A 72,089-nucleotide genomic window follows, 5' to 3' on the forward strand; every position below is an offset into this window, starting at 1 on the left:
TATATTTTCTTTGTTGCTGAATTAAGTCAACGCTTGTTCTTTGGTGTTCTCGCTATTTCAAGTGCCTACCATTTTTCATTTCAATATTTATTGTTTTTGTCGGTATTTCGTAGCACAATTGTGCATGTTGACTTAACACTACGACACATTCTTCAGTCGTTGTCGAGACAGCGATGTTGAAAAAGAAAAATCTCACAGTTATGAATGTTTTTGTGTTTTAAATCATTTTAAGGGGTTCCCCGGGTAAAAACAGTATTTTTTCAACAATGTTTTCTCATATAAAAAATTAAATATTTTATTTTTTTTTTGTTACAAATATACACTATTAACAACGGAAAACTGAAAACTTGAAAAAAAAATACGGTGACCCCTCGGCAAAAAGATGCGGCCGCGTTGGCAGTATAACTCCTTACAGAATCACCTAAAGTGAAAAAATATGTGTTTCAGTTAAATCCTTAACCTTGAACTTGAACGAAGGAAAAAAACTAAAAATTAGAGCTTTGGCAAACATTTAAAAAAAAATAAAATTCGAGATATTTTTTTTCAGTTAGCTGTAATCGAAAAAAATTCTTCATTCAACCTGTCAAACCTGTAAAATATCATGAAGATCGGTTGAATAGTCCTCGAGAAATCTTGCCAACCGACTTCAAAAACACAGTTTCGAGAAAAACGCTTTTAAAGACAACGCACTTAGCCTAGGTAGCCTCGAGCGCACAAGATCTCAAGGCTGTATCTCCGAAACTATTACACGGATCAACTGAAAATTGAAAACAATATTCTAGAGATGTTGTAGAATTTTATAAGATAAAGCAGCTCTATTTTTAACCCGTAAACTCCTGTGACCCCTTAAAGGTAATAGGGATAACTCATATGAAATAGCAAGAAAATTCTTATTTAACGAGGTAATGAAAATATTATCATTTATTTTCTTAAATTAGTGTGCTTACAGTCACAGTCCCCTCATGCTGAGCATAAACTTAGTAGATCATAAAAATCGGCGATTTCTCGAGATATCTATAATAACAGGAAAACGCTGCTTATACCAATCTATTTTCTTTATTAAGCTGTTGTTTTACACCTTTCTGTAGAGAGCAGGCACATTTTAAGATAATAAAGGAACATGCTGGACACTTCATTCAGAAAGATTTGTGTATGCGAAACCTTAGCGCAAAGCTGATGAGCTGTGAATAAAATTTGCATTGAAATTGAGCTCCTGAATTCAACAAATTCTGCTGATCTGTTCTCCACCAAAAAACTAGTTTTGTGCCAATGAAAAGTACTGGGCGAGTGTCAAAGTTATAGCGAAGCAAACGGCAGGCCACAAAGAAATATTTAAAAAAAGAGCTGGAAGATAGATATAACCGGGGTATAAAACTCTCTGTTTTATTTAAAATAAATTTTTTTACGTTTTTCTTAACACAAAATTAACTTTTCATGCCTGCCATGAAATTTGAATGTAACACTACGTTTAAGTAAACCCCAGCTCCATTGTTTGTTGACATTAGTTGAGCAGGTAGCGACTAAAGACAAGATACTTTTTCCTAATTACGGTTATTGTTATTGTTTTCGGCCTTGAAACTAAATATTGGAATTCAGCAGCCATAACAACCTTATAATCGATTCCTTTAGTTTGAACAAAGGGGAAGCTATTTAGACTCAGGCAGTTAAATTTGGTTTACAGATTTTCACGCGAAAAACCGCAAGTTGCACATTTCCATTGTTAATGAATTAATAGTTTCATTAATATTTTATATTTATTTTATGTATTAAAGATGTCCCTCAAAATTTTTGTTGTTGTTGTTGTTGTAGCGGCAGAATTTTGCCGAGTCGACAGTCCCTGGTCGGATAAAAATCCGGGTCCGTTCCGGTTACGTAGACCCGACGGTCGTGGGAACGGTCGATTTGTCTATAATATCAAACATAAGGAGCGCTGAACCGATCCTATCCATTTTTAATGTCACGTGCCAATATTATCAGAAGAAGGCCCCCACTTAATCTTATGAAATGTTCACCCAACTTTTCGGGTTTAAAATTAGACAGAGCCAAATTCGGTATCAGCGGACTAGAAAAGGTATATTCTAATTTCTACTATTGATAGACGAAATTTGACATATATTAACAATATATTTCGGCTATATTCTATTTCCTTATTTCCTTACACATGGTCACAAGACAACAGGCGAGGAAGCAAGCTTCTGAATTCTGGCAAGATCGACAAAGGAAGATGGACCGCCAAACTGATTAAAGAAATAGAAAGGTGGCGCAGTAGAAAACACGGAAAGGTAAATTACTACATAACACAGATGCTGTCCGGTTACGGATATTTCCGAAAATACCTGTACAACATGGGAAAACAGAAACAGAAACAGAAACGAATGTATTCAAGGAGACGAACCGCTAGATGATGCAAACCATACCTCTTCAAGTGCCACCGATGGAAAGAAGCACGAAGAACTGTAGACAAAAATTCTCGGAGAACTAAATACGGAAAATATTTTAGAAAAAATGATAGCAAGCAGCGAAAACTCGGAAATAATTGCCGGGTACGTGGAACATGTTCTACGCACTAGAAAAAGAGACATGGATGCGGACTCCCAATAGAAGATGAGCCAAATAGCTTGATGCTGGCTACAAAATCGTAGGCATCCCTGGACGCAGGGAGAGTAGAAATTGACCTGTAATGGGTCCATCTTGGAAACCTTGCCCTGAAGTAATGTGAAAGCGGTCCCGGGGTAGGGAAGGGGGGAGTGTTTTAGTGGGTACACCACTTACGTAGTATGATGATTCCTATACGGTGCGAAGGCTTTTTAAACCCTCCTTATGGCCTAAACAAAAAAATGTGATATAAGAATTTCAAAAGAATTTTAAGCACCAAAATTGAGTCAAATGGGTCCAGTAATTGTTCAGATATGAGATTTTACCCAAAAACAAGCTACTTGTTGACTACTTTTTAATCACCCTAAACTCAAAAGAAAGTTAATTATATTCTTAAAGATTTCCAGAAATTAATCTTTCTGAGGTTCTCTCAACTTTTTAATTGTTAAAATTCAATGAAGTTTCTACCTAACCAAAGCAATAGAATGAAATGAGATTGAAAAATCAAAACACGCATACCTGCGAGCTGCGCGTATAAATACGACTAGCGAATCTAAATATGATCAGTAACAAATCATACGTCAAAACAACAAAAACTTAGAAGAATTCGCAAATACATTTGATTTACCAAAATACATTTGATATACCAAAAATGATGCATACAATGGAGGACGACATAGTAGCAACCATCATGAACAATTTGGGTGATTCTAATGTCCAGCAGCTGGTCAATTACATAATATCAGATCAAGATGATATTGGACAGTGCTTCAAGCTGGAGGGAGCGCTCAAAGCTGAAATTGATGCAGAATTCAATCGAATGGAAACGGAAAAGTTAGACTTCGAGTATGAAGGGGATGATGAAGATGCAATGAGCACGTCTAGCGGTTATTGTTCAGGTGCTGCGAGTAGCATAGATTATGACGATTCGGAGGAAAGGATGTCATGCTCCTATCCTACATTTTATATGGATGATAAGAGCCAATGCAGCAGTATTTCGATGTGTTCATCAAACGCATCGCTTATTGCGAGTGAGTTGTCTTTGCAGGAGGTGAACCAAAGCATTGTGGACAATGCTAAGTTTATACAAAAGCAACTGCAGCAGCTCAGCATAAGGGGTACAAAATTGAAGTATATACTGTAAAAGTTCAAAAAGACGCTCTAACGAGAGAGATAGTAATAGTTTATATTTAGTATTTTAAATTGAAAAGTTATGAACTGAAAGTTGTTTATTTTTAAGACTTGTTGAAAAGCAAATAAAATATTTATTTATTTATTGAAAACATTGTATATAATTTTTTTTTTTAATTTAACAGTTTCTCTTTCCCAAAGAGAACTTTACCTCTCAACTGCATTCTCTTATGTAGCTTAAAAACAATTCACATGGTATTTTCTATCCCTCCGAGAGGGTTTCAATTGAACAACTCTACTTTAGAGATCTGCTAGGTCCAACTGGTAGCTTTCGTTGTTCAAATTTTTGGAAAATACCCGTGAAAGGAGAATCGACACACACCACCTCTTCGTCGATTTCAAAGCTGCTTTCGACTGCACGAAAAGAAGCTGCCTTTATGCCGCGATGTCTGAATTTAGTATCCCCGCAAAACTAATACGGCTGTGTAAACTGACGTTGAGCAATACCGAAAGCTCCATCAGAATCGGAAGCCGTTCGATACCAAACGAGGTTTCAGACAAGGCTACTCTCTATAGTGCGACTTTTTCAATCTACTTCTGGAGAAAAGAATTCAAGCTGCATAACTCAACCGAGCAGATACAATCTTTTATAAGAGAGTACAGCTGTTGGCGTATACTGATGATATTGATATCATCGACCTCAACACCCGCGCTGTTAGATGTGCTTTCTCCAGACTGGACAAGGAAGCAAAGCAGATAGGTTTGGAAGTGAACGAGGGCAACGTCCGGTGTGTTTAACGTTGGTACCTGCTGACGACAGCCTTACTCCAGGGCGATCAAAAGTACAGCGGGTCAAATCAATGCATTGATCAGCGCCCTGAGAATGCTAAGTATGCTAAGTACTAATTGGCAGTGTGGAATGGACAAACCTCTGCCGTGCTTTGGGTCCGGTACCCGGTTGCAATGCAACTCCACATTCGACTGACAAAGTCACTTCTTCCCGCATTTGGATTTCAACCACAACCACCACGATACTCCCCGAGGGGCCAGTCCGCATGAGCAAGTTGGAGTTACCTCCAAGGGCTCCTGCTCCCCATGGTACCAGAATTAAGTCTCCGGTCAGACCTCGTAGCCGAAACTACTACCAGTTGAGCTTCCATACTGCTCTGGACTGGTGGCCCGGGGTTGGACCCCATACATACATCACTTACACACACCAATCATACAAAAAACTAAAACCCTAATTTCCAGTTAACCGAATTCGACGCTTAAATAATTCACGCGCAAACGACCCTAACTGTTCGGTATTCCGACTAGTGGAGATCACACCACTAACATCTAATCATCCATCAGTCCAGCTAATCCCCATATCACCCAGATCCCTAATGTGCGAGTACATCGGGCACTCCGCAATTAAATGCGAACAGTTTTCTGAAACCGCCCCACAAAAACACCCCGACGTATCCGATAGGTGTCTCAGATGCAAGAATGCATTCAGAAGCCCATGCCCCGTAAGCAGAAAACCCAGACTCAGACAAAATCTGAAGTCTGGGTTATCGTCAACGAACCCAACGTCCCGAATGTACTCGTACGTCACCCGGCCGTTAGGACCATTGTCTCAACCTTGTTGCCACCTACACCTAACCCTATCATCTAGAAGCCTCTTGCTCCCTAGATATCCTTCCCTCTTCACTTCATCGTCAGAAATCCAGTCATTCCGCAGCAATGACACACTCAAGCCCCTTCTTAACCTGAATGCAACAGCACGCTGTATGACAATCAGGTCAAGAGGGGGTGCACCTAACAAAACCTGCATCGCATCCGTCGAGTCGGTGCGACATACAGGCAAACAGGCAAGCATCATACATCGCTGGATTGAGAGGAGTTTTTGAGACCCCAAAACAGTCGTGGCTGCCTCCCACCATACAGGGGCTCCATATGTGGCACAGGCCACAAACAAGCCACGATATATGGTGCGGACAGCACGACGTCCGAGACCCCACTCGCTCCTCAAAATGCGTCGTATTTTGTCTACGGTTGCCTGCAGTCGCTCCTTCACATCCGCCAAGTGTGTAGTAAAACACATTCTTTCACTTATGGTCAACCCCAGATATTTGACTTGCGTCACATATCTGATGCTGACCCCGCTCACACGGACAATCGGTGTACGAACCGGTGACAATCTACCTTTCAGCAGCATTGCCACCGTTTTGTCCATCGATATGTCAACCCCCACACCTAAACCCTAAGAATTAACGATCTCTAAGAGATCTGCTCTCGCCCGTTCTAATTCAGACCTGGAGCGACCTTCTCTGACCTGACCTCTGGCTTCTCTTCAGTTGTCGAATAAATCTTTCGCCTTTTACTAAAGTGAACGAGGGCAGGACGAAATATCTCCTTGCTTGGAATATCCAATTGGCGCCACGTAGCGAAAAGAAGAAACGACTGGCGCGCTCTTGTTAACTCGGCCATAATCGCGTAAGCGGTGTCTACGCCAATAGAGAAGAAGAAGACAACACCAATAACATCTTTTGTCTCTCTACAACAATGTTTCAAATTTCAGAAAAGAACATTGGCATACATTTCGTCACACTCTGTGATTTTCTGAAAATAAGTCTATACGGCAGCTGTAAAATATGAATAATATTTATATACACCTGTATATGCAAATGACAAAATTCAATAAATTATGAAATAAAACTACTTTACATACACTTTTGATGGCAAAACATAATTATAACGACAGTGAGATCCATGCCATATGCAGTGCATTCTGACATTGCGCATGTATTTGTAAGTAATTCATATGTTGCTTCATGTGCAAGCATTTGCATTCATTACAAGTAATTAAAGGTCCGAATTATTCCAGATTCGTAGAAAATTCGTAATAAGCGTAATTTATATTGTATAAATCACTTTAAAAGCGCTGTTTGCTTTCAGCCCTTGCTTGTGCACGCGTTGGAATAAAATAATAATAATAATTAAATACAATAAATAAATAATATGCAATGCAAAGGCATATCTGCCATAAATACATACAATTGCATATTTTTATGAAGTTACGTAACAGAATGTGTGCTTACAACTGTATAAAGCGTTAACGTACGTAATGCAATATGAATGAATGACTTTAAACAAGCATGCAGTGCCTGTAGGAAAATTACGAGCAAATTGTGTATATGAGCAATTCAAATTTTTTGGTGGAAATAGTTGATTTTTGTTGGTAATTTCATTAAATTTACGTTTAAAATAAAATTTATAGAAAATATTGATTAATGATTTAAAAATTTGTTCAATTTTAACCCAAGCCTAGTTGGTAATTGCTTGATATACACCTGGCTATCCAAAATGATAATTTATTTGAAGAATTATTTTTAAATTTATGTTAAAAAAATTTCGACCTCTGGTCATTTTCAGTTACATATGTACCAACGTATATAGTAATACATATATACAATCTGGTATCATTAAGCCACCAAGTTTTGACTAACTTTACCTTCTATGAAATCGTTGAATAGGTTTGAGTTCCCTTTTCCTACAGGCACCGTAAAAAAAACATGAAAAACGCACATATTTGTACCTATATACATGGTAACCCGTATGCCCACAGCACGTGACTCGCAGCGACGTGTAAATAATCGTAAAATGTTGCAGATTCCATAGGCCGCACAGCCACCAAAGGACCTTATGACAATTTATACAGAAAATATTTCGATTTATTGCAGTTGTTGGTTTTCATGGCTGTGGCTTATGCGGCGCATAATATTGACAAAATACCAAATGACAACGCTTTACAACGGTATTCGACGTTAATTGGTTACCACTAAAACAATTTTTTGATCCCATTGACGCGCAGTCATACCCTTAATGCGCGTGATCGGCGGCTAACCAACAGTGTTGGTGACTCAGACTCAGATGACGATAGTAAATTTCATTAATTATTGGCAGCTATCTTTTAAACCAGCTGCAGCTCTGCAGAAGAGACGCGCATTGCAGACGTTAATGGCGGGCAAGCCATAGCGTATGAGTAACCTTTTGACTAACAAATCGTTTACAAGCATGCTATTCGATAAAGTTTGTTTATCTCATACGGAGCTGAGCTAAACTTGCTGTTTGAAAACTTTATTTTTAAATTATATAATTATAGCTTGAAAATGTTAGTTTGCTAGGAAAATTGCTTAAAATTTTTTTTTTGCAAAAATCCTTCTGAACCAAAAAAGCACGCCAGAGCACAATTTTTTCCGTCAGTTGGTAGTACTGTTAGCATCTATGCTAAATTACACGTCAAAATGTTCATTAGTATTAGAGATACGCCTCGTTTTGAGGCTCAAAAAGTGAATGCTTCGATTAGTATTCGACTTAGTAAAGTCTGGATTTATTGAACAAAGATAATGCACCATCTCATACTGCATTGATTATTCGTGATCATTTCACCACATTTTCAACTAATATCGTACCACAATCACCGCATTCGCCCGATTTACCTTCATTTAACTTCTGGCTATTCAGCAAATTCACAGGACACCATTTTGACTCAACTGAGGATATAAGAATTGAATCGAAGAAGACTCTGAGGATTTTTCCAAGTGCTATGATGACTGGAAAATTCGTTAGCATAAATGTATTGCAGCGGGAAGGGATTACTTTGAAATAAATTAAATGGACAAAATTCACCTTTCAATTTGATCACAGTAGTATGAGTACTTCTTGGCTATATACCATGATGTGAGCTGCATTAACTGCAATGGACAGCATCCTGCAACTTGATATAGGTGTATATACTTTCATGCATACATGTGTACGCGCCCAGGAAATCCGTTAATAATAATAAAATCAATGTACAGGCAACATAAAATTCACCATGAAATTTCAACAAAGGCAATTGGCACATGCGTCAGTTAAAAATAGTTGAAACAAAAACTCCCCTCAGGTCCATTGCAATGAAAGTCCACACGCAAACGAAGAAATGCCAATAAAGTATGTTCATCTGGGCATTTCTTAATGTTTTTGTTTTTGTTTTTTTTACTTCTTCCTCTTGTTTTTTTTCTGGACAAATCTGCTTACTCAGGCAGATTTCAAGTTGTTAGTTGTTCCAACTGGCATCCATCGCGTATCGAAGGCAACAAATCGCACAGTGACGCATTTGCATACGAAAAGTGGCTTTAAGGCTTCCATATTATTTTCATGGGTTTTAAAATGTTCACATTATTAGACAAAAATAAACATTTAGTACTTTGAGCATTATGTTAAACTTTTCGGGAGCAAATCAACAGCAGGAACGATTATTATACTTTTTTATACAAATATCCCTGCAACCAATAAAAGAGACTACTGTACTTGTCAGCAAGGATCCTTTAAAATCAGCTTTTCGCTGGTCAAGTGGTAAATGTGTTTGACAAATTTTCGAGAAAGAGAAAAATCAAATAAAACAGAAAATAGGAAAAACTTGGAAAATGCACAAAGCATATGGAAAACATCAAATGAATATGAATATGCCAAAATGTCAGTTACTGTTGCAAAATAATGCATAAAATACCATAAAAGTCAGTATTCATTTTGCTGATGCCACTCACCCGTTCTTTACTTTTGTTGGTAAAATGTTTTCGCTGTTTTTTATTTGTTTTTGACACCAACAGCTACAACAGCCAGCAAAGGCAACTCCCCAATGAATGCATCATGAGATCTCGTACAGACATGCATAAATATGCTTTTGTATTGTTATATGCACTCCTGTCGAAGTCGATGTTTATGTATATGGTCAGCAAAATTCTCGGCGGGTCGCTTGTTTACTTTTTGTATGTGTTAAGTGTTTATTAATATTGACGGAGCTTCAGTACTAATTACGCGATTATAGCCGAGTTTGCAACAGCGCGCCAGTCGTTTCTTCTTTTCGATGATTGGAGTCAATTGGAGATTCCAAGTGTAGTCAGGTCCTTCTCCACCTGATTTCTGAAACCGAGTGGAGGTCTTCCTCTGCTTCCGACGGCGGGTACTACATCGAATTCTTTCAGAGCTGGAGTGTTTTCGTCCATATGTACGACGAGACCTAGCCTACGCAGCCGCTGTCTCATAATTCGCTGAACTACCATATTTCAATGTCGTCGTATATCTCATACAGATCATCGTTTCATCGAGGGCGATATTCGTCGTGGCCAAGGCGCAAAGGACCATAAATCTTTCGCAAAACCTTTCTCTCGAAAACTCGCAACGTCGACTCATCAGTTGTTGTCATCGTCCAAGCCTCTGCACTATATTGCAGGACGGGAATAATGAGTGACTTATAGAGTTTGGTTTTTGTTCATCGATACAGGACTTTAATTTTCAATTGCCTACTCAGTCCAAATTAGCAACTGTTGACCAGAGTTCTTCATGCCTTGGATTTCAAAGCTTTTTGTTGTTGATGCTGTTGAATGTTGAGTCTACAACTTCGAAGATATGACTGTCAACAGTGACGTCAGAGCCAAGTCGCGAGTGGGAGGACTCTTTGTTTAATAACAAGAGATATTTCGTCTTGCCCTCGTTCACTACCAGACCCCATTGGTTTCGCTTCATTATCTAGTCTGGAAAAAGCAGAACTAACAACCGCGCCGTCAATGATATCAATGTCAGTGGCGTACGCTAACAGCTGTACACTCTTATAGACGATTGTACCTGCTCGATTAAGTTCTGCAGCTCGAATAATTTTCGCCAGCAGTAGATTGAAGAAATCACACGATAGGGAGTCGCCTTGTCTAAAACCTCGTTTGGTATCGAACGTCTCGCAGAAGTCCTTCCCAATCCTGATGAAGCTTTTGGCATTGCTCATCGTCAGTTTACACAACCTTATTAGTTTTGCGGGAATAACAAATTCAACCTTAGCGAATCTTCATGGTAGGGCAATGGAACGTCTGTTTCATCATCATCGATTGTGGAATCGGGTTCGCTTCATTCAGGTGTCATTCAGCAGGCTGAAGAAGTGTTCCCTCCATAATTTTAGTATGCTCTGGGCATCAGTCACTAGATCACCTCTGGATTTTTTACAAGAGTATTCTCCAATCTTGAAACCTTCTGTTTTCGTGTGTGTCGGGGCATCTTTTCGTAGAATTTTCGAACATACTCGTAAATGTTCCTCTCTACTCTAACAGCTAATTTGACAAAATACCAAAATAGTTTTAGATAAATTCCTGTCCTGTATAAGCTTCAAGTCTCATTCCGGTTACATTGTCATAAGAAAATCATGTTATTTACATAACCAAAGCTGTTTGCGATTTCTCTAACCTTACAAAATAATGAAACGAAGAAACAACTGGTATAAATGTAATAGATTGGCATAATTAAATAGAAATATGTTCTGCCACTTATAGCGGTTTTTTCTCTTTTATTGTATTCAATTTCATTTATTTTATATAAATGTCAATACCTCACTTACTTTGGCCTACAAAAAGATTAAATTTCTTTATAGAAAAATATTGTTAAAATTATCATATAATTAAACGTTAATTCAAAAAATGTAAATTGAGGTCAACGTCGGACAAGCCCCGTCATTCCTTTCTCTTTAATAAATACGTAGCCATGTCAATATAAATATTGTTTTTGCACTTTATATAATGTATATATACATGTAAATGTGTATATTAATACTTTAATTAAATTATTCAGTTGCTGACAAGAATTAATTACATGCCACTTCGGCTTGAAATGACGCGGTGTCACAAAATGGGTTTATTCGCGGTTTATACTTTTCTTTCATATGCTACAACTATACATATATACACATATGTACATACATACATGTATATTTAATAAATATTTAATGTACTATATTTCTGAGAAAAACTCGTACTCGTACGATGAAATGTTTGGTCGCGTTCTTCTCTTTAGATAGTTTTGTGTCCAGTTTTCATGTAACGGACTTTTTAATTTCCGCTAAACTATGAACCATAACTAATACTATGTTCCGACCGAAAATTTAAAAGATTAGATTACATTTAAGCATTTCATAACCCAACATTGTTCTCACTGCCGTTAGAAAGATCAAAAACAAGCTGTTATTGTCTTTCATGAAGTCACATCGCTTAATATTCATCAAAAAAAAAGATTGTCATATAGTATTTTGAAATAAAAGCCGTATTTTTTTCAAATATTTTCCATATAATAGAAATAGTGGATGCATTTTCTCATTTGTTAAGTCGATTTTTAGGTGAAACTAGATTCATTTGTTTGTTTACATTTTTTTCCCCTTTGTAGTGTCTAGATCAGCTGTGATAATGTAACAGATTTCCAATGCTGACAAATAGATGGCGCAAAATCAGAGTCGCACAGAAAGATTTTGCGTGGATCAGTTCACTTCATTGAAATGATTTGAAACTGTTATTTTTGTATTGTGAAATCTTGAAAAATGTATAAGATTAGTGGGATAGACCACTCAACAGCCGAAATCGTGTGATTAAGTGTCGGTCTGAACATGGTATTAATCAACGATCAGATTTCTCTATTAAGAAAATGAAACATTTATCAATCAAGGAGCCCACAACCATGAAAATACAGAAAGTAGCTCAATACTAGCTGAGTCAGGTTTTCTTTGCCAAATTTCTGGTACCGAAATGTTCAGAATGAAGGAGAAGGCCTTCGGTGATAATGATTTTTCGCGAGCAAGTTTTTTTGATTGATACAAATTATTCAAAGCGGGTCGACAACGCGTTGACGACGAACCAAGTCCAGGACGGCAATCAATATCAAATAATGATCAACGCGTCAATAAAATAAAGAAACTGATGCTTGAGGATCGACGAATAACAGTCAGAAATCTTACTGGCATCGTTGGAGCATGCGAAGGATCTGCGAAAACCACTTTGCAAGACCATTTGAGCCTAATATTATGTTCAGACCGAAAATTTCAAAGATTAGATTACATTTAATCATTTCATAACCCAACAGTGTTCTCACTGCCGTTAGAAAGATCAAAAAACAGCTGTTATTGTCATTCAAGAATTCACATCGCTTAATATTTATCAAAAGAAAACATTGTCATATAGTATTTTGTAATAAAAGCCATCTTTTTTCAAATATTTTCCATATAATAGAAATAGTGGATGCATTTTTTCATTTGTTAAGTCGATTTTCAGGTGAAATTAGATTCATTGCTTTAAAAAAATTTGTTTGTTTACATTTTTTCCCCTTTGTAGTGTCTAAATCAGCTGTGATAATGTAACAGATTTCCAATGTTGACAAATAGATGGCGCAAAATCAGAGCCGCACAGAGAGATTTTGCGTGGATCAGTTTCAAATCATTTCAATGAAGTGATTTGGAACTGTCATTTTTGTATGGCGAAATCTTGATAATTTTTTAAGATTAGTGGGATAATCTATTCAACAGCCGAAATCGTGTGATTAAGTGTCGGTCTGAACATAGTATAAGATAAGTGAAAGCTGGATTGGTTCTAAAATCACTGTTTTTCGAAAAACAATAATGGTTTCCGACTACCAGAATGTCATGAAACGTATTACTGCTGGCGATAAATCTTGGATCTATGCTTACGACCGGGAAGGAAACGATCAATCGGCCGAACATCAAAAATCAAGGTTATGTTGTCTACATATAATAAATCTTATAACACTCGGACTATACATATGTATGTACATAAGTATATGTATGTATATAATTCCGAAGTGTGCTTCCAGAACTGAAACAGGAAAAATCGTTCAAGTAATCGTGTCTAATCCAATTAGCACATCGATCATCACATGACATTGTTACAAAATACCAATTTAAATCTTTGATAAATCTCTCCGAGTCAATACTACAATGGTATGTGAATTTGCTACGCTATGTCGAGTGCAACCTTTGGATATATGTATGTACATATTGTTACAAAAGTAGTATTAAGTTGAATTTGTATTGCTATATGCATCCCTTATTATGAACAATAGCAGTAGGTATATGGAATAGCATTTGTCTTGTTGTAGACATCTGGCGCCGCGGCTGTCTGCTTGTCGAAACAATATCCATCTGGCGTCGCAGCCATCTGCTTGTCGAATTAAACAATAGCTGCGTCTGGCGCCGTATAGCATTATGTTCTTATACATAATTTCCAGACGCAATATTCTAGAAGGACACGTCGGCATCAGCGAGGAGTGCGTGGCTATATTAGCCGTGGCAGCGCCAACGTAATCAGCCAGTGCTAAGAGTACACTGCTATTGTGTAGACGAGTTGTAAAATACAGAGATTTTGATGAAGTGAATTAAACGGTTTTATTTGTCAATCCAGAGATACGAACCTAGCAAAGTAAACTAGTAAGAAGTAAATTCGCAACAATATGTCTGTAAGTAGTATTGGATTGCCTTCAGTCACAGTGATCAACTCAATAATTCATTGAAGAATTCGCTAATGCACAAAGTCTATCGGATCAACTTGAATCAACGGATTAACAGGGTGGTGGTTTCTCGTGCCATAAAAACTGCGAAAAACATCAAAAAAATGTGGTATTAAATTATTCTTCAAATACTTACATAAAATATGTGACCGCAGTTTATAAAATACTCAAATTTCTCATTTTTATCGATATAATGTTTTTATCGATTGTTTTGAAACATTTCATTTAAGTCACCCTGTGCGAGTGACAAGTGTTACCACGTTTAATTTTGCAATTGCCGAGAATTTCAAATGCGCCTACAAGGGCTGTGGAAAAACTTGACATCTGAAAAGCAGCTGCAGGCAAGGCGGGGATTTCGCGCCGCATGCGAAAACACGCCGTTGTACAATCATTCTTCAGTTAATTGCAATCGTGTTCGGTGCATCTTTATATTTTCAAAATTATCTGAATTTTTGTAAAGAAATATTTGTTGAAAATGTCGCTTGCATTTCAAAATGCAGATTCTGTGAAACAAGCGCTCTTTGAAGAGTTACAAAATTTGCTGAGCTCAGATACGAGCGTACTTCAATCAGCCGAACAAAAAATCAAGCACCTGGAATACACCGAAGGTATGTACATTAATATATGGAAAATTCTTATTATAATTGTGTTTTGATATTAATTCTTGCATTAATTTGTAAATAAGGCTATGGCGTTTACTTATCGGAGTTAATAATGAATCAATCTTTCGATTTGCCTTTGCGGCAGATTGCTTGTATTATGCTGACCAGATACGTCGAGAATCATTGGTGTGATGGCGATGACATAGCTACAGATCAAGCAAAGCGTACAATACGAAATATTTTACCTAATGGTTTGTACGATCCCAACTCAAAAATACGCTCTTCCGTGGCACATACTATTTCCACCATTGCGATGACTGATTGGCCAACCGTTTGGACGGAATTATTTGATATTATTATTAAGTGTTTGGGCGGCAATGAAGACTCGATACATGGTGCCATGCAGATCCTGCAAGATTTTTCTTATGATGAAAAGCAAGTGAAAGAATTGGGTCCTGTTGTCATATCTGAAGTTTATCGCATATTTGAATCAGAGCAAAACTACACCATTAAAACACGTACTTCGGCAATAAAAATATTAAAGTCGCTATTCCTGTCCATTAGCATAAACATTGCTGATAAAAATGAGCAAGCAACCATGATGAATTCCATTTTAAACAATTTCATGGAAAAGCTAATGCACTACCTGGCAATGAACAGCGGCGCTACATCAAATTTTATGCTGAGGACGGAGATCGTGAAATGTGAGTGTATTGACTTTTTTTTATTGAATCTCAACTCTAATGCGTGTATACACTTCTATATTCTTTAGTGCTCACGTTCCTAGTGACTGAGATGCCAAAATATATCCAACCCTACATGGAGCGAATTCTACCAATCATCTGGCAGCTACTTACACAAATTGCAGATGTTTTTGTAAAAGTAACTGTTAATCAAATCGAACCAAATCCCTTCCCTGTATCAGACTCTGTCGAAGACGATGAACTCACTAACTTCTCAACAATGATTATACAAATCTTTGAATTTATACAGTGTATTATTTGTGCACAAAAGTTCCGTTCTGTTATTAAAAGTGTGTTGACCGACTTAATTTATATTGTGATTGTTTACATACAAGTGCCTGAAGAACAAATCGAAGATTGGAATGATGATCCCGAAAAGTTTGTGGATGACGAAGAGGAAGGTGGTGTTGAGTTAACGATTCGTTTATGTGGTCAAGATGTCCTGAGCGTAAGTTAAATAATCTTGATTGTTTCAATTAAAAAATTAATTATTTTTCTCTTAAAGGCTCTCTGCGATGAACTCGGCGTCAAAGTATTGCCGTCATTGCAAGAAGCACTGGGTCGTCATATGAATGTGGCAGAGGCTGAAAAAAGTGCACGCAATCCTAATTGGTGGAAAATACAAGAAGCTTGTATGGTAGCTGTGCATGCATATCGAGAACTTATATTAGAGACTGAAGATCAATTTGATTTATTAAACTATCTTACGCTCGTACGCAACTTACTGGATTACCAAGACTCTGCGCATCTAGTTGGACGCGCCTTGTGGACATTGAGCACTTATTCAAAGTCAAAACTTTACAATCCGCAGATGTTGGAAGAAATTTTAGTCGCAACAATACAAAGTTTGTCCCCTGAAAAATCCATTGTTTTGAAGATTAGTGCCGTGAGGTAAGTTTTAAATGCTTCTTATACTTATTCAACAAATTTATTATATTTTTACTATATATTAGGGCTATACATGGTTTCGTGCAAGCTCATGAAAAATCGGAAGGTGATAAACGTGCTTTGATACAAGCAAAGCTACCCGGTTTTGTCGACGGTATAATGGACGTGATACCCGGTTGTAAATCGTCAGTTCTAACACTTGTGCTGGAGTGCTTGACTACAATAATAACAGTAAGTACCGTATATATTTTATGAATTGTTATGATCTAAGTGCTGTATTCTTGTCTCCTTTTACAGTTTGATCCTTCATTTGCTGCACAAGCGCAATCTAAGCTCATACCATTAACAATCGCTGTGTTCCTAAAATATCCGGAAGATCCCTACATACTCGAGATCGTACAAGACCTCATTAAAGCGCTTTTGCAAAATCCGCTCTGCCTAGAGCCGTTGCAAGAAAAATTCATCCCAACTATTGTTAGTATAATCTCTTTGCAAGGTGACCAAGCGAACTCCGCCAAGCAAGATATTGCCCTGGACGTATTGACTACAATTGTGCGGTACTCGAAACCTCCACTATCAGCCGCTCTAGTGGAAAGCGCCTTCCCCGCTATGGTGCACTGCGTCCTACGTTCGGACGATAATGCTGTGATGGTATCTGGCGGTGAATGCTTAAGAGCTTTTATATTTGTTTCACCCGAACAAATTTGCGCATATAAAAATGGAGAGGGTCTCAATTTCATTATGCAACTGACCACCATGTTACTAAATCCAATGAATAACGAAATGACTGCGGGTCAGGTGGATCGTTTGGTTATAACCATCATCACCAAAATGGGTAATATGCTTGGTGAGAATGTGGATCTCCTTTTGAAGGCTGTCATCAGTAAAATGCAACTTGCGGAATGTCTCAAAGTTATAATGAGTTTGGTGGTAATATTTGCTCACCTCTTTTTAACCCAAATGGATGCAGTACTGAATTTCCTATCGACTGTACCCGGACCCACTGGCGAACCAGCTATGCAATTTGTTTTCAGCAATTGGTTGTCAAAACAAACTTCCTTCTTTGGCAATTTTGAGCGAAAGGTAAGAATGTAAATTTTATAGAAAAGTTATTTAAAAGTATTTTTGTTAGGTGACGACAATGGCGCTGTGCAAGCTGTTTGAATACGGTGTTACCACACAAGATACGCGACTCACTTCAATTACTGTTAAGGAGCAAGTTATAACTGATTCGACAAGCCCACGCGTAAAAACACGTTCACAAGCGGCAGCAGCTCAACAATGGGTTACAATTCCTGCTTTGGTCAAAATATTCAAACTACTCATAAATGAGCTGGCTCATTTGAAAGAAGCGAATCTAGCCGATTGCATAGAGGAATCAGATGAAGATGATGATCCTTCTAGTGGCGCCGCCGGTGATAAACCGTCTGGGAACTCACCACCAAAACCACGTTTTATCTCTGACTTGTATTTCAATGAGGATGATGATGAAAACACCGACGACGATCAACTTACACAAGAACTGATGAAGAATCCGCTATTCCAAACCAATATGGAGGAGAACCTTACGAAATTCCTACAACATTTCTCCAGTAATGAGCATTTCGGCATGTTTGTAAGCCATCTTAATAATGCTGAGAAGCAAGTGCTCAACTCTATACAAGTCGAAGTGGCATAAAAAGCAGACGTTTCATTCTATTTCTTCATGCATCACACGCTAAAAGTAAGCACTCATTCTCTTTACACATTTTTATACGAACGAAAACTACGAATAATAATTATATCTGATGTATACTGTTTGTATTTGTGGATGTTAAAATATTTTTGATATGAATTGTTTATATGAGTAATTATTTTCAATGTTAAATTCGATGTTTACATTATTTAAATTGTCTTGTTTTTGTGTATGGCGAAATACGATTACACTTAACTACTGGATTAGTCTGTGAATATTGTAATAGAAATAAAACGCAATTAAGAGTTTAAAAATATTGTTTTTTTCTTAATTTTTGCTGTTCTAAGGCCAAATCTGCATTCCTTCGTCCAGTTTGTGAATATGGATACAGTGAGGTAGAATGTTAGGCTCCGTACTGCGAGGAATCGAGAAAGGTCGGAAAGATAACTGTTTACTGTTTTCTGTCCGGTTAATAGATTGTTCTTAATAAACATTAGAAAATGATGAGACCGGTCAATGCGCACGGTTATTGCAAATGTCCGCTTAATAAAGCGTTAGTTTACGAGATAGTAAAATTTCTAACATTTGCTGCCGAGGACTGTAAAGAATTTGCGATTTTTTGTCACTTTCCGAACTTAGTCTTACATTTTGGTGTTGCTTTAAATTAAACAAACCTCGATCACTCTCAAGTGTAGCTCAATTTATTAAGTATCTATTGAAACCATTACAAAAAGGTTAGATAAACAATATGCAGATAATTCTTAAGCATAATAATTCACAAGTCACAAATAATCAATTCATTCAAAAATTAAATATGGTCCTTTGCTCACAACTTTTACTACAATAAGTAGTAAAGTGAACAAAATAAGTATGTAAGTATGTATACAGATAAATTATTCAATAACTTTCATATTTTTTTTTTGTTTTTGTAGTGAGTTTGCAGAATTCCACCAAAACTCGCTTACAACTGCAGTACATCGGCAACAGCTTTGATAACATGGCGTGCAGAAATACCGAACATATCGATGAGCACAGTTGGAGGTCCAGAGCGTGGCACAGTAGGCACATACAGATGCTTAACCACAAAGTCACGCTGTTCAGCGAGCACACTCAATACAGCCTCGCCCAAACCACCTTGTTGATAGTGGTCCTCAACGACGACAACACGACCACCTACAGCGCGTCCGTTCTCAATGATGAGCTCAGCGTCCAAAGGCTTAATGGTAAATGGATCGATGACACGTGCATGCACGCCACTCTTTTCGAGCTCAGCTGCGGCGTTGAGACATTCGTAGAGAGTAATGCCGGCACCGATCAACAGCACTTGATCTTTTGGTGACTGCTTGACTACTTTACCTTTACCGATTGCGAGCACATCATCGTTGCCGTAAATGACAGCGGTGTTGGGGCGGGATGTACGGATGAAACAGACACCTTTTGTATTGGCGGCCAATTCAACGGCACGTTCACAGCTTACAGCATCGGAGGGATAGAATACGGTACTACCGGGGATGGCGCGGAACATAGCGATATCTTCCAAACCCATTTGAGAGGGTCCATCCTCACCAATACTGACACCGCAGTGAGAGCCAACAAAGTTGACATTCGTTTGGGAAATGGCGCCCATACGAATTTGATCGAAGGCGCGTGTGAAGAAGGTGGCGAAAGTGGAAACGAAAGCAATTGTACGGTCACGGCAGGCAGCACCAATAGCAACACCAGCGAGATTTTGTTCGGCGATGAAGCACTCAATATAACGTTCTGGGAATATTTTCTTCAACTTATCGGAAAAGGTTGAGTTCTTGGTGTCGCCGTCCAAAGCGATGACACGGTCATTGTTCTGTGCAAGCTTAGCCAAAGCGGTGCCGTAGGCGAGACGTGTGGCAACTTGCTCACCCAACTTGTAGTTTGGTGGTGACGACAACTTAACATTGGTGATGTCTACAACTGGTGCCTGCTTCAACTTAGCTGGACTCTTGGGTGGATTGGCTGGAGCATCTGTGGCACCGACAATCAATCCCTCCAAGTGCTTGATCACTTCGTTGGCTTTGTCGCCCAATGGCTTGCCATGCCAGTTCTCCAAATCCTCAATATTGGGGAAGTATTTACCCTTGTATGTTTTTGCGATAATGGCAGTGGGCTTGTTTTTGGTTATAGAAGCTTCATGGAGCGCTTTGACCAATTCTTCAACATCATGTCCATCGACAACCAAGGCATGGAAACCGAAAGCATCCAAACGTTTGCGATAAATTTCCATATGATGTTGCAATGAAGTTGGCTCAGATTGACCCAAACGGTTCACATCGAAGATAACACACAAGTTATCCAATTTGTAGTGACCAGCAAAGTGCAGTGATTCCCAAATGGAACCTTCAGCAGATTCACCATCACCGACTACAACGTAGGTTCTGCATAAAAAAAACCGTTAGTGAGTTTCAGATACCAATTTAATATCATTTTTTTTTTTTGACAGACTTACCTGTAGTCAGCTTTGTCGTAGTTCTTGCCTACGTAGGCCATACCAGCAGCAACAGCGACACCTTGACCCAACGAGCCGGTACCGACATCAATGAAGTTCAAACGTGGTGTTGGATGACCCTCAAGATCACTATCGATCTTACGCAAGTTCTGCAAGTCTTCGATGGGGAAAAGACCAGCTTCAGCCCAGGCGGCGTATAGAATGGGTGCTGAATGTCCCTTGGACAATATAAAACGATCGCTCGAGGGATCACGTGGGAACTTCAAATTCAAGCGCAAGGTATTGAAGAACAATACCGACATAATTTCGGCAATGGATGCGCATGATGTAGGATGGCTGGAAGAAGGAACATTAATATTAAAATTATTACTATTTGTAAGAAGTGCAGTAAGACAAAAATGAAAAAAAAATGCTGGATGCAATTGTGACTGCCTTAAACTGGGAAAATTCCGTATTTATACTAATGGCAGTTTTGCCACAATATTTTGTAAAATTTAATGACATCTATTTTTAAGGTTTTAAAGCTGTAGAATGCCTTCGAATGATTGTTTGATTTTTTAAGAGGCTTCTATATAAAGAAATATATGCATCAAGAGATTTAACCAAACTTTCTTAGCGACGATTGCTTTTAGAACACAATATTATTTTGTAAGATTAAAATTTTAATATGAGAAAAATTAAAAGTTGTTTAGTTAAATTTATAAATCAAATAAATGGAACATCAACGGAAATCAAACATTTACCGAAAGGTAACATTTATTTGTGATTAGAAATTCTTATCTCTATTCCATGGGAAGCCGTTTCAAATTGCACGTCAAAGATAATAGAAGGTTGCCTAGATATCAGCAAAAGGCTCGCGAATCATAAACCACATTTATATTTGATAACTGTCAAAAAACGACATTCCAGTTAAGCAACTGATAACCTTATTTTGACTCTAATAATTAATATAGCATATATAAACCTTAAATTACTAGAAAGGTCAACCTATCTGGGTTTTGAGTATTGTTCGTATGTCTCTTCTATTCACAAAATCTACTTTTGTTATGAAAGCTTGTTGAACCATATCGGCACATCTTCACATCTACCTTTACCGGTACTCTACTAAATGTTCGCTCATTTATGCTATATACATACATATAAATTATTATATTTTAGAAACAAACCAAGTGCAATAATGTAATCAGCAGTTTTGAGCGTGATAATGTGACCAAGCAAATGTTCATTGATTAAAATATAGAAATTTATGTGATTAAATATGAAGAAGCCTTCACCATAACCAAACGCAACATCCGATTGATAACTGATTAATATGTGAACATAACGGTGCAAACATATAAACTGTGACAAACAGTGCTTTGGTCGTTAAGGTCAAACATGAAATTGTCGTTTGACGATCAAATTTTTCGATGAGGTTTCATAGCTTTATCATTCTTACTGGCACATGTACAAAACGAAGTAATCACATCTCATTATTATCACGATCAGCGTAAGTGCTGATAATAAAAAAAATTATAATAAATATGTATGGGTATGAGTAACTAAAAAACTGGTGAAATATGGTGTGGTGACGTTGATAGTCGAAGCAATTTCTAGCGTGGTACCATATTTTTATTTTTTAGAAGAAGAAGAACAATTATGAATTGTTCGATTAGCTGTTAACACAAGCAAAAATTGTGAATCAGTTTCGATTCTAACAACAAATTGTAATTACCACGCAGTAATTATATTTTAATATGACCTTAAACGAAGGAAAGAGCTATAAAGACACATACATATAAGATAGCAAATCTGTGTACTCTTAAAAATAACCTATTTGACTTTAGTTGGTTTCCTCTTGACTTTCAAAAATTTGAACTTTCATGACACTTTTAATATTTTGAAATTATTTATGTGAAGTGGATGTCTCAAACGATAGATTTGCCAAGTTAATTGGTAGCAAATTGAGAGAGAATAATTGCATTTACAGCTAAATGACAAAATGAACAAATAGAGTTGAGAGGTTTTGTGAAATCTGTGTATATATGCATATATGCATACATGCATATATACCTACATAACAATTTAACGCTATCTATGTTAAATTTAAAACAACAATATTTTGTTACAAGGTCTCATATAACTTTGGAAAGTTAAAAAAATATATTTTTAATGTTCTACAAAATGAGAATATTTATATTTATATTGAATCCGGTTACCCATGGCTGCATGCAGCTTACAAATATCCACATACATTTCGCGTATATGTCATATATACAAATGCATATAATTTTATATACTCAAGTATACATATATATACTCGTATATACATAATATATATTTAGATGTGCAAAAATGTACAACAATGCGTCTTTTTGTGAGGAATCAAAGTGGAAATGCCGGCATTTCGCCGAGCACTTTTCTTAGCCCTGGTATGTATACACAAAAATATACAAACTCTCTGAAATTAGAGTCAATCGCCGTATGTTACACTTTCTTACAACTAAAGGGTGATTTTTTAAGAGCTTGATAACTTTTTTTTAAAAAAAAACGCATAAAATTTGCAAAATCTCATCGGTTCTTTATTTGAAACGTTAGATTGGTTCATGACATTTACTTTTTGAAGATAATTTCATTTAAATGTTGACCGCGGCTGCGTCTTAGGTGGTCCATTCGGAAAGTCCAATTTTGGGCAACTTTTTCGAGCATTTCGGCCGGAATAGCCCGAATTTCTTCGGAAATGTTGTCTTCCAAAGCTGGAATAGTTGCTGGCTTATTTCTGTAGACTTTAGACTTGACGTAGCCCCACAAAAAATAGTCTAAAGGCGTTAAATCGCATGATCTTGGTGGCCAACTTACGGGTCCATTTCTTGAGATGAATTGTTGTCCGAAGTTTTCCCTCAAAATGGCCATAGAATCGCGAGCTGTGTGGCATGTAGCGCCATCTTGTTGAAACCACATGTCAACCAAGTTCAGTTCTTCCATTTTTGGCAACAAAAAGTTTGTTAGCATCGAACGATAGCGATCGCCATTCACCGTAACGTTGCGTCCAACAGCATCTTTGAAAAAATACGGTCCAATGATTCCACCAGCGTACAAACCACACCAAACAGTGCATTTTTCGGGATGCATGGGCAGTTCTTGAACGGCTTCTGGTTGCTCTTCACCCCAAATGCGGCAATTTTGCTTATTTACGTAGCCATTCAACCAGAAATGAGCCTCATCGCTGAACAAAATTTGTCGATAAAAAAGCGGATTTTCACATTTCGAACCGAACACTGATTTTGGTAATAAAATTCAATGATTTGCAAGCGTTGCTCGTTAGTAAGTCTATTCATGATGAAATGTCAAAGCATACTGAGCATCTTTCTCTTTGACACCATGTCTGAAATCCCACGTGATCTGTCAAATACTAATGCATGAAAATCCTAACCTCAAAAAAATCACCCGTTACATGGAAATAATTTGCTCTCAAAATTGTTTTTAAACTTTGATCTTTTATTTTAATTATTGAAGTTTATAGTTTCTAATGCAAATTTTCGTCAGTGAAAGCTGCAATGCACCTGAAAGCAGACTTTGAAGGCCAAAAGTCCCTTCACTATTCGTTTCAAAACGAAATACGGTATTCAACATTCATTCAGAGTTGGTCTCTAATTTGTATTACTACAATTATATGTATATGCATATTCGCACATGCCCTGATGGAAATCTGATATATACAAATTAAAATATTGTTGGATATAAGAAATAAAAAAATCAAATAAGGTAAAAAGAAATTAAATGAAATGAAAAAAAATAATAATAATTAAAAGTTAATAAAAAAACGACGAATTCGTTGCAACCCTCCAAAAATTAACATGTTTTCATAAAGGAACTTGATTTGTCTGGTCAGTCTTTATGGCCGTTATATGCTATAGTGGTCCGATCTGAACAATTCTTTCGGAGATTTTAGTGATGCTCCTTGGATCAAAAAATCTTTGCCAAATTTCGTGAAGATTACTTGTTAAATATAAAAGGTTACCAAACTAGGACTTAAACGAACAGCTGCTTGGAGAGAAAAGAACGTTTGCAGAATCGAGAGATCGAAATCTCAAAAACTGAAACTAATTGGTGTATACACAGACAATGAAAAGACGGACCAACGGACAAAAGAACATGGCTAAATCATGTTAGCTCGTCATGTTGATCATTAATAACTTCGACAATTTAAACAAAAAAATTAAGAATTTATAAAATTCTAATAATACAGAAAACGGTGTTAGGCGAGATCAAAGTGTAATAAGAAATAAAAATGGTAAAAAATATAGGCAGTAGGCGAATAAATTACAATTTGAAAAGCTTAACAGCTGCTTTTCATTCTTCAAATTCATTATTCTTGTAGTCTTCATATTAAAAATGTTTCATTTAAACAGCTATAATTATTTGAAGAAAATTTTTATATTTATAAACAATTTTAAAATAAATTATTTTACTTAAAATATAATATTAATATTTAAAACACAAAATTTCTATTCAAAAAAGCACGTTGTAGCAAATCAATATACGTGAAATATGTTTTTAATTGTTTTAGAAATCAGAAAAGAGTAATTTTAAAATTATTTAAATATTTAAAGAAATATTCTGCTCAAGCGGACAGTTAATATGATTTATATAAAATATATTTATTTTATTTTAAGTTTTTTTTTATAATAAGTTGATGTAACTATTTTTCAAAAATATCAAATTATGTTATTTTATTAATTTAAAATCCTATTAAAATTGAATTTTTATTGCTGTAAAATATTATAACAACTTTTCTTGCAGGGTTGATGGAGGCTCTCTCACGTTTCACTAGGGTGCTAAGCGGTTAATTTTGCGCAGCTCCATTAGAACCTTGCTCTCCAAATATAACATCACACCATAATAACACCTAGTCGGTAATTTCTATACACAGTTATATGCCTACAAATCCTATACATATGTATATGTATGCTTACATACACACATAAGTATTTGCATAGGCATGTAGAGCTATGTATGTATGTATGTGACTATTTAGCGCGATAAGCGACTTGGTTGCCAATGAATGTCAACAAAGGTCAACTAAAATAAGCAGAGTAAAAGAAAGTTGAAGTATTATATGGTAGGTTATCAGGAAACGAATAAATGGAGTGCTTAAGATCTGCATTTGCGGCGGAACCACGTGGTTTCAGTGCAACAACAAGTCATTTTGCCGGTCACCTTCGCTCCAGAAAAGCTGCGCTCAGTTGAGCAGGAAACTAAAATTTATACTCACTATACTCCTAAAAGCACACATACAAATATATACGAATGTGTACTTGTACACGTATGTACTAAAAAGTGCAAGCAACGTCACATTTGACTAAATTTTACTAGTTTCTTAGTGCAAGTCACGCCACTAATTCAAAAATGATTTACCATATTTTAATACAATATAAACACATACCCCGATTTAGATGCCTGTGTTGACGTAATAGAGTGAATACGCAGGCGATGAGCGATGTCTTTCAGATCCTGAATGGTTTTAGCTTCTGGCTTGTGGTACGACATTTTGCACTAAGTTGTTGTTTTTTTCTTTGCTTTGGATTAATAGAAATGTGTAGAAATCTCTTTGAGAGTTGCTAATAAAAAATATATAGATATTTATATTAACGTCGCGACCGTGTTCGTTCCAAACGTACCAAATCGACTGGCGTACAAAAGCAAACTGACGCTATATTGTCGGTAGCTTACCCAACTAATCAACCGGTTGCCCATTCGTTTGAATGCTTGGAGTTGTGCGATAGCTTGTATTGCAGCTTTCATTGCGCGCTCTCCTCATGCAAACTGTCGGCTCCAGAATATATGAAGCTAAATACGTAAGTATAGGTAAATGCCTGATAGTAGTGTCACAAAAAGTGAGCCGATTACTGCCCTGTAGGTAAAGCCTTACCTTATCTTTAAAAGCTTTGAAAAGAAACTCAACAATAACCGAAGCAACGTCAGTACCTTTTATGCATGTTTGGGTTTGGTAGTAATCAAGATGGAATAAAAAATAAAAGTGAGTTGTTTTCGAAAGCTTTCAGCTCAGAACTAAATCACGTGTTACAATAATTATTTAGCCTACGAAAGAAAAACGAAAATTTTGGAGTTATTGCTAAGCTGATAAACTCCTCGTTCGACTTAAACCTGTCTTCGGCGTGACTTTTCCAAATTCCACCATTTTGGCTATGGCATCGACGAAGCTATGACTCGGTGTGTTGCTATAGTGGAAAACACTTCATTCATAAATAGAGTCAAAAGCTCTCGACGAACAAAAACCAAACCCTACAAGTCACTCATTATTTCCGTCCTGATATATGGTGCAGAGGCATGGACGATGACAACATCTGATGAATCGACGATACGAGTTTTCGGGAGAAAGGTTCTGCGAAAGATTTATCGTCCTTTGCGCCTTGGCCACGGCGAATATCGCATTCGATGGAACGATGAGCGGTATGACATATACGATGACATTGACATAGTTCAGCGAATTAAGAGACAGCGGCTGGGCTATCTAGTTCATGTTGCCCGAATGGACGAAAACATTCCAGCTCTGAAAGTATTCGACGCAGTACCAGCCGGGGGAAGCAGAGGAAGAGGAGGTCTCCAATTCGTTGTAAAGACCAGGTGGAGAAGAACCTGGCTTCGCTTGGAATCTCCAATTAGCTTACGTTGTGAAAAGATGAAACGACTGGCGCGCTGTTGTTAACTCGGCTATAATCGGGTAGGCGGTGTCTACGCCAGTAAAGAAGGAGAAGAACAGCTTTTGGGACGTCGTGCGACCACGTTGGATGTCGTTAATCCAATAAATTTTTGATAGTCGCCACCGAAAAGGAGGAACCACTGTATATAGGTTCAAAAAGCTATTTAAATTCTTTCTACGGTTTCCTTTCCCAAAACAAGAATCGAATTATGAACCGATATTGTTTTTTTCCTTTTTTTCTATACACGGGAACGGCTTTTCGCACATGCGGTTAAAAAGCTAAGAGTTCGATTCGTCTGAAATGGTCTACTAGAATTTAGTACAGATAGCTTCTTGTGATAATAGCGCTACCTAGCGGTGAGGAAAAATCATTATCGGGCGTATTTCCGGTTGCGATTGCGACGACTCCTTGGTATCATTGCTTCCTGTAATAATATTAGACAACTTGCACCTTAGGAACCACCTAATCGTGGACAATACAGTAGTAATGGCTTTACTTTAATATTTTTTCCCATCTAAGTGTTGCAGCAGTCTGATGAGAACATGCGCTCAGTAGCTCTAAAAATGTTTTCTAAAAAGGTTGAGATGTGTGAATATAGATAGATACTTGAAATGACCACATAAATCATTCTAAATACGATTTCCAATTAAAAATTAATGAATATCAGTGCAATTGGCAAAAGTTTCCTAACAGAAGCTTTAATGGGAAAGCTTACGTATAATTAAATAAGCATTTTCTGGGCGCTCTAGCGGTTTATTTGGAAAGCTTAAATAAACTTTATTTATTTAACATTTTTGTAGATGTAAAAGGCTCTTCATAGTTTTGTAGTTGGAAGCATCGAATGAACGCCTGGTGGATTTACCATGCATATGTATGATTTCGAAGATTTCGAAGTCAGAGATCACTACCTTTAGGCGACATTGGAATCCTGTACTGCAAGTAATACACATTCGGTTTGGTGTTATAGACAGTGCCGTTTATCCAACAACATCCAACATTCTCGTGGTCCCTTCGTTTTCGAGATTATATGCATTTCTTCGCTGATGGTCTTGAATTGACACTGCAGTTCTTTAGAAATCCACAAAATATTGGGTAGTCGAAAAAGTCTTTTCGTATTTTGTCAATATGTCGTTGCAGTCGTATTTCTCCAGTGCTGCCAATCACATTGTGTATCTTGTGTTGGAAAGGTGAGATTTTAAGCTTCATTTAACCCAAAAACATTTAATTCGAGGAAGTTGAACAAAAGTTACAGCTGTTCAAAAATGAGTGAAAATAATGAAGAAATTCGTAATATTTTGAAATCGTTGAAATATTCGTTGAAATTATGGAAAAGATTGATCACGACCGTCACATAAGCGGCCGTGACATCGCTAAGGAACTTAACATTTATCATCAAACAAGAACAACAACAACAAATTATCAAAATCATCAAATTCATGTATGGAATCAATTGTATTTGTGAACGTTTTTTCTTGGAATAAAATATTAATTTATAGTAAGTGATGGATTTTAAAATGTTTCCATATATACTTTCTTCTTTCACAAATAAAAGCATAACAATTTATTAGACGTTAATTCGTTTATTATGTAGTATTTGTGGCGTCAAGTAAACATAAATATTTTCGGCGAACGTTGAAATGTTTGGGTTTCTCCAGCATAATATGGAAATATATATATAAATTTCGCTACACCTATTTTATTTTTGTAATAAAATAACGAAATATCAACTCCAATAATTATTAGTTTCACAAACTTCTGTTTCCAACATAAATAATCGTTTTAAAATACGTTACAAATAGTCAGCGCTGTGCATGGCGCACAATTTTACATACATTCATACATTCACGTAAGTAGGTATAAGTATATTTCCCTTATACGTTTAGATATTCTTTTAAGCCAATGTCTTTGCTAACAACAAAAATATAGTTTGATATTTTCCACAACTTTGATCATTCAAGTAACAAACTCGCCAACTTAATTAACTTTTTTCGACTCGGATTTATCAAAAAGTATGTACGCGCAAGGTCCATATTCTACAATTCATTCCTGTGCAATTCTTAAGAATAATGTGTGTATGCATAATCTTAATATGTGTTTACATGTAATATTCGTGACGTATGTATGTATATTGCATGTATTTGTAGTTAAATAAATACTATTAAATAACTTAAATAACGATCCAACATTGAACTTTCGCTTAGATTCGCTCTTCTGCAAGTTTAATCTACTCTTTCTTAATGCTACCGTCTATAGTGTTTAAACTTTATTTGAAAATACAGGTAAATATACTGAATAGGAGCATTGAATTGTCAATTATTTGATTCAATCAATTCTAAAGTATTTCATTACCTTATAAATATATAATATCAGTTTGTCCTACATACATTCACATTTATTATAAGTGTTAACAAATCTTAATGTTAATTTCCTAAAAAGTACAAAATATAAATTAAAACGAGCTAAATTACAATGGAGCGTTTATTTTGCACAATAAATAAATAAATACGATTTATGAAAATATAATAAAGTGAATGCTATAAAATATTGAAGTTTGCATAAACATGATTTGGCAGGATTAACAAAAACAAAGAAAAAATAAATAAAATAAGGTGACACATATAAACCAATTCTGCAAATGATATAAAGAGTTAACCATTAATTTGTAAAAAACTAGCACGCATTTTAAATGTGTAAAATAATTTATAAAAAAAAAATGAGGCACGGATTTTAAATGTGTAAATAATTTGCGACTTTTATAGTTACATATAATAAAAAAAATGTTAATATAATAAAATATTGCCATTTTTGCTGTCATTCTCTCTATTTGTAGGCATATCACGAATATCGCACTTTATAAAAGTACCTAAGCATAGTTAATTGCTAAAGAATAAACAAAACATGAATTTCGAAAATAAATCAAACATTTTGAGGCATTATTAGTAGGTGTCGATAAATAGAAAACACAATAATCTTAAATATAATCGCTTAAATTAACTATATACACACTGCTGCAACTTGTTAGCGAATAGTTAAAGGCTCAACTGAAGCTTTCACATGTACTAAGCTTAAACGTAGTGCAATATATCAATGGAAGTACTCTGTCTCACTTCATTACACTTTCGTTGCACTTGTCTTTCGTTTCATCATGACGTGTGTGTGTGTGTGGGTATAAGTGAGACTTTTCATTCCAGCGAAATCCCTTGTATCCAGGAGCTCAAATCGCTGGAGTCAGCTTCCATAACGACTTCGATCGGTTCATCTGTGGAAAGTAAGTACTGAGCGGCAGTGCGACCAGTCAAATAGGCACCATGTACGGTTGAATAAAAATTGGAGTGTGTATGCTCGCCGGCGAACAGTACTGCGGGCTGAATGGGTGAAGGGAATTTTTTTGTTTTATTATTTATGAAGGTGCTTAATTTAGAAAGTTATTTTCTAAGCAATATTAGGTTTTATTAAAATAAAAAAATAAACATAGAATACAAATAAAATATTTACGCACCTTCTGCGCTTGTGGGTTGACGTAAAGTGGTTGCGCTAACAATTCAATATCCTCTTGTGTTGCGCCAATAGGTATCGATGTGTATGAGCCACGAGTGTACGACTGCGACTTCCAACTTGTGCTAAAACCAAAGGTTTGACAAATAAATTAATTAAATTGTAAAATAGGTAATTCAAATATCTACATACCACACACAAAGCTTCGGTTTCGGCACATACGGGTCTTTCAAGAATGCACGCAATATTTCTGTACATTTCTCTGCCACTTCCTCATGCGACAATGTCTCCATATAATCAGCCTCTCGTCCAGAAACCCAACCCAAAAGTAAGGTTTCAGACAATTTGGCGAAGGAATAAATCTTTTTGTACCAATTCTTGCTTAAATACTCCTTTGAATTCCGTTCTTCGTCCGAAAGATGCAAATCGTACTTGTCATCGTCCCATAATAGCATTATTTCCGAAATGGAGGTGCTCATGAAGGGGCGATCGTATTCCAGAAAAATTTTATCAACCGTGCCAAACATTAAATTCTCAATTGCCTCTTGTTTATAATGTGGTAATTCAGGTGTGAAGAGCGTTTTGTGTGTTGATTTAAGCACACCTAACGGTATGGTACATATCACATGATCAGCGTAAAAGGTTCGACCATCTTCACAGTCTACTCTCACAGCAGCATCAACTAAATTGCCACTCGAATCACAGTTTTCATCTGACTCAGTCGATTTTTCACGTACGACACCATCATTGGGCTTTCCTGCTGACGCTGTTTGAGCACCTGCTGCCGGCACTTCAGTAACGGTCTTTTCGGTATCATCTGAATCATCATCTTCAGAGTTCTCATCCACCGTCTCCAGGCCGGTAATTGTCTTTTTTCGTTTCCAATGAATTTTCTTTACCGGGCATTTAGTAATGATTGCCTCTTTAGGTATAGACGCAGAGAGTGGTCGCAATATAGAACTGTAGCCTTGTGGTGGTACAATGTTTCCGCCTTGCAATTCTGTGTAACTGCCTGTGTAGTAAATTAAGAAGGAAATTTAGTATAAATTTGATATTTTGAAATATTTTAAAACAGAACAAAAGGCGTACCTAATTCCAGCAGATCCACTTCGTTCATATTGGTGCAGCCAGTAATACAAGTCTCACGCTTAAGCAAGCAATTGAAGATCAATTGTTTCAAGCGCTTTTCCTTCGGATCCTGCACTGAACTTAAGTAAATTTCAATTTCGTAATTAATATGCTCGCCAACGCTATTAATATCCGGCGGTGGGCTGTATTGACACATAAAATACTCATCACATCGTCGCATAAAACACACATATGCCTCGTAAATCTCTTGCAAAATGTTAAAAGGAACCTGATTGCCATCCTCTGTTGTGGCAACAACCGTGTGTGGTTTCGGCACATTAACTACACTGACTAGACCGTGTTGTACAGCAATCTCAAAAATCGGATTTCCTAAAACGCCATGTATCCAATTGGCGCCAAGTTCGACCTGGATAAATTTAACAATTATAAAAATTAAAATACATTTGCATAGATATATGTTTTGGGAAATTATATACATGTATGTACATATAACGCACATAGCCCGCGATCTATATTTTTAATGAAATTACCCACAATAAGTAGTGCATAAACTAAAATATACATCATTATTAGCACGAATTCTGTGGATCTCTCAGATAATAAGCAATTAAGTCTGCACTTCGTGTTGGTTGTCATTATTTGAATTTGTGCTGCTGCGATAATTTGATTCTACTTTATTATTGTTATATTGCACATACGTAATGTGAGAATTTATCAAAAACTGGTTGATTGTTACGCTGAAGCGACAGATAATTACAGTAGGTGTACCAACCAACCATCATACTTATGTACTTAAATGCATATGTACATGTTTTTGGATATGTATGCAAGAGTGTACCTGTGCCTCTATTTAAATCAAGTAAACGAGTATACAATAAAGTCTATAATTCCTGGATGATTTCATGTCATTTAAGCTAATTAAATTTTGCACATATTTATGTACGCCCATCCATTTAATTTTTTTCTAAAAACTATTGTAAACACATGCACAAGTACTAAGTACTATTCATTTATACCATATAAATCTAACAAGTTGTGTATATTTCACTTTCGTTTTCTACTTTTTGGCTAAAATGCACTAAACGCATTGAGGCGTATCATCGAATTGTTTTCATCGTTTACCGGCAAAGCTTCACATGCTTATAAAAAGCATTGTTAAGTAATATAACTTTATATGTGTGTGTCTATCGCCAAAACACATGTCTGTGCGTTCGAATCGCTATCGAAATCGTAATTTTCAAGGTAATTATGACTACGTGCGGGTCTAGTACTTACACCAATTAAAGTACATGTGTTCTTATCCAAACAAACATATGGTTATTTACTTGTTTAACACTTGATAATTGAATAAAATTATTAATAATAGGAACACTTAAATATTTGTCGTAAACTTCACACAGTTTCGTTATCACTTTTTATTTATATATATGATCCCTATTGACCAGAAATAACTTAAAAAAAAAAGCAAAATGGGTTATAAACTATTAAGGTAATCTAAGATTACACTTTATAATGCATCTGGCAATAATGTAATATAATAAGTTCGGAATGTTTGCAAGTCGTGGGTAAGCACTACCTACACTTATATTGCATAAATTAATGTATAATTAGCATGAAAGTCAGTTATCTATATTAAATATATATTTAGTACTATTAACAATATTTATTTTTAATGTTCGAAGTACTCATGTACATACATATATGCATACTTTTGATTACTATAATTATATGGATTTTGCATCCTTTCAAAAGTAGCAAAGTATATTTATGACCAACAAAATTGCATACGTGAGGGTATACGCATTTGCATATATGCAACGTATGTTTAAATAATATTATTTGCAAGCAAATGCTCAAAATATTATTAGAAACAAACGCAGAATTATTAGAAATTAGATTATACCAGGAAACAGTGTTGATATAGCCTAATAATAGCCAACATGCGAAAATAACTTTTTTGCGGAAGTGCGAGCTAATTTTTGGCAAACCGTATTAGTCTGTTCTGATGTATACATATATAACTCATTTCTGGTTGGCAAATATTTTTCAAGTTGTAAATGCTATATTACAAAATAGTTACGCACACTAAAGCCACAAACGCCCTATGTTGCTTACATAATTTCTTAAATATTTTTCAATTCCCCTACTCCATAAATAATCTGTCTTTTTTATGAATCGCTTACGCACATTACATATATACGTTTTTATAACCCCTTACTCTTTGTGAACGAAGCGGTATTGAAATAATACGACCGCCGATCCGGCTACGTGCTTCAAGAATGCGAAAATCATTGCATCCATTATGAAGAAAATGATTTGCGGCAGAAAGTCCTGCCATGCCTGCACCAATAATCAGCACCTTCACCTTCAAAGGCTGCTGCTGTTGCTGCGTAATCGTTTCGTTGTTGGTTGAAACACTTGTACTTGCTACCTCTTGGGTGCTTGGCGAAGGCATTGGTGCGGTTTCACCCATTTTCTATGAATTACACTTTGGTTGCTAAATGTTTAAGCACACTTCATTAGCGCATTTAACTCCAACGTTTTATTATTTTTTTGTCAATATTTTCATCTAACCGGAATTTTCCTCGCACTTTTCCGCAATATTTTATCGATCTAATTTGAAAGCTTATTAGATGACATTTTAAGTGTCACTTCGCTCGTTTCCTCACTTGTCTATGCATCAGCTGCTTTATGCTAATTGGAAAAAGGTAAGAGTTGCCAACTCCTCGGTATTTTGCTAAGACAACTCAATTTATTTATAAATTATATATTTGTTATACAAAATTTGACTAAATTAATTTCGAAGAACTGATTACTTAACCAAATTAATTTATTTTTCTCTTTAAGAATGATTAAAAACATGTAAACGGTTATCTAAATTTATACAGTGATAAGCTCGCTATGATTTAATTAAATTGAAGTAGTGTACATTTAGAATATTCCAGTTGTTTTTAAATAAACTTTAGTGACTAACTCAACTTGACTGATTATACCTTAATGTGAATTAAAATTTTACGCATATATCTAAAGGAAATATTTAGAAAATCAAATCTAGTATTTATTCAAGTAATTTATAAAATATAATACTAAAGTTCTGCATGCAAATTCCAACACTGGATTCTCCGCTTTCTTTTAATTGTGGATTATCCGTTCACACTTATTTTGCAGTATTGACAATTTAAGACCAAAACAAAACATTATAAAAACAAACTACTGCAGCTGATAAAAGCAATTTAACATCACTTCTGTGCAAGCTTATTCACCGAAATATGTCTCGGGCAAAGGCTGATGCAGATATAGTTACTCCTACGAAGAAGCTGCGTTTTCGTGGAGAACTAAATTTTCATAGTCGCGTTGATGAAATTTTCGATGATGAACATAAAAGAAACAGTGGTGCTGGTAGTTCTGCCAAGGGAATCAACGCAAAACAAAATGTGGAGAACAAAGAGCACAGGGAAAAAGGTGAGTGGGCGTTGGTGTTGATCCGTGCAAACAAGTGGCGTTTTTGGTGATTTAACAGTGGTATATTTTTTATTGTTCACAGAAGAATCACCTTCATTTATGGACTTTTTCAAGGTTGAGTTGACCCGAGGATACATATTGGAACACGATGAGGAACGTTACACAGCGCGTAGACAAAAAATTTATTCTTTTATGCGCATACCCCGCGATCTGGAACGTTTTATTGTTTATGGTATAATGCAATGTGCTGATTCGTTCCTATACATACACACTTTCCTTCCCGTACGTTTCGTTTTGGCCACATGGGCACTGTTTTCACGACCCATTGCCAGTTGCTTAGGATTACGAAGGCGCAGTCAGCGTTTACTGACACCGGCAGAAATTTGTGATCTACTTAAAGGCACAATATGGATTGCCTGTACATTTTTGATGCTATCAGTAGACACAAATCGTGTATATCATATAATTAAATCCCAATCGATTATTAAACTATACATTTTTTACAATATGATTGAAGTTGGCGACCGGTTATTATCAGCTTTTGGGCAGGACACTATTGATGCACTCTTTTGGACAGCGACCGAACCAAAGAATTCGAAACGTGAACATTTTGGACTGTTGACGCACATTATCTTTGCACTAATATATGTTTTGCTGCATAGTTTCCTAATTATGTTTCAGGTATGTCACATATAAATCGTAACAACAGTTTCGTACTATAATAATTAAGCAATTATTTTTCCAGGCGACCACCTTAAATGTGGCTGTAAATTCAAACAATAAAGGTTTGCTAACAATAATGATCTCCAACAATTTCGTCGAGCTTAAAGGATCAGTGTTTAAGAAATTTGACAAAAATAATCTCTTCCAACTGACGTGTAGTGATGTACGTGAACGTTTCCATCTAGCCGTGTTGCTTTTCATTGTTATGATACAAACAATGAAAGAATTCGACTGGAGTATGAGTCAGTTCTGCGTAATGGTACCCGATTGCATTGCTGTGCTAGTGACTGAGGTTCTAATTGATTGGATCAAACACGCTTTCATTACGCGCTTTAACGAGATACCAGAGTACATTTATCGTGAATATACCACCAGCTTAGCTTATGACATGACTCAGACACGGCAGAAGCATGCTTTTTCCGATCATTCAGATTTGGTTGCACGGCGCATGGGTTTCATACCGTTTCCACTTGGCGTCGTGTTGATAAAAGCGATTTATTCGGCAGTTTCATTCAATAATGTCGCTGCTTGGGTACTTTTTAGCCTGGCTTACATATTCGTGCTGGGTTTGCGCATTTGCCTGACCATTTGTGCTTTGGGTAAAGCCTGTAAATTAATGAAGGAACATCAGGACGAGAAAAGCAATTCGACGCCAAGCTCAGTAACAAATGCACCACCGATCGGTGGTAGCGGTGGCGGTGCTAGCGGTAGTAATAATGTGAATAGCGTTAGTACAATGGCTGGCCTTTCCACCTTATCCAGTACGCCTAGTAACTCGCGCTCACGCTCGGATACTGCTGCATCACCTATTCAACCGATTCACCAACTTCAGCGTTCCGTAACGGTAGATCAAGGTGCATTTGCACCAACAACGCATAATTCAACTTCAACGCCTAAAGTTCTTAAACCAACACAAAAGTCCACCGTACCGCTCAATCCGAACGATGTTGAGTTGGACGTGAAGAACTCACTTGAGTTGGGTGCTACAGCGCTATTCTCTAACAGCGATGTAGACTTGGATGATGTATGCCTTAATGAAAAAGTATTAGAGCCAAATGCCAACGCTAGTGCTTTTGTCGAGGAGGAACTGGCCCGCAGCGAACCGGAATTATCGCTACCACAAGAACTCCACGATACGTCTTTAAATGTTAGTAGCACAGCAACAAAGGATAGCGCTCAACTGGAACCGCCATGCCGTGTGCCAAAACGTACGCACAAACGGTCCGAGTCCGAGCCGAGCATGCAGAGCATTGTGGGCGTGAGCGAGACCGAATCGCAGGCGTAGTGCTGGCGCATTTACGATTCATTAATTTAAGCTTTTGATTTTTGGGTTTTTCCGGTGATGTCCTATATATTTGGTTTAAGTTTTAACATTTGTATGTGTCAATTTAAGAGTAAATTAATTTTGGTTGCTGCTTCGTGTTTGCAGAAAATTCGTTTTTAACGGTAAGCAAGAAAAAAAGACCTTTAGCATTTAAATAATTAAAAATCATTAGTTTATTTCTTTGTTTAATTTTTACTTGAACACCGCTTAAGTTATATTGTATGTTTGTACTCGCTTGTAGGTATGTATTAAATACACTCGCATTATTGAGAATGTTTAACGAAATGCTAGCTTAATTATTGGAATATTGTGTCTTAATATTTGTGAACTAAAATACCTATGTATGCCATACCTTAAGAGCAGTAAAATTTTTCAATAAATTTAATATCATAAATAATCTATATTATTATTATCCTTGTGCAACTTTGCAATATGTTGAGTAAAGCGTGGTAATCTGTGGCATCCATTAAACTCCTACACCTGCATCGAAGAGCCAAAATGGCATAACAGTGGGCGAATTGGCCCTTGGATTTAGGTTTTATGCAATTGTTTTTGCTGCATGTGCGTGGACACATAAATACATATGTATATATTTTAGTGTATATACATATGTACATACATATGTATGCATGTATGTATTTGGAAAAACTTTTGAAGTTGTGTCTGTTGTGTTCGCAGCTTTAAGTCAAACAAATATCAGCTGTTTAAATAAAAAAAAAATAAATATTGCATTCATACATATGACATCTGATAATATGTGTACTTAGGTAAACCCACATTTTGCGCATTCGTTGAAAAGCAGTGTGGGTGTGTATCTGTAGAAAAAAAGGTAAATTAACAATCAATTTTAGGAATCATTTACTGTGAATGTATGGTATGAGAGACAGATGCTCACTTGCAGCAGAACTAACACCAGAAGAGATGGTTGACAAAACCACTAGCTATATGTATGTATGTATATCCATGTACAACGTTTGCTATTATCTTTAAGTAGGCTGACTGAATGGAAGAAACGGAACGACAGTCTTAATAAAGGACGGATAAGGAATCTACATCAAATTGTCGCCTGCTTCTTAATAACGCAAGTTTAGTCTTAGAGTGGTCTCCACTAAATCACGACGGCTACCATTTTTAGTGCACAATTTTTAGAGAAAATTTCGTTGGATTTTCACATAGAAGAAGTCACATCTTGACTAATTTAATTCCTTCAATTTGTATTACCATAAAGAAAATTTCTACGTGGTTAAAACGTTCTGTGAAAATTTGTAGTCAAGGACAGTTATAAATGCCATTCAATGACAAACATATGTATGTATATTGACGTCTATAGTCTCCAAAATATTTTGTAATTTCAAATATGCTACCACTCGAGCTCAAAAAAGTTAAAATACACTGCACAATAACTTAAATTACGTTCATAAAAGCTTCTAATCAGCAAATGCGGAAATTTTCCAAACCGAACGAAAGTTAACAGGGAGGGAGTAAGTAAATGTCATTGATGAAAGCGATTAAAAGCTACAGCCCGACACACGACGGCTGCGGTTAAACTGTGGTAACCGAGACTAAATAACTTAATGTCCCATTGAATTTGAGAGTATGTAATATAATGATTGGAAACAAGGCGACGCTGTGTAGGCGAGTCTACCACCTTTGGGAAAAACGCGCCAATAGACCGCAGTACTATCTATGGCGAAGCATAAGGAGAATAACTCTAAACATATACATACATATGTATAGATACATGTTCATACATATGTACATATTTATATCAGTATAGGGTGTCCTCAATTTCTGTTATTTGTTATTTAATTTTGTGATATAAAAGTGGCGTGCCATTGACCAAATTCTTAACTAGTAGGCATGTAAGAGATATCTTCAATTCTAATTTTATATTTAATGTTTCTGGTTTTGAAGTTAAGGAAGACAGCTTATAGCCATCCAGGAATGAAACCGAAATTCAATCATTCGTCCTATAGACATGAATGGAGAAGAGGTTTATTAGGTAAAGAGTATATGGTACTGCCTCAATATATACAGAGTGGCCCAAGATGAACTGCGGTGTAGTGACTTCGAGGAACTTCTCTTTATCTTACCGTCTACCAAACTCAGATAGCATCATCCAAGCGGAAGTACTAGGTATAGAGAAGGCCTGTGAATGTGCTGAACAACTACGGGCGTATACAGAAATGGACGATTTACACAGAAAGCCAGGCAGCACTACTAGCCTTATTTTCACCAAAGATCAATTTCAGCGTAGAAAATAAATGTAGAAAAGCTGAAAGCTTCATGCTTTCGAGAGGTGATGTTGTTGTTGTTGTAGCGGCAGAACTTTGCCGAGTTGACAGTCTTTGGCCGGATAAAAATCCGGGTCCGTACCGGTTACGTAGACCCGACTGTCCTGGGAACAGTGAGGATTCGGCGCAGTATTTAGAGACGTAAATCTGAGTTTTTGCGTCGGTATGTGACAATGGATGAAATATGGCGCCATCGTTTCACTCCGAAGTCCAATCGACAGTTATACGAGTGGACTGTACACGATGAACCTCATCCAAAGCGTGGAAAAATGCAACGATCGGCTGGCAAGTTTATGGCGTCTGTATTTTAGGCTGCGCAAGGAATAATTTTTACTGACTGCCTTGAAAAAGGAAGAACCATCAATAGCGATTGTTACATAGTATTACGGGACAGTTTGAAAAACGAAATCGGCAAAGATTTGAAGAAAAGGAAGGTGCTCTTACGCTAAGACAATGCTAAGTATCACAAGTCAGTGGAAAGGATGACAAAAATCCATGAAGTAGTGGGCTTCGAATTGCTTCCGCAACCACCGCATTCTCCAAATCTGGCCCCCAGCGAATTTTTCCTGTTCTCAGATCTCAATATAACGCTCACTGGAAAGAAATTTTCGCCGAATGAAGCATAAATTATTAAAATTAGCCATTTGTTCCCAGCTAAAATGTATCTTAACAAAACTTGTTATATAATATTCTTCCTTTCCCAACTAAGAGATTAGCTTTATGGGCGATATATTTTTATATCCTAGGGGCTCTTTAATTAGTTATTTAATATTTTGTTTATTTTTGTAATGCGATAGTTGTTCATCTACCCATTAGGCTTGTGGTTTATGCAACATTTGTTGTAGCACGTTTCGCGCTAATTTAGCGCCATCCCTGTTGACGTAATGCAAATTGAATACGCAGTCAACCGGCAGAAGCACGCATACACATACCTACTTAGATACGTGTGCGCGTGTATGCGTGTAAACATTAAATATTCGGAAAATTTGTTTTTGTACTATACTCTCCTCATATTTACATACTTATCTACATGCGCGCTGCAGGCCAAGTTATGAATGAAGTCACACAAGTGAAGCACATAAATACGTGTATGACTACATAGTAAATATATGTATATGTATGTTCATGTGGCCTACTGTGTCGCTGCTGAAAGGTCCCGTCATAAGGCGCAAAAGCCAATTCTCATGAATGAAAGGAAGGCATGAGCCGCTCATTTCATCTACCAACCGGCCGACCGCCCGCTACGCGGCTTCCTAGAAGCACTTAACGTGTACGTCGTCGCCCCCGCTTTAGAGTACTACTCGATTTTATGAATGAAAATTTTACGCTGACCTTGAGTGACGGCTTTAGCGGTGGGGTGGTAGCGTGTTGTAAGCGCCTGCGCGAGGTTTGCTTTGCAGACTTTTCGATATGCGAATATTCGAAGTTGCTTTACAAACGCGTTGATTGCGCATGTCGCGCGCCTCGCCATGGAATTTTTATGAATGGCTTCGGTTCGTTTGTACGACGGTCGTCAATGAAATTCGCACATAACTGTTTCATGGTTTCTGTGCGCGGCTTTCCCCAGCTTTTCAAGGCCGTCCATGTTGCGTCGCTTATAGAGGCGTATGATGATATGACTGCTGTCTAGTGAACTTGCGCCTCCATCGTGAATTTCCGAAAAATGTACACACACGCGCGCACATGTAAATATATGTATATAATATATAAATACATATATTTATATGTATACACACTTATGCGGTTTATTGTTACATGAGTTAAGTAAAGACTTTATTTGCTGTGCTTTTACAGCTCGCAGTTGCCGCAATTGCCACAATGTTGCGCTGCTTGTTACATTGCAGGGAAAAGAGCGCAACAAATTTTATGCCGTTGCTCACTTTGTAAAATTTGTGAATGCGCAAAAATCGATTTCATTCATTTGTATAGGATGCTCTGTGTTCGTTTCCTATTTGCTCGATATGTTTGTGCGTTGTACTTCTGGGCGTCGGCTCGCCGCGCTATAGAAGCCGCGTGTGTTTGTGTGTGTGCGTGTGTACTGCCTACAGTCTTGTTGCCGAAGTTTTGTCTTGCAATATGAAATTTATTGCTGCTTCCTGCTCACATACACGCACATACATACATATATACATGACTATATCTAGGTATTGCTTTTCACTTTTCAACTCGTTCAATTTATTTTCTGAAACTTTATAACGTTGTATGTACTAAGCGTTATGTAATTTCAAAATGACACAGAGCGTGTTATTACAGTAATACTCATACGCCATGGCGTTCTTTTTAGCTAGAACAGCTGGAAATTATCTAAATTTTTGAATTACATTGAATTTTTCACGCGTTTTTAATTTTTTTGCATTTTGTATTAAATTGGTTTCGCTGTAAACAATTAGCTGTCGATTTTAGGATGATTAAATAAAATTTTTTTTGGCTAAAGCTGTCTCAAAGTTTCACATTTTAACAAGAGCTTCTTAAATATATTTTTTGGTGATTAACCGCAGATTTTATCTCATCGATAAACATTTTTTTTTATAAACAACATAAAAATGAAATTTGGTCAAAAATTGATATTTTTCAGCAGCCGCCATTTTATATAAAATTATTTTATTTGGCTTATTTCTTGTTACTAGATTTAAAATTACTTAAACCAAATCTCTTTTGTTTTTAATTCAGAGGATTCTGGAAAAATCGCTTTTTTCGGCCTCCTAACTGTAAATGGGCCCTTAAAATGTACAAATTAAAAAAAAATACGTTATTATATTCAGGATAATACATTAAAAAATAATTGAATTAAGATTTGGATTAAATTCTTTTATCTTGTAAGCCTAAATATGGGGATTTAAGTTCGAAAAAATGTTTAATCCCACATACTTGATTGAAAAATACAAAAAAATGTAATTCAAAGCATATTATTAAGATGTAGATTGCTTAAAAATAGATTTTTTCTCGTTTGCGTGCTTTATTAATATTAAAAAATAAATTTTTTCAATTCTCAATTTATTATTCATGAACATCTCGGATGAAAAATTAGATTTCTAAAATAAAAAAAATTATGTTAGGCTTAAAAAATTAAAAAAAAAAAATTAATTAATTATTATTAACATTATTAATTAATTTAATTTTATAAAATTAAAAATTATAAAAGTTTGAAACTATTGAAAATTTAACGTTTAATCCCACCACCGGGATTAAAAAATGAAAATTTATTTTTTAATTCAAAATTATTACATTTATAAATTCACAACCTTTAGTGTATTTGCAAACCTTAACCAACCGATCAATTTTTGTTTGCCTTCATAGACACAAACACGAAAAATATTACTCATACGCCATGGCGTTTTTCTTCTTAATCTTTCACTCCTATTATTTTAATCATTTTATTATTAAATATAAATAGTTTCTAAGTTTATTTCTTGAAAAAGTAACGGATAAAGAAATAAATAATAATTTTTTTGCAAAAAGAAATGTTTGTTTAATATTAAAAAAAAAAATGCTTAATTTGTCTCAATTCTATATGTTTGAATGAAAAGCTCAAATACTAATCTATTTAAAGTCTTTTCGTATTTCTAATCAAACTTCAACTTATTTTTTTTACATCTATTGACAAAATACCAAAAGACTTTTTCGACCCAACCAATGTATGTGCATATGCATGCCACCAATAAATTTACTTTTTTAAATACATGCAGAAGTCTTACACAGTTTACTAACAGCCATAACGAAAGAATTTGCTGCCTTAAGAAAAGCTCATTTATTGAAAGCTTTCATCTGAAACCAAATAATTGGGTGTTTGCTAGTAATCTAAAGAAGAGTAGAAAAATATATTAATTCAATATTAATAAAAAACTAGAATACTTGTATATAGAAATTGCTATGCCGTTTAAAAATATTTTTCATGTTTAGTCCCTATAAGCGCGCTATAAAAGCTAACTCGGCCTCATTTCTATTTTTGCATTATTTGTTTACAATTTGACATACAAATTCGCATTCAACGAGTTGCATTCACTAGGCTTCAAATACATGTCATGTACATACACATATATGGTATCTGTGTGTGTGTGCTCGGTTATATGACAACGAGCATTGCTTCCTTGCCTTGCTCTTGACTTTGCATTACCCCATAATTTATCGATTTGTCCTAGAGCCGGCACATGCGCCTTGACCATGATGTTGCTTATCGTCATTGTTGTACTGCTTCGCTTACACATAAAGCTAGTTATGTATGTGTGCACATATATATACATATGTATATAATGTGTATCATTCCTTGTAGGAATTATTGGCGCTGAGTGTTCAGTTAGAATTGCAAGTGTTAGTGTAATTTACTGAGGCGTTTATGTTTCTACTTTTTTTGTCCACTGAGTGCTTGGAAATTCAGCTAAATATTGCGATCTTAAAAGTCTGACTTAATTGATGTTTCCGAGGTCTATTGACCGCTTATTGTCTACTTTTCATTAAGTTGCACTTGCAATTTTCAACAATAGTTGACTCTATGCTAAGAGCCAGAGCTTTCGAATGAATTAAAAGTGATTGCGAAAGCTTTTTAAGGCAAGCTTTTAGATTCGATCTTGATTATATTTACTTTAGCAATAGTTGACTCTATGCTAAGAGTTCCAGAGCTTTCGTACGTATTCAAAGTGATTTCGAAAGCTTTTTAGGGCAAGCTTTTAGGTTCGTTCTTAATTATCCTTCTTTCAGCAATAGCTGGTTCTATGTTAAGAGTTCAAGAGCTTTCGAACGTAGTCAAAGTGGTTTCGAAAGCTTTTTAAGGCAAGCTTTTAGATTTGATCCTGATTCTCTTTACTTTAACAATAGCTATGGTAAGAGTTTCAAAACTTTCGATTCGGTTCGATCTTAATTCTCCTTATTTCAGCAATACTCGTAGCTGGTTCTATGCTCAGAGTTCCAGAGCTTTCGAACGTATTCAAAGTGATTTCGAAGGCTTTTAGGGCAAGGTTTTTGGGTTCGCTCTTAACCCTTCACATTTGTGGCGTAACAAGCATACCGCAAAAGCTGTATATTGAAAATTGTAAAGCTGGGATTCAAGCAATAGGATTTTAAGTTTAAGTTAAGAAACTTTTCTTCTCTGAATACAGTTTTTTGAGTGATTTCATCATGTGAAATCCATTCAGCTCACTCTAGTAACTATTTTGTTAGTTGTACTGCTTGCGTACACATTCAAGTGGGAAAGTTCTCTAAACGTCTATCAAGTCAGAGCTTTTCTCGCAGGGCAGTCAGTGAGTAAAACCAGTACAGCACATATAAGTATATTATTCCTGCAGACTATTCTACATACATACATATGAACGTATAGGAGCGAAGTATGAAAAGCGGAAGAGAATTTTGAGGTTAAGGAACATCGTGCTTTTGAATGAAAAGTGTAAGTGAAAACTGTTGCTCTGCTTGTCGCATTCGGAAGATGAGCGCTCACATTTACATACATTCATATATAGTAATGTGTAACTGTGTGAATGTTGTAAAATGGCTTTCGGGGTTTCCCGACTGACGCTTCATCGCATACTGACGTCATGCACCCTAGCACTCGTTCAGTGCTAGCCAACTATGAAATAAACGAGGGAACATCTTTCTAAAAATATATGTGCTTGTGTATCTATATTTCTATAAACATTTATCTTCGTTTTAGATGTGGAAACCACGTTCTTCACTTTATGCCATTTTTCAGCATTTACGGCACTCGTTTTTAATTTTATCCTGCCTGTTTGCGGCTCTTACAGCCGCCTTTGCCCTCGGCTACCGATTTCAATGTTCAACTGTTGACGTCACAATGAGGTTAGCTTTTGAAAGCATATGGCAAGGCGCAAGTAATCTATTGTACACATGAGAGATGAGAAGATATGCTCATAACGAGGATATGTAAATTACAAACTGTCGAGCAATCGCAATAGATTAGGTGAAACTGCTGCGAAATTGATATTTGATATGTGGAAAAGCTATTTTTAAGCTCACAAACGAGTATAACGGAAACGTCTGCGCATACATGCGCGCAAACATATAGCGGAGCGTGCTGGTTTGGAGCCTTCGGTGGGGTGTCGATGGCCGCTGTTGTGATTTATGCATTGCAGATTGGGGGTGTTCTGCTTTTAGGAGCCTTAAATAGATTTGCTTTTAGACTGTCCGATCATTGTGGTGATTTTACGATGAAAACTTAATTATGCAAAAACTGCTTTATTTGAGGAAAATGTTAGCATGAAAAGAATAAAATTCGTTAGAAATTAGCGGAAATTTAATATGAGTCCTACAAGCAGAAGTGGCTGCCATTATGGTAAACGTAGATATAATGCTTCGGAGCGCAATCTCCTGCAGAGTGGCGAGTATACGCTTAGATAGTAGGACAGGGATTTTACCCTCCGATTGCGTTCAAGACTAGTGAAGCGTTGTCTAGCAGCGACTGATTTGGTTGCTTTGCCACAGTGGTATTGCAGGGAATTGTAAGGCTGATGAGTTTGCTAGAGCAGGTACTTTAGTCTTAATAACTGTTTAATGCGAACGTGTAGAACCTCCATTGGCTTTTTGTGGTTTCTACTGAACTGCTGAGGTTCAGTCCGTACGTAATCTTTGATAAACTATCTTTGCTAAACTATCAGCAGCTGTGTAGTCTCAAGCTCCTTCTTATCCAAGGTAAATCACACCCAGCAATGCCCACCATTCAATGGTTGTAGGACTTAGAACTGGACACTGTCCGATCGGGATGCATGCAGTAAGTTTGAACAGTTAGCTTTTTCAGCTGTTTTGAAAAAGATGAGATAGAATCAACTCAACAGTTACTTCTCGTATGTCCTGCCTTTGCAAGATCAGATTTTATAAATAAAACAAAATTGAAACAATGAAATTCTTTATTCCTGTGAATGTACATTCGAAGTCACTATATGTATATGGAACTCGATTGCTTTTGCATGGTCGCCATGGCCACGCTTGCAGAAGTCCAGACTCTGAACCCAATTTTTGAGAGTTTTCAAGAATAAATCGGCCAGTACTGCTCCAATTTCAATATTCGTACAAGGTTCATCAATCGTTGATAGCTTATTGGCATGGACCACAGACCTAACGTAGCCCCACAGGGAATAGTCTAACGTTGTCAAATCGCACGACCGAGGCGGTCAATTGACTGGAACATTTCGTGAGATAGCTCGTTCACCAAATTAGGTTTTTAATAAAACGATTGTGACATTCTTTGTGTGGCTTGTGCCGCCATCATATTGAATCCACATATTATCCAAGTCCATATCATCAAATTCGGGCCACAAATATTTTGGTTATCATTGAGCTGTAGCGATTCCCATTCAGAGTAACGTGCCGGTCTTGATCATCACGTAAGAAGTACGTGACGCTGCCGGCCCATAAACCGCACCAACCCGTAATTTTTTCGGGATACAATGGTGACTCTCGGTCTACTTTTGTAGCGTATAAGATTATAGTTCTGAATTATCAGTTCTAAGTCATACTAAGCAAGTTGTGTGCCAGTCTTGTCTATTGCAGTGAGAAAATTGAATAATGATCCAAGAGAGCAGGAGAATATATCGAGCACCAAATTCAGCATTAATATTTTCTTGATGTATCGCCTTAAACTGGAACCTAATTTTATAAACAACTTTGACCTTGTAATAATTTTCTGTTCAGTCCAATTTCATTGTGTTTTCTTCATTTGCATTGCTTATTTCTAGAATACTATTTCTATAAGAAGCAGCAACAATTAAAATAAAACATAAACCTTTTGGAGATAATAAAATATTATCGACTTTGTTAAATTGCAAAATCCCCATTTGATAGAAAGAACAGCGAAGACAATTTACAATCTGAGCCGCCATACTGTAAATAAGCTCATGCGGTTGCTCTTCTTGCATATCTTTCTTTTTAGTACGCTCTTTTACTGTTTCCAATCACATTTGTATGCACTGAATCTTCTCACTTAGCTGTGGTGTTGTTCTTGATTTCGCATGGACACACTGTATCTTGGCTTTTTGGCCTGTTTTATTAGTAGCCATTGTGTCGACTGCTTTGCCGTCTCACGCAGCCGCTCACTAATCGAATGACGGCATTCAGCAAAACGAATGGCAAGACAAGCTTGGCGAATTTGGCTACAAAGCTGATGACGGCTGTGGAAACAGTAGCAACAAAATGACGGCAACTGATTGCTGTTCCAGCACTTTCTGTTGCTAATGAGCCAAAACGAATATTCATGAGGGTTTAGGTTGCTAAAGATTTTTTAAAAATAATATGAGTAACCAATCAGAGTACTTACTTCTGAGTAACTAGTCCAATTTCTGTACAAACAGGTTTGTCCTTCGAGTACATGTCGCTGCTTAAAAGACTTCCTTCTACAATTTAGGCTGTTAACTTGAAAATTCAATGCAGATGCACTCTGACTGATAAGAACACTTTGGATACAGTCTGCTCAGAAACTACCATCGATTCAAAAATTCTGAACAAGGTTTTCTGTATTGGAGGTATATTTTACTTCCAAAATATAGTTTGGGCTAGGAGGCAATATGCAGTTCTTTCGGTTCTAGTTAGCAGTTTCTCTGTTCCTGACGTATCATACTTAAGACAGCACTGCTTGATGGTCAAAAAGGGTTTGTCCGGAAAGTAACTGATTTTCTTCCGCCGCGACTGTACTTCGGAGCGTGCGCGCATCGACTGGATTCGGTAGAGGGCGTTCCTAGCTAACGAACGAGTAGCTGGTTAGTTGTCTCCGAACACCTGGTGAGTCAGGACAAACATTTTCGCGCGAAGTGTTTCTTTGAGTGGTTCAACCGGAAAATGCAGCGTTCATTAGAGCAGAGGTACGCGATTAAATTCTGTGTGAAACGCGGTAAATCTGCGGCAGGGACGTTCGGTATGATCAAGCAGGCTTACCCAGATGCTGCTTTAGCAAGAAGTGGTGTGTTTCGGTAGCACTAGGACTTTTGGGAGGGCTGGGAAGAGGTGGCTGATGAAGACAGTGGTAGGAGACCTGCGACTTCGACAAACACTGACAATGCGACTCGTGTGCGCAAAGTTTTGAGCTCAGACCTCCTGGACAATCGTCAACGCCAAGTTTTACGTGGAAGTCCCAAAGAGACTCAAACGAAACGTCAATCAAGTCCGACAAAGCATCGCAGTCGATTGGAAGTTGCACTACGACAACGCACCGGCTCACACCGCTTTTCTTGTGAACAGCTACCTAACCAAGGCCGGCATCCCACCGTTTCCGCAGCCACCCTACAACCCATATGTGGCCCCGAACTTTTTTGTTTCCTCACCTGAAGAGGCTGTTGAAAGGTTTGCATTTTGAGACGACCGAGAAGATCCAAACAGCATGCACCTCGGCTCTCAAGACTATTCCAGAGAGTGCCTCCGTAACGCTTTCAATGCTTGAAAATCGCGCTGGCAGCACTGCATCGACGCAGAAGGAGCCAATTTTGAAAGTTTTTAAAGAATTGCAATGATTTGTTCAACAATGTTTTTTTTTAAATCGACTCAGTCTTATTACTTTCCGGACAAACTCTGTATATAACTTGCTGCTGATTCCTTTGCACGCTTTTATGAGAAATGAGTGAGGCTGTAAAGATTTTTATCACAATACAATACTTTTCCAGATTTGGTCGAATTTCCTACTGGGCACTCTGAAAGTAAACATAATCTCAATGTACTATAGCTACATACCAAAATATAAATGAGAATTAAATGCTGGTAGTCCACTTTCTGATGACTTGCATATTACAGAATGCATAAAAGTTGGAACGTGTCAAACAAAAAAAAAAACAAAATGGTTTGTCCTCGCTTCCAAGCCTGGCTTTCACATTGTTGCAACAGTTAAACAACTCTTACCGGTGAACGGTTTTCAAAACAACACTTAACCGCCGTGTTGTTGCCACTGTCTACGTCCAGGAGGCACGCTACGCAAAATCCGAGTAATAAACGTTATAACAGCACCAACTATTTTGCCAGCTTGTTCACTGCCACGAACTATGCACGTGCCGCTTTGCAACCCCGTGCGGTTGTTTAGTTGTGCGGCAAAACCGCAGACCTCCTTGCTGCCGCAGTTCGAATGTGCATGCGGTGCTTGAATGCATTCATTGTTACACTCTAGACAAGATGAGTTAAGTGGTTGTGCGCCGCAAAGTGGTGAGCATTGAAATTCCGGGAGCAATATCAACAGCAACATCAACGCCATCAACAACAGCAACAACAATAAGAGCAGCCAAGAGGACAGCGCAAAAGTAATCATTGCAGTAGCCACAATTGAGAGTGGAAATGGGATTTCATTCTGCTGTTATGATGTGGCCAGCGTTGCCATGTAGATTCAATTAACTGCTTAAATAAGTTTTGAATTTCGTATAAAATAATGTTTTTTTTTCCACAAAAGAAACTGCTCGAAAATGATGTAGTGAATGATAGTGCTCTGTCAGGGCTTTCTACAAATGTCAAGGTTCCTTACTGCAGTCTTTCTCAAATGTTTTCTTCTGCCTGTAAGCCTTTAACTTAAACTAAAAATCCACGAAAAGAACAGCCCACGGATCCAGATTCCGCTTAGAGATTTTGTATTTCATATTTCAACGAGGCTCTATAGTTCTCCTAATTACTTCTACCACACATTTTTTTTTCTATCTCAGCAAATTTTTTGAAGAAGCCGAAATCATTTTTCGCTGACAGTGGCAACTTGGTTCGCGGTTAATAGAAACGCATGCTGAACCGCAACAAAGAAGCCTGCAACTCGGACAAAAGCCTTGGTAAATGCTAGTGAAGTGGCAGCGCAACAACAAATAAAAGCGTTGATAACATCACCGCCACCGTTGCTGCGACGACTCACTCACATTTGCTGGTAATGAATGACAAGTCAAAGGCCAGTGCAGTAAACTTGGCTAACATGACTATAAGAATGTCAAGATCCTAAGAAAGCATGCAACATGCAGCTCTTTTTTAATATACCTGCATTTTTTTGCTGCCTGTTTTGCATTTGCATAAAGTGTAAACGGTTTAAAGTTGTTGCAATGTACATAAGTATGTACATATATTCGTGTTTGTTGTATACTGGCACAGGCGTTGCGCCTACAATTTGCTAAAGCTGTCACAGCTAGCGCTACCGCAAAGACATCCGTCATATTTTATTTATCCACACGACTGTATTTAAGGCAAGCAAATTATTGAAAACAAAAAAATAATATGATACATACATATATGTAGTTATATATATATGCATATACTCTATGCACAATTGTATCTGTTGTGATCTCTTATTGGAGCACCTGAATAAAGAGTACATTTCTTTCGAACAAGCATTTGAGGGTTACTGAAAGTTTTTAAAGTTTGTATTCAGCTGCCAATATTTACAAATATCTTTCACCATTTGACCTCGAAAAAAGTGAGTAGTAGCAGCCGCACTACTAAAATCATACCTACGCTCTCTCACATTTGTAGTCTGGTTTCCAGAGTGGGTTTCAGATCTCACAAACTCACTCAATTCGGCATGACCTTTAACGAGAATATTTTTTTGTCTTTGAAATCTTGGTAACCGTACAGTCAACTATGGTGAAAACGATGTCAATGAAACAGATTTCCCTCCAGCCTTTGATCATAATATACACATGGTTGTGTTTCTAAAAGAACCGAAACACTTGAATCATGCAGTCGCAAAACCGAAACTCCTTCTCTACCTATATACCGGCGAAAGAGTTGTGGGCGAGAAGAAACCATAGGAGGAGATGAGCAGTGAGCTTCTTTACGGGTGGCTAAAGGCTTGGAAGGAAGGTTAGTGGAGGGGTTTACTGTGAGGAGCTCGCTATAAACTCCAGCTCCAGATTCCCTAACAGCAGTGTCTTCCAGGCCGAAGCAGCCATTAAGGTAGCAGTAGATTTACTGCTCCGGAGTGCAGCCTCATTCAGAGAAGTGCATTAACAGTGCATTCAGGGCTGGTCAAAGAGTGCCTAACCTCGCTATCAATACCATCGATAGTCTTTGTGATAAGATTGTGATAAGATGATTGGTAGTGGGTGCTAGCCTCTCCCTAGTTTTGAAGCTTTTAACGGACCATTGCCCTATTGACGTCCACGCAGTAAGGCTGGGAACCCTATATGAAATTATGAGAAGAGGTGGATGGAAATTAAACGCCTGCGCAAATTTGTATTGGCTACTAACCATTTTGCTAATTTATAAGTTCGAACACAGGATTTCTTATTTTCTATGGCCTCACGAAGGACTACGAATAGCAGTCCACGTGTGATCTTTGATCAGCCATCTAACCTAACCTAACTATGGCTGTGTTACTTTGGTGCGAGCTTCTTCTAATGAAGAATTTTTTAATTTATAATGTTGAAGCACATAAATTTTCAAGTTTTTCTTATCTTTCCAAAAACACATTTTTCTTGGAATGTTTGTAAGATATGTTTGAACCATAAAAACAAAACAAAACAGCTGATTTTGACATTATGAGCAAAAATACTTTTGACAAATTGTTGTTTTGAGTTTCATTTGGGCTATTTTATTTTATTGAGTAATTTCCTTAGACTCAAATTTATTATGAATGCCAATGCTCTGGTAATGGGATTGCGACAGATATTGAGGTCTCGATCTCAACAATTATTAGAGTTATATTACACAAATTAGAAAAATTCTTTGTACCGTTTTAATATACTACATGTGAAATTTAAAAGCAAAGGAAAGCTATAAAATTTCAGATTGTAATGGAATACCTGATAACTCCATCGAAAGTGACCCATTGCTTCTCTATAGCTTTCGAAAAAGAATCAAAGCTTATTAACTAGACGAAGCAAAATTAATTTCTGCTGGTATCTCTAAAAAATACAAGCCTAAAGTTCAACTTTAAACAGCGTTTTGCACCGAGCAGAATACCAGTCCATTTAATCTTACATTTTCTGCTACCAACTGTTGCATAACGAGAATTTAATTCCAAAATGGGGTGGTCGGAATTGTCAACAGTTTCACCTCGTATGCGGAGTAAACTATTTATCACCGATTCACATTTTTGAACGACGTCATATATAAGCTAACTTACATACCTACGTACTTAATGTACGCCAAGGCCTTGAGTCCACACCGCCCTAACAAACTATTTTGTAAATGAGTTTAATGTGCAGGCGCACGCACTTGTTCCAGCCACTGCAGGTATCATTTGCATAAAATAATTTGTAAATGTCCATACGCGGTCTGCGGCAGCGTCACCAAGCCACGACTCCAATTTGCGATGCAGCAGCCGTGTTAATCGTGCGTTTACTTTCGTTTGGCGTTATGCGTGTCTGTGCGTCTGCACTATTTTCGTCTAAATCATTTTTCAATTTCTTAGCCTCATGCCTGGATGCTTAGGTGGCCAGACGTCCATTTGCTTGGTGATCGAGCGATCATGCTTTTGGCGGCTAATGCGCTGGCGCCTCGGCTTGTGGCGCGCGTTAAGCGTTTTGTTGGAATAACGCATAATGGTAGCTTGGAAAAGTAGTTGAGACGGGATCATATAACTACTTAACCCTCGTTGAGAGGAAATTTTCTTGTCCGCATATTCTTTTCACCTTTGAGTTGGGCCGTCAGAGGTTAAAAGTTCAAATTTATCTAGGATTTGAACTGACTACACTCTAAGCCACTTAGTTAGTAGATGCCGCTAAGTAATATTCAGTAATATTCTAAAACATCATAAACAATGCTTTTGCCATCTGTCGTTTTGTCACTTCCGTTCAATTGCCGCTAAACGTGTTTTGGAAAAGTCCTAATTTCATTTAAAACTAGTATTAAGCGAACTGACAATTAATTTTATTGGCCACAGTACCAGTTAAATTAATTACTTAAAATATAACAGCAATAACGAAAGTGCAAATGAGAGTAACATATGGCTTCGGGTGCTTCTTGTTGCGCCTCACGACTGGTTCACTTCACTTAAGCCGACATGGCTGACGTTATCTTTCAGCTACAAATTTCCCGCTAATAAGATTCGGTAACGAATTGACTTTTTTAAATAAGTGTATTTTTAATCAAATACCAGAAAGTCAATAGCTCGTTTAGGCATTTATTTATTTATTTTATCGGTTTATTCAAGCTTTATGGTTGTGTGTGTGTGTGGTGACTGTCGTGCCTAATATGGAGCAGTGTTTACCCCCAGCCGAGTAACTATCGTCGATACAATTAATTTCTGCCACAAATACTGCTTTCTAATTGTTGTTAATTGCGTCTCGTTTTCACCGACTCGCTCCCTGCAACGTAGTGGACCATAACCGGCGGCGAGCTGTATGAAGTTTAAATTGCCCAAAAATTAAACAGTTGACAAATGTTAGAAACGTGAAATTTGTACAATTAGTTCGGAAACCAATTTTCTAATTTCGTTTTCGAAAATGAAACATGCATACATACACACGTTATATATATTTTTACTGGGTTTTCATAGTTATATAATCGTAATTTTTGATACATAAAAGTACGCGAATTCACTATCCAAGCTCTTACTTCAGTATAAGTAAATAAATTGAACTGAGAGCTTGAAAAGCGTCCAATCAGACCACTTCTATTGCGATGAGATTGACTCTGCTATGAGCAACAATTCGGTGGATTCTTTCGTTTCACTCCGAGCTAGAAGAATCTCACAGTCGCAGAAGTTTTGGTTGTTGACCTGTGGTTGCTGAGCTCAATGGAGGTCCCAAGGTTCAGCGTCAGAACGCAAGAAAACATCGTCACGCTTCCAATCGTAAGGAATCGTAGCAAACTTATCGGATTTCCAATGTCTGGCGATTACGCTGTGACAGGACAAGTCTAATATGGAAGAAGCTTGCAGCTATTGCTAATGAGGTCAAGCACTTTTTGACTAGATTTCAGCGCACAGTTAGCGAGCTCAAAGGCAATATAGCAATACATCTAGTGATACCTTAACGACAACCTCCGCGGAAAAGACGTCTGGTATGCTGAAATCAGAGTTGATTGCGAGCGGCCGACAGAAAACTCCACCTCCTATCCTTCTTCTAACTTTGATCTATCCGCACCCTTTTGCCTAACGACTTCGACCCGCTCGCAAATCCCTCGCAGGTGTGTGCGGCGAGAAGGAACCGCCAGGAGAGAGTTCTGCAACGCAGTAGTCTAGATTGTAAGAAATGCTATCGAAGCGGTGGAGAATTTCGGTGTCTAATAGTATTTTTCCTCGCCAAAGATATATACACGCTTTTTCAGAGCTTTATTCAGATTTTTTTGAGAACCACGTGATTACGAAGATGTAAATTACATCAATGTCGGATTTCTACCATGATGAATCTAAATGTCTTGAATCTATGAATATTTCTCCCTTAGCTTAAGGGATCGTTTCAGCGTGAAATTTTCGAGAAATCGATTTTTTGTACATTATCGGATAGTATACACTGTAATAAACATACTCTCAATTTTTGAAATTGAAATTTAAATTATTACGGTCGCTATAGTGTCTTGTAGAAAGGGAATAGAGTGGGGAACGGAGCGAGACAATATTTAAGAACTTTTTTTCTCAGAATGGCGTTTTTCAAAACGGTTTTCACTCTCAAACGAAGAGAATCGAGTTACAACATGGAGATAACATTTCGAACGTCATTCTCTAGCGCGCCATGGAAGCTTCCTATTTTTTTCTATGCAAAAAAGAGCAAAATTCGAACTTTTTTTTAAACCGCCGTCATTTCGTCAAATTTCAAAAAAAAAAAAAAAAAAATCGTGGACCTACTAGTTAATTTCAACATTAAAAAAATCGCAAAAATCAGTGATTTTTCGGAGGGTCGCACTGAGACGATCCCTTAAGTATTGATAATTTCTAAAATATTGAGTTGTTCCTGCGAAGAAGAGACTGGCTGTTTCGAGCTTTTATCGATTTTCGGTAAGTGAAAGAGCTACTTAGTCATAAGTCCGATTTATTCCAGTCAGTATGTAAATGAAGGTCAGAATATTCAGCGGTATTTCAACTGAAGCTTAGCTGATTTAGACATTGATGTCTGTTTACTTGAATTATTGTAGAAAATACTGTCGCTCCATATATTCTACTTTTCATGAAACTAACAAGCTATGCATTTTACCGTTATGTGGTATGTAACATACATACATATGTATGCAGTTCAAAAAATGTTTTATGGAAATTTTAATATTAAGTCTGCTGTGTCAGAGAATTACAACGATTAATCATATATGAATACATATATAATATGTATATTTGCTTAGCACTGAAAAATTGAATATCACATGCAAATGGGAATAATGAAAATGTACATGAGGCTTTCAGCGTTTGTAGTTGTTATTTTGCTAATTAGCGCCTTTAAAGGGTATTAAAACGTAAAATAAGCTGTCACATTTAAAGCAAATATATTACATAGAATAATAACTTAATAAATCATAAAACAAGTTTGTTGCTATTGCGGCTATCATATTTTTACCATAATCCACTTGAAGCTTAGAAAAAGGAGTAAGAATAGTGCAATAAAAAGTAGCATTAGCCATAGACAAATTAATGCTATCAGCAACTGTATCACACAGTCGTGCGGCAAGACGGCGAAAAATGTGGCGATTAAACTTCACAGACTGCCACACGCTTCCTATGCTATGCAAGTATTCCGATGCGAGTGTGTGGTATGTGTAAGTGCATATGCACAAATGTATCGTAAGTAATGCATTGTGAGTTGCCGGGCGCCTGCAATCTTGAGTAATTATGTAAATCCATTATAACATTTGTATCCACTGCTAAATGTGATGACAATTGAGCCGCTGTGGACTGGTGGGTTTAGTGGCAATTTAATAAGAAAATATTGCTGGAACTCATTATAATGCGGACATATGTATGTATATGCATATGTAGGTGCAAAAGCATGTTTACGCGCGTGCTGGCCATATTTTGCAATGTAGCCTCATTGCTCGCTTAAAGTTGGTGAAATATTTGCCAGCGCTTCGGATACTCGTTTGTCGCTTCGTAGATATTTAATATGAAGTTATGCCATTTATTTGGATTAAAGCTAAAATCATCGCTATTAGAACTAGTTTGCTTTAAATTATGAAAATATTGTCATTATTTAGGTTTTACAGCCATTATTTTTATGCCAAAAGATTAGTGTGCAACTCACGACAGCTACAAAATGGAATAGCGCAACTTTATTTCGTGTTTTGGCTTTCAATTTAGAACATTAAAAAAATATTATTTTGTTAGCGGAGAGCAGTAAATACTTAAAATTTGCATTTGTTGAAGGACTATCAAGCAAAAAATGCTAAATTGGTGTATTTACGTGAATTATTTAGTTGTGTCTTAACTCGATTTCGTCCTTTATTGCTAGTGCCCACAGTTGTATGGCTGCTAAATAAACAAATGACACGAATTTTCGACCCTGATATCCAACAATACTTCCTGTTGCTGCTAACGACCAGCATCTATTGCCTATTCTGCAAAAGCATATACTGTTATACTTGCCATAAATTGTCTGCTTTGCCTCTGACTGTGCAAATTTTTTTATACTCTTCACTAAACCCACTATTTCCTGGTGCAAATACTGAAGAGTACACAACAAAACATCCATTAGAACGTTTACAAGTCTAGGCTTGTTGTGCCTTACAGATTTGTCACTTGGACGCCCGCTGCTAGGTAATCAGCCAACAAACCCCATTCAAATATGTAGCTGACTGGCAACAATGTCGAGTGACAGTTTGCTTGACATAAAATGGGGAAACACAAATCATTTATTTGTGCTTAACTTGCTCACAGTCCCGAATCATATAGTCGCGAAAATTAGGAACAAAGTTTGTCTAAAAAGTGCTGGCAGGCGGCATGAGGCGACAGTGGGTTTGGTAAGTGTTGTCCAAAGGAAAAGGAACCGCTTTTGCAAGTTAGAAAATTGAAACCTTCTAAAGAATGAAGAAAAAATATATGTTGGGATTCTGACGCAGTTTAATAATAATACATTTCATGACATCCTGGTAGTTGGAAAGCATTTTTTCACAGTCGTTAACGCGACGCTGTTGTTCGAAAAAAATGTTTGAGTGATCTTGGAACAAATCGTGCTTTCACTTTTCTTAGGCCCAAATTAACTTTCATAAGAGTTTTCACTGATCCTTCCGACCTTACGATATTCCAACGATGCCAGTTAGATTTTTGATTATTAATCCTCGATTCTCAAGTACAAATTCTTCTATTTTATTGACGTGTTGATTATCAGTTGATGTTAATGGTTGTCCTGCACGTGGTTCGTCGACAACACGTTCTCGACCCGCTTTGAATAATTTCTAGCAATCAAAAACAGTTGCACGCGACAAAAAATTATCATCGAAGGATTTCCATCATTCTGAATGTCTCTGCACCAGAAATACGATTTCGCACACAAAATTTGACGGAACTTCTTTAATTAAAAAGTCTTACTATTTTTTGTCCACAGTACTTGATTATCATGTGATTTGATCAAATAAGGTCAATCCTATATACATATATATTATTTTATTATTTTATTATTTATTCTATTTATATATTTTACGCAAAACTTAGTACAAAAATTCTGAATAAAAACAATCAAAATGTCCAGTAGATAGCTACAAAGAAAAAAAGTCCGAAGCTCCGATAAAAGTATGAACTAAAGAAAGAGAGTGAGTCTTAGAAGATAAAAATGTCCATTTCACTCTTTATACTTTGTGGTGACTAACTCGAAATTATCTATTTTCATTCATACTCGCCATAATAGTAACTGAAATAAATTCAAATAGTAATGACCACTGATGAGTATCAACATTGTTACAGCCAAAGGGACATTGATGCTTTATACATGCTCTTTTTTTGTTGCCATATGCCATTATAAGCTACCACGGAGGAAATAAACAATTAATTTCGTTTTTTCTTTTGGCTTCAAATTCACCCAATAAGCAAAAATTTTCTAAAATATGTTTGATAAAAATGACTGCCTTTCCTTTGCAGTATGTTTCTGTGACAATATGTTAAAATTACTTAAAGAAAGAATAGCTAATTTGGTTTAAAACAAGAAAAATAAACTTAATTCCGATTGTTCATTTTGTATGGCAGCTTTATGCTATAGTAGTTGGTTCTTCACGATTTTTTCGTATATTGTATTATTCTCTTAGACAATAACCCCTGCCAAATTTCGTGAAGATACCTCATCAAATGAAAGCATGGAAAATGCAAGCACTCGAATCCGATCGTTCAGGGTGTATGACAGCTATATGATATAATGATCCGATCTGAATAATTTCTTCAGAGATTCCACTACTACTTTAGGCTATAACTCTTGTCAAGTTTCGTGGAGATATCTCGTATGAATGAACATTTTTTTAAACAAGCACTTGATTTTCACCTTTGAGTTTTTATGGTAGCTATAAGCCATAGTGTCCGATATCGGCGTTACTGACAAATGAACATCTCTTTGGGGAAAAAAGAATGTGTTAAAATGTTCAGCTCGATATCTTAAAACCCATTGGGTTTACTGGGATACGACTTTCTATACATGCAACAACCCTAACAATCGCTTTTATATATACATGTACATATGTACGCAAGTATATATGTACACTAACGAATATTTGTCTAATGAAAAAGTGCGGTTGATAATTTGTCAAAGCTCAATTGTGTCCGAAATGCGCGCTCCTCTGTCATGTAAACTCAATTTAAATTAATAGAAAATATACAAGCATGCCAAAATGCTATAATCAGATGCTGCTATGAAAAAATAATCGGAAAAAACCTTAAAGATAAAAATAAAGAAAAAAGTCTTCAAAAACTGGGCACGAGCTGTGCGTATTAACTTCGCTTTTGGTGAATGAAAATACCTGTGAATGAATGTGAGCGGACAGACCGAGTGAATGAACGCAAGGTCCACGAATCGACTAGGCTTGTCTTGGCTAATATGGCAAAGAGGCATACAGTGTAGTCGTGTTGCGAGCGATGGTGCTCAAATAGAGGTACAAACAAGCAGACACACGAATCTAGAAATTAATAACTTAAGTACCTAATCCAATCAATCAAACGAAAAATCACCATCGAACAGGCGCACACACACGCAGATGTACATGTAGGTATGAATATTTGTGTGTATGTAAATATGTATATATAAAAATACGAAATTCAAAATACAATACTTATAATCTTGATTTTGATTATGGAGCACAGAGGGTAAAAGGTGTGCTAAAATTTGTCGAGTTGAGGAAGAATATATTATAATAGAGTATTATTATACAAAATATAAATATATAACATTTATAGAATTCAGAAATAAAGTAAAATAAAATTTTTGAAATATTTTAAACATTTATTTTTAGAACCTTGAACTAAAATTTCAGTAAATGACGATAATTTGAGAAATTTTCCCAAACATTGTGCTCTTATAGTAGAAGTGGTTGACATGTTACCAGTCAATAAAGAAATTATTATAATTTTTTAATAAAAATTTATATTTTTATTCCCAAAACAGACATTTTCAGCACACTGTGCAGCGCTGGCTGGCTGCGGGCGTGTATTCACAAACTTATCGATACAAACAGTTAAAAATAAATCTCTCTCTGGGCTATAAGCCGCGGGACTGTTACCACGGTACAATTCTACATGCGCTCACAATGTACATTCACACACATAAACACACACACACATACAAACACATGCCAATATGGACTTTGGCAATGCGTGGCTTGTGATTGTGGCATCAAAGGGAATCAAAGTTACACTGAAAAAGACTAAAAAGCAACCACGGATATGCCCATCCCAAAAATTATTAATACGACATAAGAGTTAAGGTAATTTTTTTTTGGTTTTGCTTTTATACTGTTTTTTGTTGTTATTTTTATTTATTATTTTTTACTCAAACAGTGTAACCAAGATCTTGCACACCAACACAACCTAACGTAAAAGTAAAGAATGAATAAGCGCTTGCCACAAAAATGACATAACTCAAGATAGTGTTGTTTAGATGATGTTGTTGAGCAATGATGCTTTATTCGTTGGTAAATTAATCAGTATACTAATATAAAAATAGAAATTTGATACTCATATTTAGATATATTTATGTTTACACAAATTAAAATTATACAAAATTTTTATTATTTTTCTCATAAAAAAACTTTTTAGTTACGATAATATTAAAATTAACAGTTTTATAAGTGAAATAGAAGGCAAAAGACTGAACTTCGACAATAACCAACACATATTCTGTCGTAACCCAAACAAACCTTGCGAGCTGACAATGAAATAATCCAAACGCAAAACGAGAACCCAAAGAAAGCATTGAAATGGATGTGCTCAATACTTGTGTTTTGTGTATATTTTTAACACTTTAAGCGGTTATATGGGATTTATTAAATTCTACAACATCTCTAAAATATTTTCCTAAATTTTCTAGGTGATCTGAGTATTAGTTTCGGAGATACAGCTTTGAGTACTTGTGCACTTTAGCCTAAATGTCACGTAATAAATTTTGTCGAAATCGGTTTGTCAGGTCTCGAAATATGGGATTTCACCAAAAAGTGGGCGGCGTCACGCCCATCGTCCAATTTTAACAGCAGCAAAGTTCTCCTGCCATTTCGTTGGAAAGGTCTACAGATATCAAATTAAGTCGAGTAGTTCTGTTCAATAGGTCTAATATTTAATCTTTCTTACAATGCGAAAATTTTCCCCAATGGACTCTCATTTGCAATTGCGGGCATAACTGTAGCCTCGGGTGCTTGTTTTTCAAATATAATTTTATGATTTGTAAAATTATAGTAGGACGAACTCATAACCCTACTTTCTTCTTCCTCTTTACTGGCGTAGAGACCGCTTACGCTATTAAAGCCGAGTTAACAAGAGCGCGCCAGTCGTTTCTTCTTTTCGCTACGTGGCGCCAATTGGATATTCCAAACGGAGCCAGGTCCTTCTCCACTTGGTCCTTCCAACGGAGTGGAGGTCTTTCTTTTCCTCTGCTTCCCCGGCGGGTATTGCGTCGAGTACTTTCAGACCTAACCCTACTTTACTGAGTAATATATGATATCAGACGATGTCTAAAAAGCGAGAAAAACCGCATTAAGATGATGGAAAATTCATTTATAAGTTGTCTAGAAATTGATAACGTTAAATTTTCAAATATTTTTTTCACGATTATCAATTCAGGTCTCCACATACGTGGCTCGATTCAAATATAAAGAAAATTCTATAAAATAAAAGAAGAGTTCTATGGAGAAGTGGAGTTGGATATTAGAAAAGATCGCTAAGTTAAGATTTTTAGTTTAAAGCAATCTCACTGTACAGCAACATCATCTGGCCACTTCCTCTCCCATCCATTTTGACCGAGTTGTCAGTTAAGTTTGCTCACTGTCATTTTGTCGGTGATGTTGCGTTGTGATTTTTTTGTTGTCTCTTCTATGCTATTGTTGTAAATATACATATGCATGGTTTCTACTTCCTTCTTGTTTATTTTCTTAAATGTTGCCTCTTGAATGGCTTAGCACGCGCCTTAAATAAGAAGTCAGCACCCAAGCCAATCACACACACACAAATATACTACCGTCTTTTGCGGCTTCAATATTTATGTTGTTTTGTGCTACATTTTCTGGTTGTGTTGTTTATTACACAATTTTGTTTTGCATTTTATTTTGCTTAAAAGTCGTTTATAACAACAAATTAGTAACATTATGTGTTTTGGTGAAAAATACCAAAAAATATTATTAATTTTGAAAATGGCAGGGGAGCTAGAGAAATGAAAATGGGGTAATTGCGTTTAAATTAGTTTATTCTAATTGTGGTCTCAATAGAAATATAACTGGTGATCCCAGTAGAGGTACTTTTTTCAATAGTATTTTTGACAGATCACGCGTGAGTCGTATCGATCGGTATCTTTCGCAGCAACTTGGACTGACGCATGGAACGACTTGGCTTATTTTATGTCGGGACCTTACATTGAAAGTGTACAAAATACAGCTTGTGACGTCGCGCGATTTTCCCAAGCGACATCGTTTCGCTCTAGGGGCTCTTGAAAAGTTGTAAAAAGATCCGACGTTTTCGAGCCAAAAGTTGTTCAGCGATGAGGCCCATTTTTGGCGCAATATGTAAACAAAAAATAACGGTTTGGTGTGGTTTGACGGCCGGTGGAATCATGAGTAAAATATTTCTTCAAAAATGATGCAGGTGAGAACGTAATCGTCAATGGCGACCGTTCCCGCGACAGATAGCGACTATTTGATGCCTGAAATTGAAGCTCGCGATCTCGGAGACATTCCGTTTTAACACGACGGCGCCACTTCCCACACATTGCATCAATCAATGGATTTATTGTGACAATACTTCGGTGACCACATAATTTCACGTTTTGGGCCAGTCGATTGGCCACCATGAGATATCACACTGTTTTTTCCTGTGGGGATATGTTAAGTCTATGCAGCAATCCCTCATCTATTCAGGGCTTGGAACAAAACATCACTCGTTTAATTCGCCAGTTACCAGTAGGAATTCTCGAACGAGTCATCGAAAATTGGGATGGACCATCAGAGACATTACCGGGACCAACATTTGAAAGCGATAATCTTCAAAAAATAAGTGCCAAAGAATGTTCTTTCGAATGATTTATTATCATTCCCCATTAAATTTAAAGTTTAAATAGATCACCCTTTATAAATGATCATCGTGATAAGGTGAGTTGATTTAACCATGTCCATATGTACATAAATACGCGAACTAGCCCTTGAGTTTTTAGGATACCTATCTGAAATTTTCTATTTCTTCCCAAGAAGAATTTCCTATTGTTCGAAGGCCGATATCGGGCTACTATAACACATAGCTATCATAAAAGCCAAAGGTTTAAAGTCAAGTATTGAAAACTTTATTAATTGACGAGTTGTTTTTATGAAATTTAGCACAAATTTTTCCCGAAAGCAACACTACAATCTCCGAATAAATTTTTCAAATCGAACTACCGTAAAATATAATTGCCATATAAACTGAGCGATCAAAATGTAGTTCTCGAATAGAAACATTTTGAATGTGAAAGGTATTCTGACGACTAGTTCAGTCGATTTTTTCCCTTATGAAATCACAGGAATGATATTCGGTTGTTCACTAAGCAATATACATATTTATCATTTCCTTATATAAGCCCCAGCGAGTCAAAACTTAGACACCTACAATTCTTAACTATCATCAACGCATTTATTTTGCTGGCTATTTATACCGCTACGTATAAAAGACCGCGATAAATATATGCATGTGTACATATGGATACATGTTAAATAGTTAATACATAAAACACGTGTAACTGCCTTAAATTGTTGACCAGCGTGGCGAGTGTAACCAAATGCGGCGCCATTTTTCCCGCACAGCAGGCCGCGCACAAGATCACTGCACCGAAACTACGACAACAAACATTGCACACACCGCGTTGCTGGTGCGGATTTGAGCAATCGTGCGCGCACAGATTATTTACACTTGCACCTGTTGCCGCCACGCATGCGCCGCTGCTGGAGCGAACGCTTGCCGCTAAACTCCAGGCGACAACTACATGCATTGCCGACAATTCGACTACCAATTTTTCTTTGCCAGTTGCAGTGCCGCTTATTTGTTGTTGTTGTTGTTGTTGTGCAGCTTGCCACACTTACAACGCTCTTATCGTGCTTACAATCAGCGGCGTCGATCGGTTATCAGCGACATTTCGCCTAATGACGGTGAGAAAACGCTTTAGCAGCTCGCCAGCCGCCGTCCACCAGCCGGCCACCAGCTGTGCGTCTGCGGTCGATTTGTGCTCCGCACCACTGCCAGCGTATATAGAGCGTCGTTGTTGCTGCTGCGCCAGCCACAGTGCCAGCTAGTTTACTCCCGCTGGTGGGCTCTGCAAACGCGCAGCCAATATAAATATTTTGAATTTGAATTATTTCCAGCTTTCATTAAGCAATTAATTTGACTTCGTTTATGAGTTTCGTTTTGTTTTTGTACAAAACAAAAATGTTTTAGATTTTATGACGCTTCTGCTAAATTGTTATGCTTATCGAAGCGATTTATTTGATTTTGTCTCTCAGTTCGTGAAAGTCATTAATGAAAAACACGCTAAGTATGTCGAGATTTCATCGGAGCATAATATTTCAAGATGGCTTAATTGTTTCGATAATTTGATGGTGAAATCAGTGGCGGTTATCCAAATTCTTGCTGGCTCTATCTTCAATTAGCTTTTATTGGATTATTATCAAGATTTTGTAATAGTCTATTTGAAAGTCAATTTTCATTTTTATACAGTAGTGTTTAAAATATTAATCCTTAGCTGTTGTTCAAGTATTTTGATTACATTTGCAAGAGGTAAGGGATCATTACCTACCCTATCTTACCCTTCTATATTTATGGATTTTTCAAATGGGATAGCAAAGGCGTGATAACTATTTTGCCGAATTTGGTAGAACAGAGGCGAATACATAAAAACAAGAAGGGTCATAAAGTCTATTGTTTGAATCGAAAACATTATATTTATTTATGAGTCTAAGAATCTGTTGGAATCTCTCCAATTTTATCAAATTTTCAACAGGTCTAGTGATGATAATTTTAGACTCATCTCAGTAAAAATTCGTTTCATGATAATCTGGCAGTTGGAATGCATTATTTCACGCAAGACGACGCTGGTTTTCGAAAAAATTGAGTGATTTTGGAAGCAATCGTGCTTTCATTTTTCTTTTGCGCAAATGATCTTTCAAAGATTCTCAGTTTAAATTCCGAAATGAACATTTGTTTACGAGCTACATGGATCACGTGATTAGATTAGGTTCACAGGAGGACTTTTTTGTCGCCGAAACCGGTTTTTGTGGGCGAGGGGATGACGAGGAAAGGCGAAAGGCTCGGGTGACACAGTAGGTGTTTCTGTTCGCAACAGCTTGCTTTTACGCAATTCGGCGTGCTTTTGCCTTTTGAAAGTTCTTTTATAATAGCAATTGAGCCCTAGTTTCAAAAGAATATTTTCATTTTATACGGAAATTTAAAATTATGTATAATATATCTTTCGTATGTAATATGTGAAAAATATGTAGGCAAATATGCATAATATAATAGAAATATTGAAATGAAAATTGTCCGAATCCAGTTGTCGCACTCTTGCCAATGAATGCAATGAACGACATCAAAAGAGAATTTGCCGAAATTGAGCGACAAAAATATTCGTCGTCAGAACGCAGTCTTATGTAACTTTCTGTATACTAGTATGTATATATGTGTATGTTCCAAAGAACGTTAAGTGAACAAAGCGATTACGTGCTTTGCCCAAACCTCGAGAGAGTGCAAATATGTCTCTTCAAACATTAAAGCGAAAATCTGTAGTAAGATATCCTTAATGCGCTCTGAAATCTAAAATAGAACTACATGCAGTAAAGAAGGGCTTTTTCATTGAATTTTTTTGACAGAAATATATATTAAGAACATATCACGAATTATTAAGTTGAATTATTCTGAATTACGTTGCAAAGAATAACGCGAAAATGGCAATAATGCAAGAAAAAGACAGCTGTATGATGTTTACACACTGGTTGTACCTGCTTATCTAAGACTACAGCTGTAAGACAAATGGTTAACAGTAATTTCGTCATTAAGGACTCTAGCACCAGCAGGTAGCGGAAAGAAACTTCCTTAGAATCAAAGCATACATTCTTAAAATAATTAAAGGAAATGCCTAAAACTTTCGACTGTCAGTATATAAATAGAGAATTTCAATCATTTAAGGATCAAAATACGACAACTACTGGCAGAAGCAACATTTCAATGAAACGCTACTCTCCCGAAACATTGAACAACTATCGTTAAAGCCTCTTAGAATATAATATTAATTTTTTTAATATTACATAATATTTTACATCCTGTTCAGCGCCGGAAATGGACGATTTATATGAACTTTCGGATACTGAATCATATGCTTTATCAGATTTCGAATTAAATTCATCAGCCACGCTAAGTGCATCGGAGAGCAGCATGTCAGTGGATTCGGAATTTTCGTTGCCCTCGGATTATGAGGATTACACCACGTGGGAAGAGGTTTATGAAATATCCAATGAACCGCCTGATGATAGTCCCGATCCACAGCCAGCTGCAGAAGCACAATCAGTAAATAATTTACAAGCGTTGCTGGCATATGTGTGGACTCGAGTGTGGAAACTATATTAATTTGGACCGTCTCCTTAGTGCCAGTAAGCGTGCAGCTGGCTGGAAGCTTCTAAATATTTATAGTTTTATTCATTTAGCGTGTTTTAAGAATATACTTGAATTCAGTCTTGAAAATATTGATTTGATAATTAAGATTCTGGAAATCTGCTTGAAATCTTACTAATATATAGGGAAGAAAAGAAATCACTAACTGACACTTTTGATGAAAACATGGAAATATGCGATAATTTAGACAACATTTAATGGAAATTTATAGATTCATAAAAAATGTTAATGAGTTAATACTGTTAATGAAAACATGAAATAAATACATCACGCAAAAAACCGTGAATAGTTTTGTTAACATTTCTATCACAAAGTGCTATTCACTGTTTTGCCTTCACACCGAAAAAAGTGGTATTTCCACATCTCCTGGTATTACCAGATGTTGCGTATTTTCCTTTCAGAGAAACTAACACATACATACCGTGCTACTCAAAAGTCATATGCGTAAGAAAGAGATCAACGATTGCACGCATGCGAAAGTTTCGGTTATGTTTGCTTAAGAAAATCAAAAATTTTAACAGATATTCGGTTAATAACCCGTGACTTAACCGATAGTTGGTTTGCGTGGTAGCACCCAGCTAAGTTTCCAAACCTAAAACTTATTCTTTATTACTTCGAAATGAAATAAATGCATTTTAATATAATCCTTAATTCCCTCATAAAACATATTGAACGTACTTTTGCGTGTTATGATTTTTTTAGTTAAAAAATTAACCAAAATTTTTACTCGGAGAGGAAAAAAGATGTTTCTAGAACTAACTACATACATATGTCGTACATTTTTTCTCTCTTATGAACTCAATGAAGGAAAATGGAAGAAGCCGGAAAAGAAATCACATTTTTTTTTTGAATTTTCGAGTAATTCTTTTCTCTCTCCACGATATTTAAACTAAAAAAAAGTCTGCAAAACTCTTCAAAGATTTTCGTATAATTCTGCTTCTTTTTTAATTTGGAAAGTGAAAAAAACGTCAACGTCCAACGTTTCGTTTGGTGTTTGAGCGCTGTTGGTCGCAGTTAATTTGTATCACTTGAAATCAATTTACCCTTACCACTTACCGTAATTTAATTTAATGTCTATCGAACCACCAACAATGCTCGTTGCGCTTCAAAGGCTAGTACACATAGCATATGGTCAAAATAATCTTTAAAATTAACATACAAAATGTGAAAAGAGAAATGATAACAACTTTAAAATGGAGCACTTATTGACAGTTTTGAGCCACAACAAAAGATTTGCTTATCAGAGTGCATAGCCGACGAACCAACTGGGAGGTCCGCGCTTAGGAATCCCAGGCAGTTAACCAAACTAAAGCGAGCACATAACAAATGGAAATGTAACAATCACATAGAGAACACGAAAACATTGTATTATTACAAACATACTCGTAAATATTTATGGTTGTATTTGTAAGAAATGGATTTGTGAACAATTCGATTGCCTCGCGGCGGCCACCAACAAATTAATGACAGCCAGTTGGTGTGTACAAGCATCTCGTATGTGTGTTAATGTCAAAATGCGCCAATTTAAATGTCAAACTGCATTCAAGCATACATAAACATACACATACATATATCTGACATATGTAAAAAAAGTCAGAGTGAAAACATCAAATTTATGGCGTTAGAAATTATAATGCCTGAACAAATCTTGCCTTCAATAGAGCCATTCGTGTGCAACTCCGTTGTTCTACATGGTGTATCGGGGACCCGGGAAGTGAGCCACATTCTTTGATAAACAATCAGTAGCAAGAAGAAAAAACTGGCTTGGCTTTGCGCATGCGCGGCCAGCATCCAACATATTCGAGTATTTGTGGTGACTAGCAATAGAGCATCGCCACCAGCATCGTTGCAGCTTCAGAAATCCATTAAAATGCAATAATTTATGATTGCATTGTGGACATTTTGCTTCGAACCAACAACATACCTGTACATATAAGCGCATAGAGAAGAGTGTTCGCTAGCGAAAGAGCTTGAAGCGCTTTACACCAGCTTTTGTGTGGTTTAAGCTTTATTGTTGTTATTTTATCGCGCTCAAATTGTAAAACGTATGTCTGAAAGTTTACTATAATAGTGATTTTCGAATTACATGCTAGTATATACCACATGTGGGATCCGCAAAACAAATCACTTTTGAGGAAATTTTGTAACATTTTATGAAAATGTGTCCAGATTCTGCTTATTTTCGAACGATTGTTTTATATGCCATTTAAGAGGCATATCACCGTTATAAGTTATAATAATAATATGATATAGTATATACATATATAATATTGGGTAGTCGAAAAAGTCTTTTCGTATTTCTTATCAAACTTCAACTTATTTTTTTTTATTTATAATAATAAATAAATAAACAAAAATGTAAAATTTTGGCCGACCACTTTTCTGCTAGAGACATTATTCCATCAGTGTAAAACTTTCATCAGCGTAAATCGAAATTTCGAAATTTCCCGAACGGAAGCGAGAGAACCATTGCTAAGCTACACGAACTGATACAGCATCGTCTCCGTAAACTTCACAAATTTCATTGGTTGCTTGCGTGGCATTCTTCTCTTTTTATAAAAAATTTCAAAATATAGCGAATTCTTTCATTATTTTCACTCACTTTTTGAACAGCGGTAACTTCTTTCAACTTCCTCGAATTTTATTTTTTTGGTTAAATGAAGCTTAAAATCTCACTTTTCCAACACTATATGGTATGATACAATATGATTGGTAGCACTAGGGATATACGACTGCAACGACATCTATTGACAAATACGAAAATACTTTTTCGACTACCCAATAATTTATAACAGCTCTGTTCGATTCATAATTTCTCGGCTAGCTATGTTCCTCTTGTTAAAAAATTACATTTGAAAAGGACTGTTTCACTTAGCGAGTTGAATTCGTTGAAAGAGAGTAATTTCGAGTATAAAAGTAACGTTAAGGGCAAGCATTATGGCTATGTTAGTGACAGGTTGTATCCCAAGTGCTGCCAAACTGTTTGGACATATGATACAATGTGATCGATTCGTAAGTCTTCAAAGTTTATGGAATCGTTAGTATATTAACTGTACAATATTTAATAATTTCCCTTCGTAAAGTGTTTCATAACTCAAAAATGCATTACGACATCAATATTTGTGTGTCTGGTATGTTAATGAGTAGTATTTAATAAAAAGCGACCAGTTCGATTCCTGTCTTAAGCCATAATTAACGCCACAGAACGAGACCGAGTAATCTTTAAACCTTTTAAAATACCTTAAATTATAATATACAAGTGAAACGATAGTGTTCATTAATTTTTCACGCGCTTATCTCTTAAGCGTTTCATTTGGAATGTTCGACATGCAGCAGACATTGAAGTCACCAGGTAAATTGACATAAAACGGCATGTTTTCAGAGTCTTCAGAGCAAATACATGTAGCTGCCCAAAACATAACCATTATACCTAAGCAATATAACCACATTGGTAGAGCGGGCAGTAGAAGGGCGAGGTGGAAAAAATGCGTTCGCTTTTAAAATCAAGACACATTCAAGATCTTTATGGTGCGTAATTAACGCCAAACTCACCACCACCGCCAACAACAAGCACAACAGCATCATCTTCATCAATAGCGCAGTGAACGTACAGCGTTGCTGGCGCAAAGGAGCAAATCGTAAAAGAGGCTTGGTGTGAAGTGATTACCTGCATTCGCACGTGCGTCAGAAGTGACAATTTTATGCCCATTCAAAAGAATTGTTCGACATGCTGCGACATGAGGTCAACATTACCCCAGTCAACCTTTATATTTATGTATAAGCACATGATCGTGTGCCATATAAGGATGCACTGATGCGTGTGTGTGTTGCCATCTATGGAATTTGGTTGTTTAACGCATCGAAAAAATGTAAACATATGTATATTTATACATACATGATTTGATAGCAGGTAAGAACCACGCAGGCGAAGTAGAAGGCCCGCATAAGCTACCGCAGAACTAGTTAAAGAAGGATAGTGCCACATATGGTTCGCTAACAAAGGCATTCGATCCAGTTAAAATAACGTAGTGGTTTGATTAAGTCTTTATATAATTTTTATCTATCATATTTTATGTTCTTTCTATTTCTAATTGGGGGCCACACTCTGTGCCTACTCTCATTCCAAACAACTTGAAATTTTCTGAGTCGGATTTTACACTGCCTAACTTGGCTAATTCCAAATAATGTCGACTGACGTCCGAAAATTTCACCACGTAAGCGTCAACTGCAATATATCACTTGTGATTACCTTGTGATCTTGACCTTTTCACAACGAAGTGCTAATATTAACCCCATTTTACTTATCATGAGAAATTACTGTCGTTCTTTGCAAGCTCTTATTGTTTACTAGTCCTTGCCCAGATGTCATTAATAGTGAGGCTAGCTATTCCTTAACCAATCTCAAGTACACAAGCAGCGAGCACAACATTCTAAAGAATTAAATATAAAAAACATTTAAGAAAGTTAAGTGATCCAGAGAAAACTGACCTCTGTTATAATTGAAACTGGCAACAACTGCTTGAGAAAGCAGTTTATCTGCAAATTGATCTATATTGGCTTCCATATTGTTCATACAGGTCGTGGTTTTCGGTTGAATTGACTTAGTACAGTGTACTCATCCACATTCTCATTCTTGTGTTCACACAAAACCGTACATGAGATTTAGTCACTCACTCCTGCACATAATATTCTTTATATATGTAACTCTAATATACATATATACACATCCTTTTTCCTTCGTCCCATTTTACGCTTTGTTTATTATGATCTCAACTGTGTCAGTTATGAGCAACGGAGAATGCCAATAAAACGTTTATTATCGCGTGGATAATAGAATGGAATGATTATAAAGAGAACCACCGTCTTACATACTTACATATGATACATAAATACTAAAATTTTTATTTTATGCGTCATATGGAATCTAGTTTTTCCATATTTTCAAACAAAAACAAAATAAATGTGATATGAAGGACGGATGGAACCCGAAACTTAAAAAACACAGTTAAATGCAAAACCAGAGAAGAAAGAGCTTAATAAAGAGAATCTGTCGTGTTTTTTTAAACATCAGTATCTACAAAGAATTTTTCGAAGCGGGATTGTCCGCATAGACTTTGGACTTTACATATTTCCTCATAAGAAATCCTTACGGTGCGATATCACATTATTACAGACGATCTTGGTGACTGATGATTCTACCGGTCCACACCAAACCGATATTTTTTTTCTCTCTCTTCAGGTTGCCCTTCGTCCCAAATGCAATTTGGTTGTTTACATGCCCATTGAGTCTGGCTTCGGGCCTCATCGCTGAACAAAATTTGGCTCGAAAACATCAGATCTTCTTGGAGCTTTTCAAGAGCGCATAGCATTCAGCGGCTTCAGTTCTTAAACAATTTGTGTTTTGTATGTTTTATGTTATT

The 72,089-nt window shown here is 36.6% G+C and overlaps 4 protein-coding genes and 1 long non-coding RNA gene across 6 annotated transcripts; 2 read left to right on the forward strand and 3 right to left on the reverse strand.

The window, feature by feature from the left end:
* The first annotated feature begins 14,391 nt into the window (after positions 1–14,391).
* LOC105233784 (importin-9) lies at positions 14,392–18,301 on the forward strand. The gene is made up of 7 exons (XM_011215941.4): positions 14,392–14,687; positions 14,765–15,385; positions 15,454–15,872; positions 15,930–16,315; positions 16,378–16,543; positions 16,610–17,395; positions 17,445–18,301. Exons 1-7 carry the CDS (start codon positions 14,555–14,557, stop codon positions 17,988–17,990), a joined length of 3,057 nt encoding a protein of 1,018 aa, XP_011214243.2. The 5' UTR covers positions 14,392–14,554; the 3' UTR covers positions 17,991–18,301.
* A 365-nt stretch (positions 18,302–18,666) lies between these two features.
* LOC105233782 (transketolase-like protein 2) lies at positions 18,667–26,174 on the reverse strand. The gene is made up of 3 exons (XM_011215940.4): positions 25,892–26,174; positions 20,467–20,802; positions 18,667–20,395 (listed from the first exon to the last, which is right to left on the reverse strand). Exons 1-3 carry the CDS (start codon positions 25,993–25,995, stop codon positions 18,949–18,951), a joined length of 1,887 nt encoding a protein of 628 aa, XP_011214242.1. The 5' UTR covers positions 25,996–26,174; the 3' UTR covers positions 18,667–18,948.
* A 3,103-nt stretch (positions 26,175–29,277) lies between these two features.
* On the reverse strand, positions 29,278–34,408 carry LOC105233781 (peroxisomal N(1)-acetyl-spermine/spermidine oxidase). 2 transcript variants are annotated; one of them, XM_011215939.4, is made up of 5 exons: positions 33,973–34,408; positions 31,755–32,160; positions 30,858–31,677; positions 30,670–30,790; positions 29,278–30,535 (listed from the first exon to the last, which is right to left on the reverse strand). In XM_011215939.4, the coding sequence occupies exons 1-5, from the start codon at positions 34,225–34,227 to the stop codon at positions 30,353–30,355; spliced, it is 1,785 nt and encodes a 594-aa protein (XP_011214241.1). In that variant the 5' UTR covers positions 34,228–34,408; the 3' UTR covers positions 29,278–30,352. The 2 variants fall into 2 exon arrangements, with proteins under 2 accessions (XP_011214241.1, XP_049303330.1); XM_049447373.1 differs by lacking the exon at positions 33,973–34,408 and adding an exon at positions 32,771–32,788.
* Positions 34,409–34,899: 491 nt separating this feature from the next.
* On the forward strand, positions 34,900–37,660 carry LOC105233780 (protein TAPT1 homolog). Its single transcript, XM_011215938.4, has 3 exons — positions 34,900–35,216; positions 35,299–35,897; positions 35,962–37,660. Exons 1-3 carry the CDS (start codon positions 35,024–35,026, stop codon positions 37,222–37,224), a joined length of 2,055 nt encoding a protein of 684 aa, XP_011214240.2. The 5' UTR covers positions 34,900–35,023; the 3' UTR covers positions 37,225–37,660.
* A 228-nt stretch (positions 37,661–37,888) lies between these two features.
* Positions 37,889–38,210, reverse strand: LOC115065747 (uncharacterized). The gene is made up of 3 exons (XR_003845485.2): positions 38,159–38,210; positions 38,027–38,078; positions 37,889–37,963 (listed from the first exon to the last, which is right to left on the reverse strand). It is a non-coding gene; the product is annotated as an uncharacterized LOC115065747 (long non-coding RNA).
* Between the last annotated feature and the right edge of the window lie 33,879 nt (positions 38,211–72,089).

This window comes from Bactrocera dorsalis, chromosome 2 (assembly GCF_023373825.1).
Source record: "Bactrocera dorsalis isolate Fly_Bdor chromosome 2, ASM2337382v1, whole genome shotgun sequence".
Classification (NCBI taxonomy): Eukaryota; Metazoa; Arthropoda; class Insecta; order Diptera; family Tephritidae; genus Bactrocera; species Bactrocera dorsalis.

What these genes read in the sequence shown, in the direction of transcription:
- LOC105233784 (XM_011215941.4), top strand. Translation starts at nt 14,555, where the DNA reads ATGTCGCTTGCATTTCAAAATGCAGATTCTGTGAAACAAGCGCTCTTT. An exon ending in TTGAAGATTAGTGCCGTGAG is followed by an intron (nt 16,316 to 16,377) that starts GTAAGTTTTAAA and finishes ACTATATATTAG; the next exon opens with GGCTATACATGGTTTCGTGC. An exon ending in TTGGCAATTTTGAGCGAAAG is followed by an intron (nt 17,396 to 17,444) that starts GTAAGAATGTAA and finishes TATTTTTGTTAG; the next exon opens with GTGACGACAATGGCGCTGTG.
- LOC105233782 (XM_011215940.4), bottom strand. Translation starts at nt 25,995, where the DNA reads ATGTCGTACCACAAGCCAGAAGCTAAAACCATTCAGGATCTGAAAGAC. An exon ending in ACACAGGCATCTAAATCGGG is followed by an intron (nt 20,803 to 25,891) that starts GTATGTGTTTAT and finishes TCCTTCTTCCAG; the next exon opens with CCATCCTACATCATGCGCAT. An exon ending in TACGACAAAGCTGACTACAG is followed by an intron (nt 20,396 to 20,466) that starts GTAAGTCTGTCA and finishes TTTTTTATGCAG; the next exon opens with AACCTACGTTGTAGTCGGTG.
- LOC105233781 (XM_011215939.4), bottom strand. Translation starts at nt 34,227, where the DNA reads ATGGGTGAAACCGCACCAATGCCTTCGCCAAGCACCCAAGAGGTAGCA. An exon ending in TACCGCTTCGTTCACAAAGA is followed by an intron (nt 32,161 to 33,972) that starts GTAAGGGGTTAT and finishes AAATTTATCCAG; the next exon opens with GTCGAACTTGGCGCCAATTG. An exon ending in TCAACCCACAAGCGCAGAAG is followed by an intron (nt 30,536 to 30,669) that starts GTGCGTAAATAT and finishes TCACCCATTCAG; the next exon opens with CCCGCAGTACTGTTCGCCGG.
- LOC105233780 (XM_011215938.4), top strand. Translation starts at nt 35,024, where the DNA reads ATGTCTCGGGCAAAGGCTGATGCAGATATAGTTACTCCTACGAAGAAG. An exon ending in CAAAGAGCACAGGGAAAAAG is followed by an intron (nt 35,217 to 35,298) that starts GTGAGTGGGCGT and finishes TATTGTTCACAG; the next exon opens with AAGAATCACCTTCATTTATG. An exon ending in GTTTCCTAATTATGTTTCAG is followed by an intron (nt 35,898 to 35,961) that starts GTATGTCACATA and finishes TTATTTTTCCAG; the next exon opens with GCGACCACCTTAAATGTGGC.